The sequence below is a fragment of the Zea mays genome, chromosome 8 (assembly GCF_902167145.1).
Source record: "Zea mays cultivar B73 chromosome 8, Zm-B73-REFERENCE-NAM-5.0, whole genome shotgun sequence".
Taxonomy (NCBI): Eukaryota; Viridiplantae; Streptophyta; class Magnoliopsida; order Poales; family Poaceae; genus Zea; species Zea mays.
Window position 1 is genome coordinate 98059325 of NC_050103.1, and position 72089 is coordinate 98131413.

At 42.9% G+C, this 72089-nt stretch overlaps 3 protein-coding genes across 5 annotated transcripts; all 3 read right to left on the reverse strand.

The window, feature by feature from the left end:
- Positions 1-9428: 9428 nt before the first annotated feature.
- Positions 9429-10333, reverse strand: LOC100282245 (pleckstrin homology domain-containing protein 1). The gene has a single exon (NM_001155157.2). The coding sequence runs from the start codon at positions 10141-10143 to the stop codon at positions 9643-9645; it is 501 nt and encodes a 166-aa protein (NP_001148629.1). The 5' UTR covers positions 10144-10333; the 3' UTR covers positions 9429-9642.
- Positions 10334-12596: 2263 nt separating this feature from the next.
- On the reverse strand, positions 12597-23712 carry LOC103635584 (uncharacterized). 3 transcript variants are annotated; one of them, XM_008658000.4, is made up of 6 exons: positions 23549-23711; positions 21814-21976; positions 19944-20037; positions 19380-19579; positions 13084-13205; positions 12597-12972 (listed from the first exon to the last, which is right to left on the reverse strand). In XM_008658000.4, the coding sequence occupies exons 1-5, from the start codon at positions 23609-23611 to the stop codon at positions 13108-13110; spliced, it is 618 nt and encodes a 205-aa protein (XP_008656222.1). In that variant the 5' UTR covers positions 23612-23711; the 3' UTR covers positions 12597-12972; positions 13084-13107. The 3 variants fall into 3 exon arrangements, with proteins under 3 accessions (XP_008656222.1, XP_035817629.1, XP_008656223.1); XM_035961736.1 differs by having other exon boundaries at positions 12597-13205; positions 23549-23712; XM_008658001.4 differs by lacking the exons at positions 12597-12972; positions 13084-13205 and adding an exon at positions 17306-17672 and having other exon boundaries at positions 23549-23712.
- Positions 23713-31174: 7462 nt separating this feature from the next.
- Positions 31175-42344, reverse strand: LOC103637123 (protein FAR1-RELATED SEQUENCE 5). Its single transcript, XM_020542340.1, has 5 exons — positions 42291-42344; positions 33669-34054; positions 33059-33522; positions 32399-32663; positions 31175-32310 (listed from the first exon to the last, which is right to left on the reverse strand). Exons 2-5 carry the CDS (start codon positions 34015-34017, stop codon positions 31382-31384), a joined length of 2007 nt encoding a protein of 668 aa, XP_020397929.1. The 5' UTR covers positions 34018-34054; positions 42291-42344; the 3' UTR covers positions 31175-31381.
- Between the last annotated feature and the right edge of the window lie 29745 nt (positions 42345-72089).

A 72089-nucleotide genomic window follows, 5' to 3' on the forward strand; every position in this document is an offset into this window, starting at 1 on the left:
AGGCTAAGTTAGCTAGCTCCCAAGAAGCTATTGAAAATTTGCTAGAGAAAATGGAAATTCTTAGCATACACAATAATGAGCTAACTACTAAGCTAGAAAACATTGGTAGCACCCCAGCAGCATCTTTCGTTGAAATACCTGAAATAATTATGAAAGATGCTTCTACTTCCTGCGTTGATTTAATTGACGATTCTAACCCCTGCAACCAAGTCGTTGTTGAGAATATTGTTGTAGAGACATGTTCGGATGAGGTTGCAAAGGAAAATGAACAATTAAAGCAAGAAGTGGCTCGCCTTGGCAAGGTTTTGTATGACAAGAAAGGCAAAGCCAAACAAATCCGACCTCCACAGGATAACACCACTGCGGGAGTGAACAAGCCTGTAGAGGGAGAAACTGTGATTTGTAGGCTATGCCACAAGGAAGGCCACAAGTCTTTCTAATGCAAGGCGATGACCGGGGATAAACAAAGGCAAAAGCTCAAGCAAAAGCCATCAAGCAAAATCTCCAACACCTATATCAAAAAGGTGAACAAAAAGGATGCTACACCATATTTGATCAAGAAGAAAAAGAATGGAAAGGTGATAGCAATCAAGGCCAACAAGCAAGCCAACAAAGGAAAAGGGGCCAAACGCATCTGGGTGCCAAAGGAGATAATTTCAACCATGAAAAGCACCAAGAAGGTTTGGATCCCGAAAGGGAAGTCAGTGGACCGAAGGTCTACGGGAAATTTGGAGACTTGGCAAAGTTGGGATGTATATCATGGGATACATCATATTGGATCAAGCTTATTGCCAAGTGGGTTAGTGAAAATTTTGGACCCAAATTTCCCACCCATGACTAAGGTAACTAGCTTTATTGTATTCTTCATCTTTAGATATGCGTATCTATTTATCTTTTATCTAGTTTACCTTTCTTGCCTAGTATTACATTTGTTATGTACTTTTGTTTAAAATCATGCATACTAGGTAAATCATATGGTAGGATTGCTTGTTTTTAATTCATATACTTAAGCAAACCTACATGGCTTAAAATGTTTATTTAAGCACGACACATAGCTTCTTATTCATTCCATAGTAAATGATGCATCAATTGAAAATTTTGATTTCTACAAATTGTATCATTTAACTTATATGTGCCAAAGTTTGGATTATGGATAATTTGCCCCTCTTGATATCAAATCAAAGTGCATGTCTCCTACAAGTATTCAAAACTTGTATGCACACCTTTAGGGGGAGGTTACTCTATAATCTAACACTTTGAGACTAACACCTTTTCAAGTCTATTTCATGTGATAGTCTCATTGTAAGGAAAATGAAGTCCCCGGAGAAAGACAACAATCTTCCACTGCAAAATCTCCAAGAACTCTTATGTCTCTCAAGCTCACCATTGACTTTCAATTGGTATCTTTTGAGACTACATTCAGTATCATTTACATGTCTTCTCCAATATTTGATTAGACTATATTTCATATCATATGCTTCCATGTTGCAAAAATGCATAAGTAGATAACTCATATTCTGTTACCTATGCATAAGGGAAGTTAGTCTTTTCAAATCATGTCTTGCACCTCTAATTTTCACATGCTTTTTCCTAAGTAGAGGATCTCTGTCAGGGGGAGTATTTCTTCATCTCTAAAGGGGGAGAAAAACTCTTTCTAAAAGAGAATACTCATTTAGGGGGAGTAATCTTTTGAGGACTCCTTCAAGTGGTATCATTCACATAGTTTAATTTAATATCCTTCTAGTGATATCATTTGATACAATTCTTGTTGAGGGCAAGCTTTTATTTACTTCCTACATGCTTTTAATGTCTTCCTTTTCAGTGGTTGATGCCAAAGGGGGAGAAGTTTAGGGACCAAAGCAATGAAAACTATATCAAACACCAAACACCACCAATTTAAAATTTTATATCTACAAATGGCTTTTCAAGTGGTTTTGGTTATTTGGTCCAAAAATAGGAAGTAAGTCAATTATGGAGTTAGGGGAGGCTTAAGTCCATAATATCACATTGTGGGGACAATCATGCATCTTAGCAAGTAGATTGCATATTTTCACTCAAATACTTGTATTATTTGCTTGCTTTGGTTGTGTTGTCATCAATCACCAAAAAGGAGGAGATTGTAAGGAAAATAGACCCCGGGCCATTTGGCTAATTGAGTTTTGGTGTTTGATGAACAACACAATCCGTGAACTAATAAGTTTTCTAGTGTCTGTGTTTGTAGTTCACAGGATGCGAAGAGAATTGGACCAAGGCAATGAGGATGCAACACCTCAAAAGAAGACATAAAAAGATGCATAGGAGTCCAATACTCAAGAACAAAGAAGCCCAAAGAAATCAGCGAAGAAATCCAAGACGAGGGTTGTCAGCCAGCGCCTGGTGGCGCACCGGACATCGGTGTCCGGTGTGCACCGGACTGTCCAGTGAGGCACCGGACAGTCTGCGCAGAGAGGCCACAGACAGGCGCTCTCTGGCTGTAGCACCGGACTGTCCGGTGTGCACCGGACTGTCCGGTGTGCACCGGACTGTCCGGTGTGCCAACGGACAGACGACAACGGTCGGCTCCAACGGTCGACTGCTACAGGCGCCAACGGTCGGCTGACGTGGCGTGCACCGGACACTGCACAGTAGATGTCCGGTGGTGCACCGGACTGTCCGGTGCACCCGACGACAGAAAGCTGCTGCTTTCTGTCCAACGGCTAGTTGGGGGTGTGGAGGCTATAAATACCACCCCAACCGGCCATTCTCAAGGGTGAGAGCCCAAGCAACATACCAAGGCATATAGTGCACATTTCCAAGAGCTCAAACACCCAAGTGCTTAATAGAATCACTCGGTGATTAGCGTAGGTGCTTTGCGAAGTGCTTAGGTTAGTTAGACCGCTTTAGCGCTTGCTCTAGGTGAACCCTAGATTGTTGAGTGAGTTTAGATAAACCTCACAACCCCTCGGCTCTTGCGTGAGTCGTTGTAATTGTACCGAGTGGGGCGAGAGTCTTGCGAGACCGTGACAACTGCGTTTGTGTCACGGCCGCCACCGTGTACCGGAGGGAACGAGGCCCGCGGCGTTTCGGCCGGAAGCTCGATAGTGGAGACAGCGGGGAGCGTCCGAGAGGAGCTGGAAGCGGAGCACCACTTGCGCGTGGAGAAGGCCCGTGGCTCTCTACGGAGTTACTTGACCGTGGTGCTTGGCCCTCGCGTGGGCTTCCCTTTGCGTAGGGGCACCAACGAGGATTAGTCGGGACCTTGCGTGGTTCCGGATACCTCGGTAAAAATACCGGTGTCATCCACGAGAGTTTGCTTCTCTACTTAGCTCTTTACATTCCGCATTTATATTAAGCATTTAAGTTTCAATCTTATTGTCATACTTGTTTAGTGTAGATTGAAACTTAGCCTTTGCGGTAGAGATAGCAACACTTAGACAAAACCTAGTTTGCACATTCTAGTTTTGATTATTTGCATAGGTTTTGCTCTAGGGATTTAATTGTGGCCTAGTTTAGTAAAAGTTTTAGAAGTCCTAATTCACCCCCCCCCCCTCTTAGGCGTCACCCGTTTCCTACACCATCTCATCCTCGTTTAGCCCGGCAGCCTCAACTTGTGCCACCTTGCTAGGTAGTGACTCCCTGTTGCTGCTTGTTGCCTTGAGTGCAACGGGCTGGGGCTCATAGATGGGCATTGGGCCGTTCAATGCATCATCAACATATCTTGCTTCCTTGGCCATCATACGCCCGCTAACAAACTTTCTGAGTATCTCCTCGGGCGTCATCTTTGTGTACCTGGGATTTTCACGTATGAGGTTCACAAGATGAGGGTCAATAACAGTGAAAGACCTGAGCATAAGTCAGACAACGTCGTGGTCCATCCATCTCGTGCTTCCATAGCTCCTGATCTTGTTGATCAGGGTCTTGAGCCTGTTGTACGTTTGAGTTGGCTCCTCTCCCCTGATCATGGCAAACTTTCCTAGCTTGCCTTCCACCAACTCCATCTTGGTGATCATGGTGGCGTCGTTCCCCTCATGCAATATCTTAAGGGTGTCCCATATTTGCTTGGCGTTGTCCAAGCCGCTCACCTTGTTGTATTCATCTCTGCACAATGATGCTAACAAAACAGTGGTAGCTTGTGCATTTTTATGAATTTGTTCGTTAATGAATACATGGATATTCGTACTATCAAATTGCATTCCATTTTCTACTATCTCCCATATACTAGGATGGAGAGAAAATAAGTGACTACGCATTTTGTGACTCCAAAAAACGTAGTCCTCTCCATCAAAGTGTGGAGGTTTACCAAGGGGAATCGAAAGCAAATGAGCATTGGAATTATAAGGAATACGAGAATAATCAAATGAAAAATTTGAATTAACCAGTTTCTTTTTCTCGTAGTCGTCGTCGTCTATTGGGGAAGAAGAAGACTCGTCGCTGTCGTAGTAGACGATCTTCTTGACGCGCCTCTTCTTCTTCCCGTCCTTCTTCTTATGACTCGAGCCAGAGTTATTGGGCTTGTCATCCCTTGGCTCGTTGAAGATGGACTCCTTTTCCTTATCGTTGACCACCATCCCCTTTCCCTTAGGATCCATCTCTTCGGGCGATTAGTCCCTTACATGAAGAGAACGGCTCTGATACCAATTGAGAGCACCTAGAGGGGGATGAATAGGTGATCCTGTAAAAAACAACAACTAATAGCCACAAAACTTGGTTAAGTGTTAGTATGGCTAAGTAGCGAGCTCTTGCGAATCACAATAATCACACAGAAAGACAACACAAGAGACACGCGAGTTATCCCGTGGTTCGGCCAAGTAATACTTTCCTACTTCCACGTTGTGGCGTCCCAATGGACGATGGTTGCACTCAACCCCTTTCAAGTGATCCAATGATCAACTTGAATACCACGGTGTTCTTCTTTCTTATACTTTCTCCCGTTTGCGAGGAATCTCCACAACTTGGAGCCTCTCGTCCTTACAATTGATGATCACAAAGAAGCATGGAAGTAAGGGAGGGGAGAGCAAAGCACACAAGACTCAAATCCACAACACAACCACACACACAAGTCACAACTTGAGCACTAAGTTCAACCCACGGAGTTCTCAACTCAAGAGGAGCTCAAATTGCTAGCACAGAGAATCAAATGCGTGGGAGTGGAGTCTGGATGCTTAGGAATGATCAAAGAATGCTTCGGTGACTCCTCCATGCGCCTAGAGATCCTTTTTATAGCCCCAAGGCAGCTAGGAGCCGTTGGAGGCAATCTTGGAAGGCTAATCTTGCCTTCTGTCGGGTGGCGCACCGGACAGTCCGGTGCGCCACCGGACAGTCACTGTAGCTATCCGGTGCGCGATCTCCTTCCTTTTATGGCGCATCCGACCGTTGCAGATTCGTGGAAGTTGGCGCACCGGACACTGTCCGGTGCACACCGGACAGTCCGGTGCCCCCTGCTGACCGTTGGCACGCCCACGCGTCGCGCGAAGATTGTGCGGCCGACCATTGGCGTAGTCGACCGTTGGCTCACCGGACAGTCTGGTGCCCCACCGGACAGTCCGGTGAATTATAGCCATACGTCGTTGAACATTTCCGGAGAGCGACGACTTCGCCGCGGACGACTCACCGGACTGTCCGGTGAATTATAGCCGTACGCCGCCGTCGAGTCCCAAGAGTGGCCTATTCACTGGGACTGGTCCTGGCGCACCGGACACTGTCTGGTGCACCACCGGACACTGTCCGGTGCACCACCGGACAGTCCGGTGCACCCAGACCGAGCAGGAGCCAACTCTTTTCCAATTGCTTTTTCCCTGTTTCTAGCACTTAGATACAATATGTTAGTACCCAAATCAATATACTAAGTCTAGAAACATACCTTGTCACATGATTTGCACTTCTTCAATCTTTGGCACAAATTAAGACTTAGAGGATATGTGTTGGACACTTAATCACCAAAACACTTTAGAAATGGCCCAAGGGCACATTTCCCTTTCAGTCGTGCGCTGGCGCAACCCTTGCTGTTCTCCAACATTTGCACCATCTCCGGGTGTCGCCTTCGAAGCCCCCTAGGCCCAAGGGCACCCTTCGATACTTGCGCTTGTAGACATGTTCTAACTTGTGATTAGCAGTTGGTGAGCTTAGGAGCAATCGAGGTCCAGTTCGGCCCTCGCCCCAACAAAAAACAATGGAGCACATCCACCCCTAGTCGTGTGGCGCCACAGCCACAAAGCAATGCGCAACCGACTCCCTCGACCACCTCCAACATTATGTCGTCACATACACATCGCCACGATGAGCTAAGGAACATGAGGCATGACCGCCGCGAAGTCAGTGACCAACACGCGCAAGCATGTCACCCACGAGAATGCATTCAACGACCAACGTCCACAACCTTAGGGACATAAAGATCATGCAACCGTCGAGGATGGTGCACCCGATGTTGGTGTTGGCACAATGAGATTCGAAAGACACAATTTAATGCACACAACACAACAACACCATCATTCCTTCGATCTCAAACAGCGGACAATACATGGCTTAGAGAAGAGTCGATTTTTTTGCAATTACCACCCTAGACATACTCAAGGCATAGAGTATTGATTGGCTCTGTACATGCCCTTATTAGTTGTTCAAATTTGTAGCTGGGTCGAAATGACGATGTTGCATGTCAATACCCAATGGGCCAATGAGGCAAGATCCTTTACTTAACTAGCTTGACCTATGGCCTCACAAGGGCGAGCCAGGCCAACTCATTTAGTCATTCTCATCTCTACCCTACCTGTCATATCAACCCTACCATTAGAGTGTGTTCAGATCTAGAAACTAAACTTTAGTCCCTGCCAGATCGGATGTTTAGATGTTAGTTAGAAGTATTAGATATAGTTTAATTATAAAACTAATTACATAGATGAAGACTAAACAACATGACGAAGCTATTAAACTTAATTAGTCAATGATTCACATCAATTAATTAGGCTTATGCTGTGTTTGGATGTCAATATTGGAGAAGATGGAATTGAATTGGGTTGAATACCAAATCAGGCATGATATTGAAATGATATGTAATTCTAATTCTATTGTTTGAATGTCACTGAACTAGAGTTTAAAATTATGCGATCGAATTCCACACAATACTGAGGGGTGAGCCTTTGTATTGGGAGAGGGGGTTTCTAGTTATAGTCTAATTCCAGGGAATTGAGCCTCTAGTTCTAAATCTCAATTCCACGTGCAAACAAACAACAGAATTTAGGAAAGCTGATTTCAAGTCCCAATTCTATGCTCTAATATCTACATCCAAACATGGTATTACTAAATTTGTCTTATCGCTTAGTATTTATGTATGTAATTAGTTTTATAATTAAGCTACAGTTGGTATTCATAATTGATATTCAAATATCTTATATGAAATGGACAAAACTAGCGAGGAGAACCAAACACCCCTTAGTGCTGATTTGGTGACCAGAGATTTCGGAGGGATTAGAGGGGATTGAGGGAGAAATTAGTTTATTTCCCCATCATCCCCCTCCAATCCCACCGTGATCCCCTTATCACCAGATCAACCCTTATGACTATGCAAGCATAAGGACCGTCATCCACTCACTCCAAGAGGCATTCGTGTTGCATATGCCATGGAATTTTGGCTTCAAACCTAGAATCAGCGAGTTTCAAAAACATAAAAGGAAAATCCAGCTTTATCACAGGAAGCGCCATTGAAAGGTTAGTTGTCTGAACAAAGAACATATGTTCAAGCAATCAAGCGCTATCTAAAAGCGGTTGAGATTAACAAGGTCAACATGAGCACAGTGCACATAAAAGCTTGTACTTCTACGGAGTACTAACACCATACTAACACTACCTGTAATAGCCGGCCGAAATCTTAACTACTCACCCCATCCTAAAATATAGTTCTTTTTAGCCCTATTTTTTCCGTCCACATTATAATGAATATAGACATACATACACACTATATTTATAGGTTAATCAATAAATATATATTTAGTCTGGAACCGAGGGAGTACTCAAGATTCAGGTGCCATCAATTCAAGAGGAAAAACTATTAAATTGATCAACATGGGCTACAGCTTCAAACTCTATACATGGTGTTACAAACCAATGCTGGCATTCCAGTTTACATATTCAGGTACCTGATTAACCTAGCAAGAGTTTGCTGTAAGGAGATAACCTGACACCTTAAGTACTATACATATTCAGATCACAAAATAGGCAATTATGTATGGTTATTTGACTTGGCCACTAACAAACATATTGTACTGTTCCACACACACCAGTACACCAGTATTCCTACTCCCATTGCAGCTATTCTCAATTTGTCATAAATGTTAACACCATAAACACCCTAATAGACCATGTCGGCACAAACTTTGTAAGCACAGTACAGTGGAGCTAATGTCAGTGGCAAAATATCCTACCTTGTCATAATACGAAACGATTAGATGAAATTTAATCACAAACATTGGAGTGTAAATATAACAAAACAGTTAGTAAATTATGCTATTGCAAGGCCAACACAGATATGAAAGAACGAGCTAACAGAAATGCATAAGAAAACCAGACTTATTACCAAGCAGCGTCATCAACCTACAAGGCAGGAAACAAATAAACATGATCACAGGCCACTGATGAATAGAAGGATAACATATAAGATACTGTGCAATATTAGCACCAGTTGACTTTTAAACATAATTCACAAAGGATAGAGGAAGGATCCATCCTTTTACTGTAGTTTCTAAGGCTATAGCCAGAAGATCGTGCATATGGCTGTGCAAAGCACTGTTTATAGAGTGGAGTTTAAAATAAGAGACGGGGATGAGTAAGCTGCTAGAGATAGCCTAATGACATAAAATTTCCATAACTGCACAAATAAACACAGCGCATGTTGGCACTCGAGGAGTACTGCATACACCAATTCACTACAGAAAACTTCCACTTCAGATTACAACATAAGACATCATGATACATGGTTCTTTAACAGTTTTACTTCATGGTTAATAAGCATATTATAGCACATTCAGCACTTCATCAGTGTTTGTGTTTCTACTTCTAGGACAGAAACTTCATAAGAGCGCTAGAGTCAGAGCTAGGATCTAAATGCTAGTTTGACAACCTCATTTTTCCAATGGATTTTCATTTTCCCAAGAGAAATTAGTTCGTTTTCATTTGGGAAAATGGTAATCCCTTGAGAAAATGTTGTTGCCAAACTAGCCAAAACTGGGGAATCTTCTGCAAAAATGCGGAGTCAGTTAAGCAATCCTATGCGACTCAATACAATTCCATTAGAATAGAACAAGTCAAACACAACAAAAGGCGAGAGGAATGGGATACTGAATGATTAAAATCTCTTACAATTTCTGAAATTGGGGCCAAAACTTCAAAACTGTTAAAAAAAATAAAAACTAGCCAGACTTCAACCACCTTGTAAATTAGGGTATACCAAGATCAAATCGTAGTATAGTATATACATATAAAACAAACTATAAACGAAAGCACAGCTTATTAACTCGCTTATTACCATACCAGACCATGTCGTTGATAGTTAATATACTGCTACATAATCAAGAGTGAGGAACGTCGGCACAAGGCCACAATCACATGGAATTGGAAATACATATGCTACAAGTCAGATCCATATCGAGAGAGTTCACAGGAATCACCACGCCATTAAGCTGCTGGTGCACTCTCTTCGCTGGTCATAAGCTGCGGCGGGGGCTGGGGGCGGCTGTCGTAGTCAACGACCTCTGCGTCGGTGACGGAGCGGGAGTGCTGGACGATGGAGCGACCGATGGAGTTAATCCACTCCTCCTTGTCCTTCTCGGAGTCCGCAATGAAATACATGGTCTCGGCAGGCGTGGAGAGCTCGAAGGCGAACTGGCGGTTGAGCACGTCCTCGGCGCCCTTGACTGTGAGGCAGGTGGCGACGGGGATGACGCCGCGGGGCACCGAGGCCCGTGTCACCGCAGGGTCCTTGAACCAGAAAAGCCTCCCCTGCTTCAGCACGAACCACCGCCGCCTCCACGTCTTGATGTACTCGCCCTGCTTATTTAGCCACCCAGCGCGCTCTGCGCCGTGCCAGAACTCGACGCCGCTACCTGGGGCCGCGTCCAGCGCCGAGGGGGAGGAGCCGCTGACGCTATCCATCACGGCGCGCCACAGGCTGGCCATCACCGCCGGAGAATTTGGGGATCGGGTGGGAGTTGCGACGGCGGCGAGTCTAGGGTGGGTGGGGAACAATTTCTTCCGTGATGGATTCGCTGGAAGGTAGTGCGCGATGTGATAGGATCGGAGAAGCAGGAATCATCCGACCTGACGGCCACAAATACAATCGAAAGTTTTCCTTCGCTTTCCAAAAATCGGGAGGAATCGGAAAATAATCTATATTAATCGGCATCTATCTGATATTAATATATATTTTATATTTCTTTAATTGTACTCTTTTTTTATTGGTCTCAATTTAGTTAAAAATAAACGATACAACGATAAATATTCGACAACGAAGATATTACTTATTACGATAGGTAAATAGATAATATATTTATTTTTTATAGGATAAATTGTAGGTAAATATAAGAATCTATGTAATTATTTGTATCTTATTGTTCTAAAATTCTAAAAACAAAAATATTATGCAATTAAGATTTACATACCTTTATACGGTTAAAATTTATTAAAAAATCTTAGAAAACTGTAAATATATTTTATTATTTAGTACATAAATATATCAAATTTTAAGTTTTAAATCACCATATATTAAGATATGTAAAAAAGTTCTATTGATAAAATTATCTCCATTTTATCTTTAACATAAGTGAATTAGAATTTAAAATTTTATATATTGATACAATAAATAATGAAGTACATCGATTTTTATGTTTTTAGTAGTTCGATTGCACAACGATTATAGAAAAATCTTGATTACACAACAGTTGTTGTCAAATTTAAGATAGATTAATATTTATATTTGATTTTTGAAAAATCGTAAGATGCAATTTTTTAAACAAAATAGCAGAATCTATAAAATAGATTTTAATTTCTTTAAAACAAAAGGATCTAAAGAGGCCCAGGAAAAAATGTACAACAATTTTCTAGTTGATCTCACATACATAGTATGCAAAAAAATTCTCGTTGGTTTCACATACATAATATGCAAAAATTTGTGTGCAGTACAATCAAACTAACAAGACTTATTAAAAAAATCTAAAAATGTATAGATATATTTTATTATTCACTCTATTAATATATCAAATTTTAAATTCTAATTCATCTCATGTTAATATAAAAATAGAAAATTCTCTCCAACCTGGAGGATTAAAAATAGTAAAAAAATTATATTAAGATTTTATGACTTTGAGTAGTTTATTTGTACGATAATTTTACAACAAGATTGATTACACAATAGTTTTTGTCTAGAAAATAGTTGGCAATAAGTTTTAATCCACTGTAAGATCGAGTAAAATATTGAGCTATTGCAAGGGTATCATAAATTTAGCTTAAGTCTGACAGATATCGTGTGGCAAAAGAATAAGACACGTGTATATCAAGGTCTAGCTGATGCATCTTTGTGCTTGAGGTCTTGAAATTTTATCTTTTCATTATTCATACAAAGTAGTGAATTGCCTAGAGACCAAAATTTCGAGTTCTGCTCCTCGTTCATGTGATGGTAATAGTTTGCACATACTCCCATTTCATGCTTTTTAGGCAGTGGCTTGCTAGGACAAATGAATCGATAGAAGTGTCTTTTGCTACCACCACCGCTACCCTCGCCCCGACGTTGGAGCCGCATCGGCCATGTTTATTTCAACTTTTTTCAGTCAGGGGCTGGTTCAATATAATGACAAGGGTATTCAAATGAATACCAAGATTTCAATAAAAAATTAATATAAAAGATAACTCTAGTTTATCAATCTTATGCTCATCTAATACTCCATTTCAATGCGTATGCTATAAAATTATTAATATATAAATATGTAATATGTTGTGGTATTATAAGTATCAAATTGTAAGACTTTATATGGTATTATACATACCAAATTTTTCCCTTAATAATTTTGAATACTCATGTTTCAAATCCTGGACCCACCATTGTTTTCAGCTATGGCCACCAGAAACTGCTGCAGACTGCCAAACGCCCAGCTTTTTAATCCGCTTATATAAGAACCACTTTAGTCAAAACCGTCCAAAATAAACTTGAAAACAAAATCGGCCGAGTCATTCCAATAATAGGAAACTGTTACTTTCTACAATATAAACCCTATAGACTATTTTATCTTCTTCCGCATGTATTCTTCATGATACTTAAATTCTCTACACAGTCAGATTTTCTCAGCATCCGGATTCCTAGAAAAGCATCCAGATTCCTATTATGTCCCTCGTTCGTTGGCTCGATTATCTGAGGCCAAGCTTCACTTGCTGCAGGACTATTACCATGTGTCGTGTCTGTGTTACCGCAATGCATGTTGTCCTCGCACACTTAGGTCAGCGAGGAGATTCTTACTCCATGGATAACCTTTATTTTCGAGTCCACCAAACCAGCCTTATGATTATATTATTTTATGCGTGCACATGTAGGACTACAAGACTTTGTTTTAGTTCAAAAAAGAACTAGTCAGAGACAAATATTCGAGAACGGATATAGTATTTTGCAAGAAAATAGAACTCAGTCCATTTGACTAAATGAAAAAAAAACTAGTCAGAGACAAATATTCGAGAATGGATATAGTATTTTGCAAGAAAATAGAACTCAGTCCATTTGACTAAATGATTTTAATATTTGCTGATTAATATAATCTGTGAACTAATGAGTTTGCTAGTGTTTACGTTTATAAAAGTGACCTAAACTAAGGTAGTGAGGAAGCGACATCCTAAAGAAGATATTTAAGGGAGATTCGAACATATCAAGCAAAGTCCCCATAAATTAAGCCTGTACAAGCCATTCCTATCAAGTTACTGAAGAATTTGGTATTTATTCCTGTCGTCTTGATGTCAGTGGCAATCCTGTATGTATTTTCGTCATTACAAGTAGGTTACCTCAATGAGAAAAATCACAATCAAACAATAAATTCGGGCTCTGCTCTAAGGACAGTTGCCAAGCCAGATTAAATATACCTGCAGTGACGCGAGGAACCTGTCCTATGAATTGCTTGAACTAAACAGAATCTTCAGGTTGTTTATATCCTTTTGGACATCCTTATATTCCGAAATCATGTACCGTAGCTCAGACTCCAGAACTACAGCAGTCAAGAACACGTGAGGCTTAACTTTCAACAAAAAAAAGACCCAAACAAGTTAATAGTAGGCTAGAGATAAAATCCAACATAAACTAAGTTAAGATTCAGACACATGGATAGTTGTTTTCCGTGCACTTTTATCCAAACCTAAACCTTTTGATACATTTATTACTGCCCTTTCTATGTCAACTTCAGTCTTCCCTGCCTCTTTTCCATTGCTATCGCACCTTAAGATTCCACTACACACTAGTGGCTCTAGACGTCTCTCTTGCATACGTCCTAACCATCTCACCGTTGTTGGACAAGCTTTTCTTCAACTGTTGCTACTCCTAACCTATCACATATATTATCGTTCTAGGCTTGATCCCTTCTTGTATGGCCACAAATTCAATAGAGCATACGCATTTCCACGACTCTTATATGCTGAACATACAACATAGCCAGTCTAATCAACATCCTATAAAACTTTCCTTTTAGCTTATGTGGTCTCTTGTCATATAGAATACCATATGCTTGACATCATTTCATCCATCCTACTTGATTCTATGGCTAACATCTTCAATATTCTTGTCTCTCTGCAGCATTGATACTAAATACCGTAAGATATCCTTTTTAACACTACTTGACTTTACAAACTAATATCTCCTTCTTTATGGGGTAGTAGTGCCAAAGTCATACCTCATATATTCGGTTTTAGTTCCATTGAGTCTAAAACCTTTAGACTATAAAGTCTCCCGCCACAACTCTAATTTCCTATTTACACCTATCCGACTTTCATCAACTAGCAATACATCGTCCGAAAAAAAACATGCATCAAGACCTTGTGACCTTATCCATCACCAAGTAAAAAAATGGGCTCAAAGCTGATCCTTGGTATAGTTCTATTCCAATCAGAATAAGCTATTCGTATCTCTATCACTTTCAAACGCTAGTCACAACATTGTTGTACATGACTTTAATAAGCCCAATATACCGTTACAACTTTATGTTTGTCCTAGTCCACCACATAACATTTCTTGATATTTTATCATAAGCCATCTTCAAGTCAATAAAACCATATGTAGGTCCTTTTGCTCCCTATATTGCCTCATCACTTGTCTTATTAAGAAAATGGCTTCCATGCTTGACCTTCCAGGAATGAAACCAAATTTGTTCATAGAAATCCTCGTTAATTCTCTTAGACTATGCTCGACAACTATCTTCCATGGCTTCTATGCTTCACAATATGGCTCGTCAATTTAATTCCCCAGTAATTACTACAACTACAAATACCTCCCTTATTCTTATAGATCGATACCAATATGCTTCTCCACTTGTATAACATCTTGGTCAACCGAAAAATATGATTGAACAACTTGGTTAACCATATTATAGATATGTTCTTGAGACATCTCTAGGCCTCAATTGGGATATACCATCAAGGCCCGTCGCCTTACCACCTTGCATCCTTTTCAATAACCTCGAATTCTTGGATACTACGCAAAAGCATCTAATGGTGCCATATAAACTCATCCAACTAAAGGTTGTTTCTTCCATTCAAAAAATTCTTGCTATCTATGTCTGATCCCATCCTCCCGAAAGGGAAATGTGTCATAGGGTCATTTCTACCTGTTTTGGTGATTAAGTGTCCAACACACCACATTGGACTAACTATATTGATTTGAGTATGAGCACATGTCTACATGAAGGCAAGTTGAAGAGATCAAGTCTAAATAAGCTAATATGGAGGAAGTGCAACTTTGGGTAAAACAACATAAACATGAGGTTTAAGTGTTTGAATAAATTTCACATACTCTATTCTATGTTTCTAGCACTTTGGTTTGGCTACTAACTCATTTCTGCAAGAAAAATGCATTTTGGACTTGAAATGAGCCACATTGAAAACCCTGGTGAAACTATGAGAAAGAGGTAAGTTTCCCACATTTAGGGCTTGTTTGGGAGCAAATAGTCAGGGTTTCTAACCCCCTCAAACCTCTCAATTACTCTTGCTCCCAAACAAGCCCTTAGTCAATTGGATTATGTGTTAATTATATTTGTCTAAATCATAGGGAAGCTTCCAAAGACAGTCGGACTTAGGCTCAAAAGAGCCTAAGATGTGCTGATCTGGGCCTCACTGGACTGCTCCGGTGATGCACCAGACCGGGTCCGTGGGGGCCTGGACTTAGGCGCCAAGCAGACTGGCGCACCGAACCGGTCCGGGGTGCACTGGACCGCCTCCATACGTGAACAGTTCGCTCTCAGGAATTTAATTATAAAATTCACCGGACCACTACTGTTCACGGTACGGTGTGCATCGAACAATTTCTTCAATGGCTACCTCGGCTACCAACGGCTAGCTGACGTCACCGGACAGCCCGGTGCCATCCAGCTAAAGAAAGGCGCCAATCAGATCCCGAACTGGGGGCACACAGACCTGGTCCAATGGTGCACCGGACCGATCCAGTGCGTCCACAAACAGGAAAGTTCTGCAGCTTTCTATGGAAGGAGGCAATGGCTCCTAGGCCTTCTAGGCCTTTATAAAGGACCCCTAGGCGCCTCTATTTAGTACCTAAGTACTCCAAGAGCACACCAACACTCTGACTCTGTGCAACAACGCATTCTAGTGGTTTTGGTGAGATTCGAGCGCCAGTTCTGAGTTGTTCTTGTGATATTGTGTTCTTGAGCTCATGACGTTGTGTTTCTTGCGTGTGTTGTTGTGATTTGCTCTTGTGTGTGTTCTTTCTCTCCTTACCTTACTCTAAGTTATAACTCTGATCTTTTGTAAGGCTGCAAGAGACTCCAAGTTGTGGAAGTTCCTTGCGAACAGGAATACTTGTGATATAAGGAAGAACCGTGGCACTCAAGTTTGATCTACATGATCACTTGAGAGGGGTTGATTGCAAGCCTTATCCAAAGGAGGACACCACAACGTGGATGTAGGCTTTGCCGAACTACGGGATAAAAACTGCATGTCTCCCTTGTCCTTTACTTTGTTGCGATTTTCTCTCTTCCTAAGTTCTCAACTTCACTTGTGATATTGCTCTTAGTATAATTCACATCTCGGAAGAGCAATCAAGTGAAGGAAACTTTTCTCTCTTCTTCTTGTCCCAAACTTGGTTTTCGTTTATACTAACTTCATTTTTAGACCAAGTTTATGTTGTTTTAAGTCATTTTTGCAGGATCACCTATCCACCTCCCCCTCTAGGTGCTCTCACCTCCTTCACGAACATGTGCTATATTTCATCTTTAACACACTTGGTTGAAACCACTTATCTTCCTCTCACGTACCCTAGACATCCTCTATATGTCATTCACTCATTCTCGTTCACTCCTTTCTTGCTCAAACATTGGTAAAGATCCTTATATGCCTTACCCTTTGCCACACTTATATCTCGATTTGTAGTCTTGTTCGCTACCATGTAGTATGTACTTCTCTATGTTGTCCACACTCCTGCCATGGTACAAACTTATATAGCATTCTTTCTTCTCCTTAAGAGCCCTTTAAACTTCCTGGTTCCACCACCAAGTATCTTTAGCTTCGCTTCCACTCCCTCTGGTTGTTCCGTACATCTTTGAACCCACCTTCCAATGCAGGTTGTCGTCTTCTCTCACATGTTGTTTGCGTAGTCTTCTTCCTTCCAAGTGCCTTTTTTTACGGTTGTTTCTTTGAAGACTTTTGTTGTCTCTCCTTTCATTTTCACCACTTTGTTCGTATAATTTTGGCTTGACTTGTTTATACCAACAGGCACGCACATAAAAACAAAAGACCGCCACATGATTATGTTGAGAGACAACACACTCCCTAAGTATCACCTTGCAATCCAAGCATACTAATTTATCCTCTCTTCTTGTGAGGACAAAGCCAATCTGGCTAAAGTGTTAGCCATTAGTACATGTCACTAAATGGCATTCTCTTCCTAAAGAAAGTGTTGGTTATCAACAAGTCAAAAGCTACCACAAAGTCCAAAGAATTCCTCTCCCTCCTGATTCCTACTACCATTCCCAAAACCTTTATGAACTGCCTCGAAACCTACACATGAGGCTAAACTTTACCTAGAATATATATGGTAGTCGATTATGGTAGTCAAATGTACATCCTAATATAATTTAAAAGTGTTGACTTGAATGGCAAGTTATTTTTTGACCAAGTGAATGGCAAGTCATTAACACACCAAATGTAAAGTACACAAGGATATGAAACCTTGGAGTACTCTGGGTACACGTCATATGCTTTATTTGTAGTTTTAAAAATATGCAACTTTTTTGCCGGTATGGAAAGTTTAATTTCTTTGCTTGACCTATAAATTCTGCACTCCACATTTTTCTTCCGCTTCAGCTTTACCATTTTTCACTATATTGGGAAAGCTCCATGAAACCATGACTAAAGCTTCTTGCCAGAGCCAATTTCACCATCGAAGCATACCAGTATCTTCCCTCTTCTGAGGACATGTATGAGTCCTCATACTTCTTGCGATGAGTGACAAGCAGCTATATTGAACAAAAAAAAATGATCAAAGCTCAATCATCAGCATCCAATGCTGCCTGCCAGATCTATGGCATTTTACTAAGCTCACTCTCCACACCCATTCACCCAGATGGTTTGCCCAATACTACTGGAGCCTCACAGCTGCCGAACTAGCCAGCAGCATTTTGACTGAAATATGGAGCGAGGGCTTCAGAGTTGCTACAAACCTTGAAACTACCGAGAGAGGAAGAAAATCAAATTCAGACTTCATGATTTTGTTATCTGCTCATGAGGATCAGCACATTTGGCGCTTTTCTAGCAATGGTAACTACTCTGCGAAATTTGCCTTATGGCTTTCTTTCAGGGCTCGGTTGGATTTGATCCTTGGAGATGCATATGGAATTGAACCCCCCCCCCCCACCATAAGGCCCCCGTTTGTTTCGTTAGAATTGAATTCCATTCTAATAATCATAATTTAGACACAAACTAATTAAGTTAATATATTTGTATATTATCATAAATCATATTAGAGAGATAATTATACACTACACTTATGCTATAGAGAAGCAAGTAGAAGAGTGTGCTATAAGTTGTACATTAGAAAAGTAGCATGTAAATCTATAAAATCAATTTCTATCTCTCACCTCATGAATTTGAGATAGGCTTAAATATAAACTTTAGAAAGTTGTGGAATAGCACATTCTAAAAAATAGTCTACTCAATTAGTTAGATTTCAATTCTTCAAAATGAAGGGAAACAAACGGGGCCTAATTGTAAAAATTTTCTATGGTTAGTTATGTAGAACTGGTGCTGGCCGTTTAGCAAGGTGAGGGCTCCCACAACCTCAGCTTTGTGTTCTTTGTGATCAGGAAGACGAAAATATTCATCATCTCCCTACCAGTTTTGTGTTTGCTAGAAATTTCTGGTACATGATCTTCTCAGGTTTGGGATTGGCAATAAGAACTCCTAATCTGTCCGAAAAATCTTTTGCAGGGTGGTGGAGAGCACCCAAACACCTGACAAAACCTATGAGAAAGGGTGTAAAGTCGCTGGTGACCTTAGGTGCTTGGTCGATCTGGAAGCACAGAAATGATGTAGCTTTTGAAGGTGCCCAGCCTTGCTTGGAGACAGCTCTTTGATCTTTTGAAGATGAGCACCAAACCACCAACTGTGGTGCTTAGTGGGAGTTAAAAGCTTGAAAGCTTTAGGTCAAGTTCTTCGAGCAGGCTAGTTGTTAATAGTTTAGGAAGTGATCAGGTCCTGCCTAAAGGGTGTGTGAGGGAACATATCTCGTGCTTAAAAGGGTACGATATTCACATGCACATTTTAAATCTAGAGCATCCATCTTACATTCAACGGTAGGAGCTAATTTTACAAACAACCCCTCTTGGCTCTCGCCATGGGAAGGAGGTAGAAGAGTTTTTTTTATAAAATTGGTGCTGCTGTTAGATATGAGATGGATGTCTCAGATTTAAAATGTACACGTGAGCATCAATCCCTTTGAGCACCAGATATGTTCTCTTGTTAAAAACTGTTTGTATCGAAACAGCCCCTTCTAGTTTACCAAAAAATGGACCACTTGGTAAGAAGCTGGTGGCCGCAATGTAATTAAATGAAAGAAGCACAACATAAAGCAGAACGTTGGACACAAAGAAAATGCATTAGTAAAACAAACTGGAACGTATATAACAAAGTCTAACTTGGCAGGTAAAAAAACTTTTACCACTAACCTGAATTTTCTGTATTCACTTCCTCAAGAATCTCTGCAATGTATTCCTTGGATGAACTATGTATACTGTTTATCTTCACTTTCAATTTCGCACTTTCATCCTCCAGTGAACTTTTTTCATTCAGTAAGAGAACTAAATCCTCATTTGAACTTTTGAGCATATTGGCTTGAAACCCCATAGATTCATTGATGAATTTTTCCCTGATGACACAGAACATCAACAGTAAGACAATACATACAGCTACTCCATCCTGAAATATAAGGCCTGCGTGTATCTCAAAATGCAAACTTTGCTATCTTTGACCAACAATTAGCCCAATCATATAAAAAGTTTATACTACAAAAGTAGTTAGATTCAATTTGTATTTAGAAATACTTCCTAATGAAGTAATGATCAAACTTTTGTTCCTATAAATTATATAATATAAGAGAAATTATAGGTCAAAAGGGTTTTCATCTAAACAAGAAAGTGTTTCATAATCCAATATTAGGGAACAATTTTTCAAGATGATTCAGTGCATAGTGAAGTCCAAGAGGTCTATCGCAGTTTGAATGTAAGCCATACATCTTATCAGAAACTCTTTTCCGAATCACATCGTGAGCAACTTTCTGGAACTCCAAATTTCCCTCTGCCACTTTAAGTAAATCTGATTCAGAAGCTGTTTAATTGAAAACAGATTATTAAAAGCAAATCCAAAGAGAATTCCAAGAGCTCAATATTAAGATCATTCACTTTGTTAAAAAAAGATCATTCACCACAAGGTATATGCAACAGAAAGATAAATAAAATCCCAATAATTTAGTCCAAATTACCCCCCCCCCCCCCCCCCCCCCACACACACACAACGTAGGAAAGTTGCCTGGATAACACCATAAACTGACTTTGTGTTCTCTCCTAAGACATTGCATCAACAAGATAGATTCTCTTCGACACGGTTGAGGAAAGGCCCCAAATCCTAGCTATCCAGGATGTGCCACTAACAGCGAAGATACTCCTGTAGGCACCTGTGTATTATGGTGCAACCATCACACACCAGTGTACCATGCATTTCACTGAAAATTGCACAGTGAGTGGCTTCTTTTTATGAGGGGAGTTAAACTTAGAGCAACTCCAATAGTTCTCTAAATGACTCTCTAAATCAATAATTTAGATAGATAGCACAAAAACTCCTCTCCAACAGCTCTCTAAATTAACTTCCTAAATTTAGTCACTTCTTATCTAACCTTATTTCGTCCCTACATTTGACAACCCTTCGGCAAGTCCCAAAACAGAAAAAAATGCATGAATGCTTTCGAATTTGTTGTTTTTGGACAGTGGACTTTTACTTTTGCTTCATGTTGGAGGGTTGCTAATTTAATCATGTATTGGTAGCTATATGCTCTCCACAATATTTAACATTTGGCAGATTCTAGTGCCTAGGTTATTTATGTAATGAACGTGCCTAGGTTATGTGATATAGATAATCAATTTTATTCTCCATCTTTGACTAGAATAGAGTATCGATATACTTTCGCGTCCAATTAAAACTGTTGGAGGATAGAACTGAAAATCTCTTTTAAACTGTGACACACAAAAAATCGCTTGGGTCTATTTTAATATACAATGTAAAATAATACTAATACATTGGTCAATATTGTGTCCTCAAAAAGATTTCCAATTTGATTTACTACCTAAATATAAGGAACTATTGGAGATCAAAGTTTTTTTTACTTCCAAATCTTATTTACAAACTCCCTAAACTAGAATTTAGGAGCTACTTTTTAGAGAACTACTGGAGTTGCTCTCAGGATGGATGTCGTATTCCCTACCAGTGTTGCATGCAAAAAATTCCCTACCACCGTGCTACATACACCTTCTAAACATACATACAACAATATTTGTGAACTTGATAAAAAGGAAGAATAATATGTTGCCTATAAAAGATAAAAGATAACCCCTTCTTCTGATATTAATGGAAGTTTAGAGAGCGTGCAGCTGTCTCAAAGGCCTCATTTAGGCATCCAGGTGGGCCCAGCTTGACTTGGGGGGGCTAGTCTTGTCGCCTAGGCATCACCTAGGCGACCCAGCTTGCCTTGTCGCCTTTGAAACCATGGCGTGTAGTAAAATTTCTCTACATTTCACCAGTGGCTATAAGAAAACTCTTTGTTTAGTCATGTTAAACTGTTAGTCATTATACTTGTTGTGAAAAGTGACATTATTTTTTCACTCAAATAAAAAGTAAAAGTTGAATTCACATGTTGCACATGTCAATTGTGCAAAATATCTTGGCGAACACAGGAAATCACATTTTAGGAACTTTAGACCTATCTTTGTTGAAAAAATGACAAAGATACAGGTATGTGAAGGAAAGTTAACTAACAATGAGAAAACATTAAAGATAGATTATTTTCCAAATGCTTGCAATGCTGAAAACGGAAAACAAAGCAACAATTACCAGCCACTTGGATAAGACCATTGAGTTCAAACTCAGTAACTGATACTTCTTTTGTCAACTCAGACTCCTTGTTGAGATAGTGCTTTTCGGTTTCAGAATGTTGCACTATCTCTGATTCTATTTCCCTGGTCTTCTGTATGTTTTGTTCAATCTCTTCATTAACCTAATTCAGGGGATATAATGAACCTTACAGCATGGTAAGTGTCAAAAGAAGTTGAATATAACAACCAAGCACGTATTCCCTCCAAACCAAAACAAAAGATGTGGTTTGACTTGGTGCATTCCCGAACACTGTAATGTTTTGTTCAATCTCTTCGTTAACCTAATTCAGGGGATATAATGAACCTTACAGCATGGTAAGTGTCAAAAGAAGTTGAATATAACAACGAAGCATGTATTCCCTCTAATCCAAAACAAAAGATATGGTTTTACTTGGTGCATTCCCGAACACTGTAATTAGGCCACTAATATATCTTGTACTATATAGTTCATAACTATAAGATCAATACCATACAAAAGGGCTCTCAAATATGAATCCAATGATACTAAAGTTGTATTCCACCATCAGAAATTTTTTCTAAAGTTAAATTTTGGTAAAAAAAAAGATCTGTATCCCTAAATTCATGCAATAATTATAAAAAGAAACGGAGAAGTATTCAACATGGATCAAGAAAATAGAAAATCCAGCTCTCCGTATGCAAGTTATTACTATTAATTCACAGATAGAAGGTATACATTTGCTTTCATAGAAATAATACAACACACATCACATCAGTTACCCTTACATCATACCATTCATCAGATGATTTATCATAAAGGCATAAGCCCCATCATCCACGACAGCTGTCTTACATTGTATTCACAAAAGGGAAAGGACCAGATGACTCTCCTTCTAAAGCATAACATCATTCAGTTTCTATAGATGAAAACATTATCACTCAGAATGATATAATATAAGGTAAAGCATGAGCAAGATTTTGTGCTCAATCAGATGCACCATACACAAGACAATTAACAGTTTGGTCATCCATTCACATTAATTTTGAGCTGTGCAGCTAGTAGTTTAATTACTCATTCCCAATGCATTGAGATATATGTTACTTCAGCAATAACTAGAAAATTAATGGTGGAACCAAAGTTTCATTTAAAATATAAATTTGTGATTAACAAGAAAACTAATGTGACCTAGAGGCTTCCCTTGAATGCTAAATGAAAGTATATGATATGACACCAATCATATCACCAAAAAAATGTTCAGTGCACCAGACATGCCTAGGCAGGGCAATCGGGTCTTGATTAGAAAGCTCAATTTTATAGCAGCATCAGAATGCTGAAACATGATACAAGTTTTCAACGGCAAAGAAATACCTAACGTCCACTAAAGGCATCACGGCCTGTAACACCAGAGAGCAGAGATGTCAGATGTACACAACAGCTAAAACGCAGAGGCAAGCAATGTAGCTCGACTCAACTCAACTGAAGTCTGAACTCTCAAATATTACCCCCAAGACCCCAACCCGTTTGTCTGCAGCTCGAGTCGAGTCGAAACACTAACGCAGGTGGTGATTCCAGCAGACTCCACGCGAAGCGATTCATCCAGGAGGAGTCCAGCCGGGTCGGGCTGGGCGGCGCAGCAACCTCACTGCCCCCTCAGTCAATTCATTCTACACTGGCGAGTAGAGAGAACGGAAGCAGACAAGTGTACATAAGAGGGGGAGATCAGTGGATGCTAGACCTTGTCGACCATATCCTTGACGGAGGAGATGTGGCGGAGGATGGCGCCAGAATCCTCCGCCATTGTACAAGACCACGCTGAGGCGGCGGCCCTGGACTATGAACAGAGTTCACGACTTCACGCTAAGGCGAAGTGGTTGATGGGTTGGGTCAGAGCGGTAGCCCCTATTTTTCTTTAGGGCCAATACATGCATCTATATCTATACTACTCTTTACTACTCCTTAATATATATATATATATATATATATATATATATATATATATATATATATATATATATATATATATACTGTTTATATATATTACACCTGGGTGCATTCATTATAGAGAATGCACCCAGGCCCAACTTACGCGCCCAGGTGCACATGGTCCGATCCAACCGCTCCACAGAGCCGAACCGACGCAGCCGTACCGACGACTTCCCCCCTCCTCTATTGCGCGTTTTCACTTCCTCGCCCCGACTGTGCCTTTTCCACTTCATAGGCTCTCCGCGAACGGCTCAATATTTCTCTTCGCCGGCGACGTAGCCCTCGCCATAGCCGTTGTGCGCTCGCTCCCATTCCCGTCTTCGTCCATCCCGCGAACGGATCCGCCTCCACACTTCTCCGCGAACGGATCCCGTCAGAATCGTTTGCTCGCCGGAGACGTCGCCCGCGCCGGAGTAGTCTGCGCGCGCGCCCGCCGTGTAAGCGCATCCGCTCTCTCTGCCGTTTCTCTGTTCCCATTTTTTGTATTTGTTTTGTTATTTTCGGTGATAGACTGGTAAACCCCATTTTTCCCCAAGTGTTGCAACTAGTATTATTCGTTGATTGAAATTATTAATTGTTGTATTTTATGCGGATACATTTCATTTTGAATAAGCAGTTTCTGTTCTATACTCAGATGTTTCTACTTTTTTTGTAACTGCAGTGTACCTTTTGTTGCAACTGGTCCATCACATAAGTTGCAACTGGTCCATCACATAAGTTGCAACTGTATAATTTTTACTTTCAACCCACATACATTATTCCTGTCTTTTTATAACTGTGCTCGTATACAACTAGTTATTTGTTTAAATTCACTTTTGCAACTGTCCCAGTAGTAATTGTTTTAGCAGTTTTGTTGCAACTGGCTTATGGCGCATGTGGCAATTCTGTCCCAGTACTAATGTGTGTTGCAACTGTATAATTTTTACTTTCAACCCACGTACATTATTCCTGTCTTTTATAACTGTGTTCGTATACAACTAGTTATTTGTTTAAATTCCCTGTTGCAACTGTCCCAGTAGTAATTTTTTTAGCAGTCTTGTTGCAACTGGCTTATGTCGCATGTTGCAATTCTGTCCCAGTACTAATGTATGTGTGCAGCATTAGTGTGTATTGCAACTATTTTTTGTTCCTATTTTTGTACTGTGTGTTTTAGTTTGTTGATTAGCAATTTTTGGTTATGAGATCTGTACCATGTGTTTGTGCCCTCATGTTTTTTTCATTCCCATTTTTTCAGTGTTTTTTATAATGGATGAAGATCAGAATGTATCAGGCCAGCAAGGTGCTCATGCTGTCCGTCGCTCTTCCCGTGTTGAAAACAAGAGAAAGCAACTAGATAAAAATGAATTAATGGAAAGGAAGAAGAGATTAAGGTTGAAAGTCCCTCCTATACAAGACGCCGAAAGTGATGATGAAAAAGACACAGAGTTTGTTCCTGGTGGCGATGGGTCTGGTGATGACAATGTTGGTATTGTTGGTGGAGATGAAAATAAGGGTATAACTAAGACACGAGCTATTCGATGCTCACCTGGGAAATTTATAAAGCTTGTGAATTCTCTATCTGATGAATTGAAAAGTGAAGTGGTTGCTAAGGGGTTTGGCGGCCTACTTAGATTCAAGCCACATTTATTGTCGAGAAAGTTGCTTAGCTGGCTGATGCGGAAGCTTAACCCAGAAACAATGAAAATAGAGATTGGTGGTGGGAAAGAGATTCAAATCACCGAACACAGTGTTTGGTGTGTGTTGCAGTTACCAAACGTTGGCAGTGATCCGCCCCCCATGTCTGATGCAGATGCTCGTGCCTTGCGGGACGAGCTGGGGGAGCAAATTTGTGGGAAATCTTATAGACGCATATCTGGCATCAATATATCTGTTATCACTGATAGATTGCAGAAGAGGACTCTCAATGGGGAGCTGGGCCTGAGAGCCTTTTTTATGGCAGCATTTCAGTGTCTTCTATTCTCCAATACTGACACTCGCATCAGGATTGATGATGTGAAGTACACTCAGGACATGCAGAACATGGGCAACAAGAACTGGTGCAAAGCTGTAGTAGACAGGCTGAGCATAGCTGCTCGTCTTTATAGAAAGGATTTTGCGGAGAAAGTCATTAACGCACCCATCAGTGGATGCGGGATCTTTGTAGCTGTAAGCTCAACACACACATTCAATTTTTGCCCTTGCAACTTACTCTTCCAATTAGACAAGTAGTAATTTTTTATGTTTACTGTTACAACTGTCATATGTTACAAGTTGCAATTTGAGGGCATTTTTTATGATAACTTAGTTCACACATTCACATGTATTTTGTAATTTATGTTGTTCATAAAGTAGCAATAATTTTAGTATGAGGCTATTTCAACTGGCTTATTGCACCTGTGCCAATTTGGTTTACTTTTTTTCATTATATGAATTCAACCTAAAATACCCATGTGTCTTTTACCTAATGTTAAAAACATGCAGATGCTTTATGTCGACAACCTGCAACATGGATTAGACACAAGTCCTTTTTCAATCCCTCGATGTGCTTTCTTGGACTCCAAGATGATTGATGCTATAACAAATATGGATCTCAGGGGAGATGTTCCTCCTGGGACCACTGAGTTTGGACACCTCAGGGTAAGTTGCAAATGATACTCCACAATAGTTGCAATTTGTTATTCATTTATCATTTTATCATTGTTTTTTTACTTTCAGTTGAGAAGTATCACTGACACGTGCTACGGCGTCCCCATTGGTGCTCTAGCAATATTACATGCTCCAGTACCAGCACCTGCCCCAGTAGCAGTCCCTAATCCAACAGCAGCACCTAACCCAGTAGCAGCAGCACCTACTGGGACATCTGCTGATGTGCTTGGCACATCCCATGATCCCGCCTGTCATGCTTCCTTCAATATCCAACCCCCAGTCTTTTACCAGTACCCTAGCTTTAGATCTTCTTTTGGTCAGAGCATTACTGATTTAGTTGGAAGGAGTAGGAAGTCAGATGCGCTGAACATCTTGAAGGCGTTTGATGAAAGCACTAGTGAAGCCCAGTCGTACGCACAGAAGGCTGCGGAGTATTTAACAATATCCCGCGACCTTATGGCAAAAGCTCACCACGAGTGCTACACTGGCATTCAGAAGCTTATCGCTGATGCTATCGTTGAGAAGCGAGCTGCCAAAGAGCACAGGAGGAAGGTGAAGAATGACCCTAGAGCAGGAGCAGGTATTTTTTGTTGCATATAGCATAATATTATTGTTTGCAAGCACCCACCATACAAGTTGCAATTTGCCCAGACACATCAATATGTGTTTACAATCATTTTTTAAATGTGTATGCAGGAGCAGGAACTAGTTCAATTGCACCGGAGGACCAATCTAGAGGAGGTGATGGTGAAGAAATTATACGGAGTCCCGTTGCAATTGACACTACAGCAGGAGCAGGTATTTTTTATTGCATACAGTATAATATTATTGTTGCAACCACCCACCATACAAGTTGCAATTTTGCCCATATACATCACTTTGTGCTTTCAATCACTTTTTTAAATTTGTATGGAGGATCAGGAACTACTTCAAATGTACCGGAAGACCAATCTGGAGGAGTTGATAGTGAAGAAATACAGTTGGATTGCAGTGGTGGAGATCTTGATGACAGCTTAGATTTTATGAGAACCCCATCGTGTGGTGATGACATTGATCTGGAAGAGGGAAATTTGATTAGAAGTAAGCCTACCTATGTCTTCCATGCTTAAAAAATGTTTTATCTCATCTTGATTATTCCCTTTTTTTCATTTATATTTTTTATTCTCCCCCCTGGCAGCACCTCCTGATTTACGTGGGGCAGTCCGAAGTTTTGATGATATATTGCAAATGATATATTCCCCACAGCACTTTGCAAGCATTGATGGCGAGGTTAGTTTATTGTGTTTTTTTATTACCATCAACTCCTTTTTCTGATTAATATTATGATTTTTCCCCTTTTTCTACAATTACAGTCCCCTCCCAATAGCCAGCCGACTCGTGCACGACGAATTGCTGTTCGCAAGAGGAAGGCTTCCTCAAACCCCCTGGCAATGATCAACGGCCTGTGGTAAGATCATCTGATACCCAAGTGAAAGCAGACCATAGTTGCAATCGGCCCCCACCGATTGTAGTAATCATAGCCTATACCAACTTGCAATTAATCATATATTCTGAACAGGGAGCACCTGAGACAGAAGAGGAGCCTCTGAGCAGGGACACTGGGAATGCAGCATCCTACTGCCCAGGTATGTTCATGCAATTCGTGTCTTTTTTCATAATATAAATGATTCACTTTCATAATACAAATATGTTAATTTGGCTATTCTACTCAACTGCACCAGGATCATATAACTTACTCAAGGAGGAGCGATAGGTCCATTCAAGTTGCCAACACACAGAAGGCAGAGGCTGAGAAGAAGAAGGCTGAGATTGAGATGAAGAATGCTGAAGCTGAGGAGGCTGAGAAGAGAAAGGCTGAAGCCGAACAAGCTGATAAGAAGAAGGCAGAAGAAGCTGAGAATAAGAGAAAGGCTGAGGCCGAAGTAGCTGAGATCAAGAGAAAGGCTGCAGCTGAAGAAGCTGAGAAGAAGAAGGAAGAAGAAGCTGAGGATAAGAGAAAGGCTGAGGCCGAAGAAGCTGAGATTAAGAGAAAGGCTGAGGCCGAAGAAGCTGAGATTAAGAGAAAGGCTGAGGCCGAAGAAGCTGAGATTAAGAGAAAGGCTGAGGCCGAAGAAGCTGAGATTAAGAGAAAGGCTGCAGCCGAAGAAGCTGTGAAGAAGAAGGCTGATGCCGAGAAGAAGGTTGAAGCGGAGGAGAAAAGGATACAGGTTGCAATCCAGAAACAGCTGAAGGACAATATCAAAGCTTTGAAAAAGCCGGTGCCCGCTGCCAAGGTAAAGAAGATGTTCCAGTTACAAATGTCAAAAGAATATGCTGAGCAGCGCCAACAGTACGAGGATAGGTTGAACATGCTTCATCAGGAGGCCAAAGCTGAGATTGACAGTTTGGAGAAGAGCATTGATGGCCAGGCAGGACCCAGCTCATCATTTGATGATATCCAGTTCCCGGCGGAGTCTGATGATGATATCAACAATTTGACCCAACCAATCCGACTTTCTCAAGACGAAGTCTCAGTAGGCCAGGCTGATTTCAGTGAGTTTCAAAGGATGATATTCAAGCGCCTAGGTGATAGAGTGCTGAAGAAGCCTAGGGAGTACATATCCCCGTTCAAGATCCCTCGTAATCGACCTGAGATACCCCTGGCCAAGGCTGTTGCACTTAGGCGGAAGATCGCATCTGATCCTGAGCTGAAAAGGTTTTTTTGTTTTCCCAAGTTGCAACTGCTATTTACTTTTTATTTTGCAATTCTAACCAAGTAGCAATTATTTTTCTTGAACAGTTAGTTACTTATATATAGCAGTAGCAATCGCACCTAATGCGTGGTTGCAATCACACCATAACAGAAGTTGCAATCTTTTTTATTTAAAAGAATTTCCCAGAGTTATATAGTACATGCAATCACAACACACTAGTTGCAATTATACCACACCAGTAGTTTGCAATCATATTTGTGTAACAGAATTTCCCAGAGTTATTCAGTACTTTGCAATCACAGTAGACCAACAGTTGCAATCACAGCACACCAGCAGTTCCATATCCTCCTGTTCTTCTCACTAATCCATATGTTTTTTTCTTTTTTTTTGTTGATGCAGGAGAATTTTGTTGGAGTTTGGCCTTCTTGTTGGACTCACTGGCGAGGAAATTTTAACATCTTTTTCTAATGACACCCTTGGTGAGTCAGGAATCATAGACTTTTTCGTGCACTGCATGCGACATGATGATATTGTGCACAAGGTTGATTCTTGTGGATACAGAGTGTTTCTGACCACTGGTTTTTATGTAAGTTTCTTCTCCAAAACCATGTATTTTTTGTATACTGTCTTACATTTATGTGTTTAAACTAATTTAATCATTTATCATTTCTCTTTTTTATTTATTCTCCAAACTGGAAAACACATACAGTTCAATGTATCAACGTGTGAAGCAGTACTCAACGCTGATAAATCTGAGACGGAAGAATTCATATATGTATGGAATAATCTGATGTCTGAGTGCGAAAACTATGATTTGTCAAGAGCAAAATTGGTTAGCAGACCTTTTCCCCAACCCACTTTTTTCATACCTACAATTTTTTACTTTCCATCATTTACAGTTGCAATCACCAGGACACATACTTTGCAACTGTCTATACTTTTTTCTTGCAACTTCTTTTTTCATATATGTTTTCCATTTTTAGTAATTAGTTTTCTACTCCTTCCTTGCACCAGGTTTTTGTCCCTATCAAAGATGGTGCTCACTATTTTGTATATTGCTTCAATTTTATCCATAAGCGTATTGATGTGCTGGACTCGAACGACTACTTCCTGAATTGTTCTAATCAGGAAGAACGGCACAAGGCTGTCTTTGCCAAAATCCCAATCATTGATGCAGCCTTCCAGAAAGTTTCCAACCTCAAGTTACCCAGAGTTAGCAAGTGGAGGCGGCCTTTTATTGATGTGCCAAAGCAAGCAGGTCAAAGCGATTGTCTTTTTTTTGTATGGAAGTACATGGAATATTATGATGGGGACAAAATGACCAAGGAAATCAATCCGGTTAGCCATGCTGTCAACTGATTTTCTATCTGTTTTGGTGCTTTTTTTGTGTGTTTTCTATGTGTGCATCATAATATAGTCACTGACCATTATGATGTTTTTATGCCATTGCAGTTCAAGGGCCCGATATACAGATGTGAGCTGTTGCATTACGAGATCTTCCACCCTTTGAACCAAGCTGAAATTCCTGGTTCGCTTGATAAGTTTAGAATTGGTGGTCGTCCGTTGCCAATTGAATGGGATAGTAGTCAGTCGAACAATTAGATTCATGCAAAAACAATCTGTTGTGTTATGCAGTAGTCAGAAACAATCAGTTGTGTTATGTTATCTCCAGAAACAATCCAGTAATGTTGTTTAGGTTGCAACCAGCGCACTGGTTCCATTTGCAACTGGTCTATTCATCTAGTTGTTATCGTACTCTAAACTGCAGTTTCCAATTTTGTTTGAAAAATCCCAGCCATTGCAGTTGCAACCAATGTATATGTTTGTGTTCTGTACCCACCGGCGAGGTGGAGCCCTTCCATATGAGGCAGTTGCAACCAGCGTATATGTTACAGTTGCAACTGAAATTGTAATCGTAGTTGCAACTGACCATGACCACTCATTTTGATGTTCCAGTTTTGTGAACCAGCATGATGGCAAACTTTGCAAACCTGTTTATGAGTAGTAGCAACTGTTATATGATAATAAAACAAGATATATTTTAATTATATGTCGAGACGTAAACAGATAACACAGATTCATGTATTATTCAGTGTATACATACAGTTGCAATCAGCGCAACTACGATGTTGCAATTGGTTGGTCATGTGTGTCCACTGTTTTCCAAACAGTCACACAGTCATTATTGAGTTTAACTTACACAGAGTTATAAAATAAGATAAAATTGAAATTTTACATTGGAGATTTAGTTAGATTCATAGTCATCCTTAATCACTTTCGTCCTGGTAATTAACATGGCAAGTTGTCGCCCTCCTAATTCTTGCAATCACCACGTGTGCTGCTGACTCCTGCACCGCCATAGTGCACCCAGATTGCTGTGTATCATCCCCCTCACTCTGTGCCTCATCTTGATTCCCATCTAGTCCTTTTTTTATTGTTGGGCGACCTCTTTTTCTTGGAGTCCAACCTACAGTTTTCGCACTTCTCTTTTTGTCCTTGTTCTCGGCCGCTCTGCTTCTGTTTGGGTTCTGAGGGCATGTTGTGCTATAGTGCCCCCTAACATGGCAGGTTTGGCACTCTCTTATGCCCTGACCACCACTATATGTGCTGTATGGATTAGCAGGTTCCACACTATTTTTAGCACATTTAGCCCCACTGGCAGACTTCCTACCCTTCGTGCGCGACACTGGCGGTTCAGTCAATCTTAGATCAGTGAGGCAGTTTGCAGAATCTGGATTCAGGCCCGATTCCGGTGGTGGTCTAGGTCCAGTTGGCATCACAACAGGTTCTATATTGTTGTCAGAACTTTGTTGTGTTGGTGCAATGGGACCAATATTCCACCGTCCTTCTGCATCTTGCTGCAACTCAGTATTTGTTGCTTCGTCCGGACCAATCGGACCAATCTCCGCTGTTCGTAGAAGCTCAATCCCAGGAGTTATCATGTCGATGTGCCTGATAGTTTCAGTGTATGCTCTATCAGATTTGCTTCCCGCTCTTCCCAGTCGCATTAACTTTGGCAGCAGCTTCGACAACCTTGACTGCTCTGTCTCATTTTGACCACCAACACTCACATCGTGCCGGTCCCACGGAACCATAGATCTTGCATTACGTGTATATCGCTTCAGAATGTACTTTTCAGGTATGTTTTGGACTTGGAGGTGGGTGAATGCCTTTATTATGTGCATGCAGAACAGACCTGCATTTTTTGTTGCAATTTGGATGTAAATATGCAGGAACATCAATGTTTAATTTTGTTAATGTAACGAGGTTGCAATTCATCTCACCTGTATGCTCCCACTGCATGCATTCGCATTTATACACGCCTGCTGCTTTGTCAGCCACCACCTTGAATGCGTGTTGTGCCCAGCAAAATGTCCCATCGCCTTTCTCATGTTTCACCAAGTAACCGCATTCCACTCCCGGATCAGGCTCTATCACAAAAGCGGTGATGTTAATATATTCCCTCTTGTATTCATTGTACACAGCCCTGGTGTACACCCTGCTGAGTTGCTCATCAAATCTTGATTTGCAGGCTCTGACAACTTCAGTCTGCATCAAGACCAGCAGTTGCAATCACATCAGACAGCAGTTGCAATTACACGAGACAACAGTTGTAATCATTGTTTGTTTAACCAATTTTTGGGCATAGTTATATAGAAGTTGCAATCACACCAGACCATCAGTTGCAATTACACCAGACAACAGTTGTAATCATTGTTTGTTTAACAAAATTCCCCAGAGTTATTCAGTGCTTGCATCCACACCACACCAGCAGTTGCAATTACAACACAACAGTAGTTGCAATCATTTTGTTTACATTTTTTAACAGATATTTGGGTAGAATTATACAGTAGTTGCAATCACAACACACCAGCAGTTGGAATCATTTATGTTTAACAGTTTTTTACAATCAGACCAAAAAATTCAGGGGTGTGGGCAAATACCTGTGAGTAGTGTGACTCCCCAGCATCCATGTGGTCTGTGTGCTGAATCGAGTCAAGCACCCTCTTTGCAAATATATGCAGGCTTGTCACATTGTTAACATAACCATCTTTCAAAACCCTGTTTTGGCTCTCAGATCTCTGGGTGGAAGTCATTCGCCCACAATACATGCCTTTGAAATATGTTGCTATCCATCTCTTCCTTTTCTGCCACAATGCAACAATTGCAGGGTGTTCTCTTATGCCACATTCATCCACCAGCTTATTCCACTCCACCTCAAATTGTGTGGGCCCCAGAGGATAGTTTATCAGGGACTGCAGTTTCTCCTTTAGATTATTATCATTGTGCAATTTGTACAGCTCCTCGAGCTCGTAATCCCATGTTCTGGTTATGTGCCATCGGCAATTTCGGTGTTGTGTCTTGTTAAACACAATCCTTATTGCTTCCTTCATCGCTGCATCTTCATCTGTTTGTCAAAAATAAAAATCAGCAAAAAAACCCCAATAGGTTTGCAATCAAGCAGTTTAAAATATTGCAATCATCTTCAAAGATACAGTTGCAACAACACAACAGTAATTATGTGACAAGCATTTTTTTGTAGCCAAAGCGTACCTGTAAGAATCACAAAAGGTTGCTGACCACCCATGCAACTTTTAAAGGTCTCAAAAAGCCATCTGAATGTGTCTATTGTTTCATCCCGAAGAAGTGCTTGGCCAAAGGACACATTTTTCAAATTATTGCTGCAACCCACAAACATGGCCAACGGCATATGCTTGTTGTTAGTCTTGTGTGTTGTGTCAAATGTGACTACATCCCCAAAATCCTTGTATTCTGCACGCTGACTTGCATGACACCAAAAAATGCTCCGAAGCACATTTGTTTTTGGTTCAAAATCCACATCCCAGTAAAAGTATTCATTGTGTTCTTTGCACTCCCTGAAAAATTGGAACAGTTTATCCATGTCACCATCCCTCTCCTCCCTTGCTTGCTCAGCTTTCCTGTACCATAAAAGAAAAAACAAATGAAGATGCTGTTGTCAATATATCGCACAAAGATATGATGTCAGTTTTTGTCACACCCGGATTTCGGGGGCACCAAGACCCGGGCGCGAACATAATCACCAGGTGTGCTGGGACCAAGTCTCACACATATGATGAATCATGGCACAGGATCGAATGTCACATCTTTATATATAACAGGAGTTCTATACAAAATAAATAATTACATTATAAGGAGACAACGGTCCAGCAACCCGAAGTTAACTGGGAGACGACGACCTAGATCTCTCACGATCACATCACAGCATCCTCCAAGCGCTTCATCCTGCAGTACCTGTTCTTGACCTGTGGGGTGTGTGAGACAGCAAGAGTGAGCTCACATACGTTCATCGCTCAACAAGTTGTGGGGAATAATGTGCATGAACTCGCCAAAGGTGGGAGCTCACGTGAAGTGTAAGGCTTACCAAAGAAGATGGTTAGAGCTGAGCTTTGCTTTTAAAGTTGATCAAAATTTTATTAGCAGTTACTAAGTATAAGTAAATACCAGCCCAATTAAATAGTAGAACAAAAGTAACAACTTCACCTGCGATGCAATGCATATGACAAATTGAGTTTAAGTTCCATAATTTAATCATGTGAGGGTCCGAGCTGCTCATGACCGTGAGCACGGCTAGTATACTAGTTTTACACTCTGCAGAGGTTGCGCATCTTTACCCACAAGTCGTGTATCCCATGTCGCCAGGGTTTGCAAGGCCCTTAGACACTACCGAGGTGAATGGCTAGGGATCCACTACGAGGCCTTTACAAAGTTCCACTAGCTTCCGAAAACCCGCTACAGTTTATAGGAAGTTCCAATGCAGGAATCCCTTGCAGGACCGCCATCGCAGCAAAATCCTCCCGAGGGCCTCCCTACACTGACCACTCCCCTACTTCCCTTGCCCCTTTCGGGTAAGGTAGTCTTCCACTAGCTTTCCTAATTAATCAGCCAAGGGGTCCCATTCCTCCCTTGTGGTAGCACTGTTTTCCCGGGTGGTCGCTCCTTGTTCCAATTAACATAATGATCTTATCATGAACAGTAATAATAAACAGATAATAAAAATATGATCATGAATAATGTATCTTCATACCCAAAACCACATAAAGTACTAGCAAGTACTACCCAGAAAGTTCAGTGGTAAACAAGGTATAAAGATAGACAAACTAGGGTAACCTATTGGGTCCCATCAAAATTAACCTATGCAGATCATTATGATTAATTAGAACATGAATGGGTAAAAAGAAGTGATCAAGGGCACAACTTGCCTGGGCCTTGAGAATCCAGGTACCAACTTGCTCTTCAGATGACACGTGACCTCGCTCTAGTCGTAGCAATACAAACAAACATTGTATAGGCAAAATTAACATTACACCAAACATAAGTACAAACTGAATAATACTAATCTACGCGTTGCTACGAGATCGTAGGAACAAGAATCACTAAATTTGGAGTTATAGTTATTTAGTTATGAATTTCTGAAGTTATTAAGCACCTAGAACAGATTAATTCAAATGAACAATTTTGCTTCAAGTTTCATGGCTAAACAGTGTTACTAGTTGATATACAATATTAAAATAAAATTATTGCAACTGGAATGACTCAATTTGGAGTTAAAATGAATTAAATATGAATTATACAAGTTTTAAGATTTATTTTTATACTAAAAATCAATTTCTAATATTAATTATCTAGTTTCTCTGTTATCTGGACTGCGCGTCAAATCCTGGAAAAGTCAGGGGCCTAAACTGAAGTTTTCTAAGACTCAGTGAATAATGAATGTGGACGGCGGGTTGGTTTCTGTATTCTATAAGGGCTCATATGCAAAAAGGCCAGGCCGAAGGGGTACGCGCTAATCTGCACCATCCGATCAAGAGTGGGCGGCCCAGATTAGATCCCCATATCAGTGAATCGGTACGCAACACAGACCGTTGGATCAAAAGGCTACGGTCACGATTTAAAACACTAGCGATAGAATCTCATACGCCCGATCCAAATCCAACGGCACAGATGAAATCCCGAAAGGGTATCGCCTGATCTAATCACAGCCGTCCACGCATGGATCGACGGTCGGAGACCTTGTCTTCCTCCCCACGACGGACTGGGCAGCAGCGCAGCCCACCCACGGCGGAGCTTCGCCGGCGGACGCGCAATCCGATGCCCGGACGCCACAAACCCAAAATTGACTGGTGCTAAACCTAGAGGACAGGATGGCGAACTCGATTAGAGCACGTACCGCAGACGGAGGGCAATGGAGGGAGCTGGCCACGGAGAAGAGCGGACCCGCGGCGGAGATCGAACCACGGCGAGCAATTCGAGTCGCCCCAAGGCCACGCAGTTCAAATTGAAGGCGCGGACAGCTTCACGGGTCCCCGGCGAACGCCCCCACCCACACGCGCGGTCCCGTGCGCGAGCACAGAGGAGAAGCACCGGCGGCGGGTATGCTCTACGGTTGTGTGCCTCACGATGTTCGGGTACGCATGGATGGAACGACGAGGCGGTGAGGCCGGGATTATATAGGCAGGGAGAGTCCGAGCATGCGCAGGGCCGAGTTCGGTTCCGAGGTCTGCGGCGTGGCGTTGCGCGGGTTGTTGCGATCCGCGCGGGAGCAAAACTCGGGTCGTCCGGTGGAGGGAGGTGAACCTGACAAAACGGGCCCGCATGCCGGTGACTGAGGAGTTCGCGTGGGTGGAAGAGTGGCTGACCGCGTGGGGTCCACATGTCGGCGCCAAACTGCCAAACAACGCCCATGAGTGGAGAGACCGACGGGTGGGGCCCGGGTGTCAGTAGGCGAGGCTGCGGGAGTGATGCTTGGCCGAGCGTGGTAAGCTTTAGTGGACCGAATCGGTTTTAGCCGGCCCAAACGAGGTTTTGGTCTTTTTTTTTCCTTTTTATTTTCTATTTTCTTTTATAGTTTCCCTTCACTTTTGAGTTCAAATTTCAAAATCAAATTCTTTGGTAAATTCTCCTCAGATTGAAAGTATAACTTGAAAACTCTAGTCTTACTTTTATTTATACTATTTATTTTGTATATGCTTTCCTTTTTAGTAATTTCTTTTCTTTCCTCTCCACCTTTCTTTGGAGTTTTTTTGTTTTTCAGAATAGAATTTAAATTCCATGTGTGTATTACCCTATTAATAATACCTTTATTTTATTAGTCATAAATGCACAATCAAGTAAAAACTTAGCCTGATGCATGGTTTATTTGGCTGTTATTGATAATTTATTTCCCCTTTTGATTGTGTTTATTCACATGTGGTAGCAACTAGACCTGGTACACACATGTAGATAAAGGAAATAGTCTCCTATCATATGATTTACAAATTTAGGTATTACAAATTCTACCCCCCTTAAAAATAATCTCGTCCTCGAGATTAGTAATAAAAGGGATGTATGCTCATATTGTTCTCGGAACATATGCACAAACAAAGAAATCTCAGCATGAGGTATAATTCTTTAACAAAACATAGGGTCAATAGACCTTATTATTCCTTCTAAAATAATATCATATCATCTACTAACTAAAGTAACATTTAGATCTTACAATTAATCATAATTTATATATATGTTTATGTAGCTTGGTGGAGCTGGTGGTGGTGGTGGAGGTTGTTGTTGTTGTTGTCTCTCCAACCGCGCTTGCCTTATTTCTTGACGGACCTGACGTATTTCCTCGCGTTCTTGTCTTATCTGATTTTGCATCTCGGTCACCAGGTCTGTTAATTGTTGTATTACCAGTCTTTGGGCAGCAGCCACTTGTTCGGTTTCAATAGGTGGAGGATTTGGAGAATTCATTTCTGTTTGCTGTTGCGTGATAATCTTTCCTTTCCTGGTATTGACCATGAAAGTTAGAAGCATATGGTAATAGTTTTGCAAAGGAAATTATTCAATAAGCGGAATAAATAAGCTAGTAGCTGGTTATAATCTGAAGATTCTTTAGTAGGGCTTAATCTTTGTTTTATGTTCAGATTGAGGTAACCAAAGGTAGGATAGAATTTTGTCACGATTAGATATATATGGGTGAGATAGACTACATGATGTAGGTCAAAATCTGGTTTGATGTCAGGTGGTGGTTGATAGATTATGCAATCCATTAAGACTCTATTGATTGGGTAAGTTATGTAACTTGTTATATAGGTCGAGTTGTTGTGTATGGCCAAGTTGATATAAGTCTCCAAATTAGGCTTAAGTGAATTAGGAGTATGGACTTATCTTTTGTACCAGCTTTTAAGTAACTCCCACTAGATTAGAACATATTAGATTAGATATGATCTAGATGAGACTAGTTTAGATTAGATAGGTTTATTAGGGTAAGATGAATCTTTATTAGGATAAGATAGAATCTTTTAAGGTCAGTTAGATCTATTAGGATGAGATAACAAAAATTTTCAAGATAGAGTATCTTTTAAGATAAGATGGATCTATGAGTGTAGGATAGAAGCTTTTAAGATGAGATGGATATTGTTAGACTAGATACTTTAACGAGGGATAATTTAGTTTGTCTAGTTAGTTTTATAAGCATTATATATATGTAGATGTAATTGTGGACATTACCCCACAACCCATCACACTCAATCAAAGATCCAAATCACACAAGTATCATAAGAACAAACATTCAAGTACATAGATACTCATAAAATAGTTTTGTTTTTGCTCCTAAGATTAGGTTTCCTATTCCTTAAAAGTCACTTTAGGCACAAGATTTCAAAATGTGAAATCCACATTTGTCTTTAGAGAGAAAAGGTAAGAATAATCAGAGTAAAGCGGAATTAGATGAGAAAGGATTAAGAGAAGTTTAGAAAGAATCAGAGTAGCAAAGGTAAGTAGACAATGGTTGTCCAGTTCTATCTAGGTTTCGTCCTACAGTCAACATTCCTCTCATACCACTTCTGTCACACCCGGATTTCGGGGGCACCAAGACCCGGGCGCGAACATAATCACCAGGTGTGCTGGGACCAAGTCTCACACATATGATGAATCATGGCACAGGATCGAATGTCACATCTTTATATATAACAGGAGTTCTATACAAAATAAATAATTACATTATAAGGAGACAACGGTCCAGCAACCCGAAGTTAACTGGGAGACGACGACCTAGATCTCTCACGATCACATCACAGCATGCTCCAAGCGCTTCATCCTGCAGTACCTGTTCTTGACCTGTGGGGTGTGTGAGACAGCAAGAGTGAGCTCACATACGTTCATCGCTCAACAAGTTGTGGGGAATAATGTGCATGAACTCGCCAAAGGTGGGAGCTCACGTGAAGTGTAAGGCTTACCAAAGAAGATGGTTAGAGCTGAGCTTTGCTTTTAAAGTTGGTCAAAATTTTATTAGCAGTTACTAAGTATAAGTAAATACCAGCCCAATTAAATAGTAGAACAAAAGTAACAACTTCACCTGCGATGCAATGCATATGACAAATTGAGTTTAAGTTCCATAATTTAATCATGTGAGGGTCCGAGCTGCTCATGACCGTGAGCACGGCTAGTATACTAGTTTTACACTCTGCAGAGGTTGCGCATCTTTACCCACAAGTCGTGTATCCCATGTCGCCAGGGTTTGCAAGGCCCTTAGACACTACCGAGGTGAATGGCTAGGGATCCACTACGAGGCCTTTACAAAGTTCCACTAGCTTCCGAAAACCCGCTACAGTTTATAGGAAGTTCCAATGCAGGAATCCCTTGCAGGACCGCCATCGCAGCAAAATCCTCCCGAGGGCCTCCCTACACTGACCACTCCCCTACTGCCCTTGCCCCTTTCGGGTAAGGTAGTCTTCCACTAGCTTTCCTAATTAATCAGCCAAGGGGTCCCATTCCTCCCTTGTGGTAGCACTGTTTTCCCGGGTGGTCGCTCCTTGTTCCAATTAACATAATGATCTTATCATGAACAGTAATAATAAACAGATAATAAAAATATGATCATGAATAATGTATCTTCATACCCAAAACCACATAAAGTACTAGCAAGTACTACCCAGAAAGTTCAGTGGTAAACAAGGTATAAAGATAGACAAACTAGGGTAACCTATTGGGTCCCATCAAAATTAACCTATGCAGATCATTATGATTAATTAGAACATGAATGGGTAAAAAGAAGTGATCAAGGGCACAACTTGCCTGGGCCTTGAGAATCCAGGTACCAACTTGCTCTTCAGATGACACGTGACCTCGCTCTAGTCGTAGCAATACAAACAAACATTGTATAGGCAAAATTAACATTACACCAAACATAAGTACAAACTGAATAATACTAATCTACGCGTTGCTACGAGATCGTAGGAACAAGAATCACTAAATTTGGAGTTATAGTTATTTAGTTATGAATTTCTGAAGTTATTAAGCACCTAGAACAGATTAATTCAAATGAACAATTTTGCTTCAAGTTTCATGGCTAAACAGTGTTACTAGTTGATATACAATATTAAAATAAAATTATTGCAACTGGAATGACTCAATTTGGAGTTAAAATGAATTAAATATGAATTATACAAGTTTTAAGATTTATTTTTATACTAAAAATCAATTTCTAATATTAATTATCTAGTTTCTCTGTTATCTGGACTGCGCGTCAAATCCTGGAAAAGTCAGGGGCCTAAACTGAAGTTTTCTAAGACTCAGTGAATAATGAATGTGGACGGCGGGTTGGTTTCTGTATTCTATAAGGGCTCATATGCAAAAAGGCCAGGCCGAAGGGGTACGCGCTAATCTGCACCATCCGATCAAGAGTGGGCGGCCCAGATTAGATCCCCATATCAGTGAATCGGTACGCAACACAGACCGTTGGATCAAAAGGCTACGGTCACGATTTAAAACACTAGCGATAGAATCTCATACGCCCGATCCAAATCCAACGGCACAGATGAAATCCCGAAAGGGTATCGCCTGATCTAATCACAGCCGTCCACGCATGGATCGACGGTCGGAGACCTTGTCTTCCTCCCCACGACGGACTGGGCAGCAGCGCAGCCCACCCACGGCGGAGCTTCGCCGACGGACGCGCAATCCGATGCCCGGACGCCACAAACCCAAAATTGACCGGTGCTAAACCTAGAGGACAGGATGGCGAACTCGATTAGAGCACGTACCGCAGACGGAGGGCAATGGAGGGAGCTGGCCACGGAGAAGAGCGGACCCGCGGCGGAGATCGAACCACGGCGAGCAATTCGAGTCGCCCCAAGGCCACGCAGTTCAAATTGAAGGCGCGGACAGCTTCACGGGTCCCCGGCGAACGCCCCCACCCACACGCGCGGTCCCGTGCGCGAGCACAGAGGAGAAGCACCGGCGGCGGGTATGCTCTACGGTTGTGTGCCTCACGATGTTCGGGTACGCATGGATGGAACGACGAGGCGGTGAGGCCGGGATTATATAGGCAGGGAGAGTCCGAGCATGCGCGGGGCCGAGTTCGGTTCCGAGGTCTGCGGCGTGGCGTTGCGCGGGTTGTTGCGATCCGCGCGGGAGCAAAACTCGGGTCGTCCGGTGGAGGGAGGTGAACCTGACAAAACGGGCCCGCATGCCGGTGACTGAGGAGTTCGCGTGGGTGGAAGAGTGGCTGACCGCGTGGGGTCCACATGTCGGCGCCGAACTGCCAAACAGCGCCCATGAGTGGAGAGACCAACGGGTGGGGCCCGGGTGTCAGTAGGCGAGGCTGCGGGAGTGATGCTGGGCCGAGCGTGGTAAGCTTTAGTGGGCCGAATCGGTTTTAGCCGGCCCAAACGAGGTTTTGGTCTTTTTTTTCCTTTTTATTTTCTATTTTCTTTTATAGTTTCCCTTCACTTTTGAGTTCAAATTTCAAAATCAAATTCTTTGGTAAATTCTCCTCAGATTGAAAGTATAACTTGAAAACTCTAGTCTTACTTTTATTTATACTATTTATTTTGTATATGCTTTCCTTTTTAGTAATTTCTTTTCTTTCCTCTCCACCTTTCTTTGGAGTTTTTTTGTTTTTCAGAATAGAATTTCAATTCCATGTGTCTATTACCCTATTAATAATACCTTTATTTTATTAGTCATAAATGCACAATCAAGTAAAAACTTAGCCTGATGCATGGTTTATTTGGCTGTTATTGATAATTTATTTCCCCTTTTGATTGTGTTTATTCACATGTGGTAGCAACTAGACCTGGTACACACATGTAGATAAAGGAAATAGTCTCCTATCATATGATTTACAAATTTAGGTATTACAGTTTTTTTATGACCTACTTGTTATGGACATCTTTCTCTGTGAACGGCCAGTTTTGACGGCCTCCAAATAATTCTGACATTACGTTCATTGCTGCCTGTGTTGGCACACCACTCTTTGACATGATTGCAAACAGGTCATCCAACGCTGCCTCCCTCTGCTTATGAGAATGCATATATCTCACCATCCTTGGTGAGGGTTCAAGTTTGTGATTGTGTGCTTCCTGAACATGATGAAAATACCAAATATTGCGCTTCTTGTCCTCCTTCACCTTCACATAAGCAGGGCAACCAATTCTCATCGATGTCTTATTTGTCATAGGCTCCTCATTCTCTTGACCTGGCTTCAGAAACCCCTCACGGTTGCAAACCCAGTGTCTGGTTTCTTTACTAGTCCTTTTTGTCCTGACACTAAAACCAGCCAATTTTGCATAGTCAAGGTAAAAGAGGTAGGCTTCTTCTTTTGTATCAAATGTTTGATGCACCCTGGGGACAAACACATCAAGTATGTTTGCATCCTGCAGGACAACACGCAATCATGAGTTTTGCAATTAGAGGATACACATAGTTGCAATCAACAAGCAACAAACGTTGCAACTCGAGCACAAACACACCATGCAACTGTAATCAGTGAGTAAAAACAGAGACTCAAGTTTGCAATTAGAGTATATACATAGTTGCAATCAACAAGCAACAAACGTTGCAACTCGAGCACAAACACACCATGCAACTGTAATCAGTGAGTAAAAACAGAGACTCAAGTTTGCAATTAGAGTATACACCTAGTTGCAATCAACAAGCAACAAACGTTGCAACTGGAGCACAAACACACCATGCAACTGTAATCAATGAGTAAAAACAGAGACTCAAGTTTGCAATTAGAGTATACACCTAGTTGCAATCAACAAGCAACAAACGTTGCAACTGGAGCACAAACACACCATGCAACTGTAATCAATGAGTAAAAACAGAGACTCAAGTTTGCAATTAGAGTATACACCTAGTTGCAATCAACAAGCAACAAACGTTGCAACTGGAGCACAAACACACCATGCAACTGTAATCAATGAGTAAAAACAGAGACTCAAGTTTGCAATTAGAGTATACACCTAGTTGCAATCAACAAGCAACAAACGTTGCAACTGGAGCACAAACACACCATGCAATTGTAATCAACAAACGATGCAACAGAAAATCAACAAACCACGCACGGTGGAGCAACAATTTTTGATTGTTTTTTTTCTTACCGGATGGAACAGCTGGGCTGCATCCGGAGTGACCAGCGATCCAGGTGGAATTGAAGGCGGTGGCGTCAGCAACGTTTTGTGATGCAAGGGATCACCTGATCCGCCGCGTACACCCGCTCCCGTTGTCGCAATCGGAGATGGCAATATCGGATCAGCACCTCCAGCCACAACAATCGCCAAGGAATTAGGGGAGGAGCATCGAGGCGATTCAAGGTGCGGCAGCGACGGTGGGGCCATGGATTTAGGGTTAGAGGATCGGAGGAAGGAGGAGACGGCGGCGGCGCGGTGACAGGGATGCGATCGGTGGCTGCGGGGTATAGGGGTGGCGCGGGGTCAGGGAGGCGCGCGGCGGCGGCGGGGAGCAGGGAGGCGCGAGAACAGGACGGTAGAGGGCGCGATGAGGCTTGATCGGGGTGTATTTGTATATTACGTCTGGGTGCATTCAATATAGAGAATGCACCCAGGTGCATTTTAGTGCTGTCGTATATATATATATATATATATATATATATATATATATATATATATATATATATATATATATATATATATATATATATATATATATATATATATATACTACTCCTTAAGAAGGTAAGGAGGGCGTCCACACCTTGCCCCCGGCCCCGCTGCCCGCGATGCCTCCCTCCGCCTCGGTCCTTCGCCCTGCCTGCCACCCCCACCCACGTATCTCGTCCCGACCACTGCACAGGCACCGTGCCCCCGCCGGCCACACCCACGGATCTCGCCCCGCCGTGGATCTCGCACAGCTTCCATCGTGTCCCTACCCTCGCCCACGTATCTCGCTCCCACGCCCGCCACAACAACCGCCGCCTCCGGTGTCTGCCTACCTAGCTCGTGCTCCCAGCATCAGCGTCGCACCCCTCGCCCCGACTAGAGGCTGCCACCTCCTCTCTCCCTCAACCGCCCCGATTTGGTTACCCGAGAGTGCACGTGGCAGAGAGACGGGATCACCAACGTGCGCGTCATCCGGAGCAAACCCCATGGAAGCGCTGGCGCGCGCGTCATCTGGAGCAGGCCCCGTGGAAGCGCCGGCGCGCGCGTCACCTGGAGCAGGTACCTGCCCTCATCGTTGTCGGTGGCTCAGCAGGTGGATCTAGCGGTACCTCCCCTCCCCCTTTCTCTTTCCACCGACAAACCGACTCTCGTCCGCACCGCCTCCTTACCGTGGCCCGAAGTCCCGAAACGGCTGCCTACCACCACCCCCTCCCCCGCACACCCTCCCATCTGTTGCCCATACCCCACGTCTTCGCTGATGGAGAGCACGCAAGTCAATGTGGGTTCGACCTCCATGTTGTCCTCAGCATCTACATATTCAGGGCCCCTTTGGCAGGGCTCTGGCTTCTCAAAAAATGGCTTTGGCTCTGGCTCACGAGGTGAAACCACTTCTTTAGATGAGCCAAAGCCATTCTGAAAAATCATTTGGCAAAACGGCTTATAGGTTGTTTTTCAGAAAGACCCTTGTATAGTTTATCTCTCCTGTACGTGGCTAGGGATTGAGGGCAGGACCAAAAAAAATAATTTGGACTGGTGGGAGGGCTATTGTGCAAAAATGACGTGAGCTGAAGCCGGGTGAGCCACTTTTTTTGGCTCATGCCCTCTAGTTCATTTTGGAAAAGCACTTCACTGGTGAAGCCATTTGAAAAAGAGGTGTTTGGCACAACTTTTGCATGAGCCAGAGCCAAAGCTGAAAAATAAGCCCTACCAAAGGGGCCCTCAATTCCCAGCCCCGTGTTCACCTTCTCTCATCTCAACCTGCCACTAGAGTACAGACTACAGAGCCGTCGGCGACATGATGAACCGTCTTAAGGATGCCACTATGAAAGAGAAGTACAGTTACTGCTCCATTTTGATGTTTCACCATGCCTTTGAACAAGAAACGAAAGCTATGTTTTGTTTCTAAAAAAGATATTGTGCTTGCAGTTTGAATTCATGTGTTGCAGAAAATGCTCTAGCTGCGATGGAGCATCCCTACTTCGACAACCTTGATAAGTCCCAGTTCTAGCCCTTTTACGATGCAGTTCAGTAGGCACTGCTCTAATGCAATGAGATTTCCAATGGAGCTATGAATTTCCATTGCCATCTAGGCAACTGGTTCATTATTTTACTAATCTATTAGTTATCTTTTCATGTGAGGGTTTAGGAATTCAGAATATTAGCAGGCGTAAGAATCACCTTCTACTGCTATGGAGAAATTAGCAGGCGTAAGAATCACCTTATATTGCCAAAAGGAATTCAGAATAATAGCTCATGGTCCTACACCAAACAAAGTATCTACTCTTAAATTGCTGCAAGAATCACCTTCTACTGCTATGGAGAAATTATCAACAACAATATCTGCAGGCGTAAGATATTTCTTTACACTTTTAATCCGTGTGTAGATGATTCAACATGTTCTATAAATATTTACATTTTCTCATACATTACAGGTTGGCAAAAAACTCGAATATCCAACACAAGGAGAAGAAATTACACTGTACTGCATTATATCCCTAAAGTTATTACATAGTTTTTTTACCACATGCTCTTCTTAGTTTGTGCACGAAAAATTTTATTGATTTTCATCAATAGGTCTAAAGTCCTGGATGCACCATCAGCAATTGTAGCAGACAAGGTAACTTTTGTACATAAATATTTCCCTACTATTCTTCCACAAAAAAATTAGGTTAGCAAAGAAGAACGAACTGTTATTGATTTCTACATTAACAAGCCTCGGATCTGTGAGCATATCAGTTTCCATCCCAGCAAAAATACTGTTTCAAAAGGAAGCAAACTGTTTCTATTTTACTTTCTCTGGTGTAGTGAAACTGTACCATTTTTAGGAGATAATGTAACTTTTTCTACATAAATATTTCCCTACTATTCTACAAAAAATTATTATAGGTTATCAAAGAAAAAGAACGTACTGCTATTGATTTCTACATTTAAACAAGCCTCAGATCTGTGAGCATATCAATTTCTCTAATAAAACAAACTATTTCAAAAGGAACCAAAACTCTTTCTATTTTACTTCCTCTGGTGTAGTGAAATTATAATAATTTTTGGGTAATCTCTACTACTCTATAAGGACGCAATGAGGGCGTCCACTGAGGCATCGCCATGCCCCTCGCCTCGGCACGCCCTTCCCCCGCCTTGCGCGATGGCTCGCCCAAAATCTGCTGCGACAGACACCGTCTCCCCCGCCCTCGCCTCAGCGCACCCACTCGCCCTCGCCCCCGTCTTCGAAGAGGTCGTGACCCTACCTCCGTCCTCAGCGCCACCACCTCGTCCCCGTCCTTGGTGCTGCTGTCTACCGCGCACCCTGCACACCACCTCCTTCATTTTCTCATCGCCCGGAAATGTCCCGCCACACCTCCATCTGTGCGTCGTCGCGCTTAACTGCTCCCTCCCTGTCTCTCTCGCTCTTTTCCTTCCCATCTATTCAACCATCCACACGCATCCGGTCAGTGGATGTGTAGATCTGGGCCTCCAAGTGCGGATCCAGTCCTGCCTTCTCCATATTTGTTGTCCTCTCACTCGAGTGGGCTTCGTCTTGCCGTCGTTGTCCTCTCCGAGCTCATCAGCACCAAGGATGGGGAGGGCACGACCTGCGGCGTGCGGAAGAAGAGGAGGAGGGGGCAGGTTCTTGGAAAATGACCGAACTCGTCTTCCAAAGCGGATTTCAACGCGATTTTGCACCCATCTATCGTAGATCATCTCCAAGAAAAAGAACCGTGGCAATATCTGCTTGTACCTCTTCCATGGTGAGTGTTAGAATACCCATTTAGGGTTTGGGGTTTTCCCTGTGTAATTACTGTCTCACCCCTCTATAATGGGCCTGGCCCAGTACTCAAGTCTACTAATACACCACCCAACCCCTGTTAGGGTTAGGGTTTCCTCACTTCTACATGGTATCAAAGCCTCCCAGTCGGCATTTTTTTCTCCCTCCTAGGCGCCGGCTGCCTCTCTCTCCCTCCCTCCTCCCAGCCGCCAGCTGCCTCTCCCCCACCCTCGCCGGCCGGCCAGCCGCCGCCCTCTGCCGTGCCCGCCGCCTCAGGTCGCCGCCCAGGCGCGCCGCCAGCAACGTCGTGCCACCGGACGGCCATCCGCCGCCCCTCTGTAGGTCGCGCCCACCGGCGGCCGCGCCCTCCCTGCACGTGTCCTCCCCTCAGCAGCCGTGCTCTCTCCCTCCTCTCTGGCGGTCGCGCTCGCGCCGCCTCCTGGCCTGGAGCCGCCGGTGCCCTCGGCGGTCGCGCTGACATCTCCCTAGTCATCTCCAGGCCGTGGGTCCTGTGACTGTGCGTGCCCTCCTCCACAACGGCCAGCTTATCCGGGGCATGTTCGTGTCCTTCGATCCAGTCTGGAACCCTATTCTCCAGGATTGCGTCGAGATCCACCCTCAGGCGGGCCGTCACGTGCCTAGACCGCTTGTCTTCCCATGTGCTGCGATCGCCTCCCTAGCAGTTGAGCCCGTGTCATCTCCCTCCCTCCCTAGCGCCTCTATCGGGGCACCTTCTTTAGCCCTCTCCGCTCACACCTTACCTTCGCCACCACCACCTCCCCCTCCCACCACCGATTGGGTGGTTGACTTCGGGGCCTCCTTCCACACTACCCCCACAACTAGTTCGTTATTCCACTCCCATCCACCACACCCCTCACATCCTTCATCCATCGTCGTTGGCAACGGTTCCACCCTCCCGGTCACCTCAGTAGGTGCATCGGTTCTTCTAGGACCATTCTGCCTTAACGACGTCCTTGTTGCTCCCGGACTGACTCATCCCCTCCTCTTGGTTCGTCGCTTCACTAGTGACAACCAGTGCTCTATGGAGTTCGACCCCTGGGGTCTCACCATACGCCACCTTCCCACACATATTGTGCTCGCTCGCTGTGATAGCTCTAGCCCTCTCTATTCTCTTCACTTGCCCTCCACTCCCCACACCAGAGTAGCCTCATCTCCTGCCCTTACTACTACCACCACATCACATGCTCTTACTACTACCACCACCTCCTCTGCCATTTGGCACCGTCGCCTCGGGCACCCTAGACCTGACGTCATGTCCTAGCTTACCGGCCACTCAGACATATCCTATACTCGGGGCTCTTCTGAGCGCCTCTGTCATGCTTGTCAGCTCGGTCGTCACTCCCGTCTTCCTTTTCCACTTCCACGTCCAGGGCTGTTCAGGCCTTTGATCTTGTCCACTGTGATCTCTGGACGTCTCCTGTCCTTAGCCTCTCCGGCTACAAATACTACCTGGTCATTCTGGACAACCACTCCCATTTCCTTTGGACTTTCCCCCTTCGGCTGAAGTCCAACACGTTTACCACCCTCACTCACTTCTTCGCTTGGGTATCCACCCAGTTCTAGCGCCCGGTCCGTGCCCTGCAGTGCGACAATGGCCGCAAGTTCGACAACAACACCTCCCGTTCTTTCTTCCTCACTCACGGCGTCCAGTTGTGTCTCTCGTGTCCCTACACCTCTGCTCAGAATGGCCGGGCCAAGCGCATGATTCACACCACCACCAACATGATCCGCTGCCTTCTCTTTCAGGCGTCTCTCCCTGCCACCTACTAGGCAGAGGCCCTTCATACTGCCACGCATTTCCTCAACCGTCTTCCCTTCAAGGCGGTGAGCCACCCTACACCTCACTTCGCCATGTACGACACAACCCCTTCCTACGACCACCTGTGCGTGTTCGGCTGTGTCTGCTACCCTAACACTTCTGCTACCGCCCCTAAGAAGCTTTCTCCTCGCTCCACTCGTTGCCTCTTCCTCGGCTACTCCCCTAACCACAAGGGGTATCGGTGTCTGGACCTCACCTCCCACCGCATCATCATCTCTCGTCACGTCGTCTTCGACGAAGATGTGTTTCCCCTTGCAGGCTCCACCCCACCCACCGATCTTGACTCACTCCTCGAGTCTGATCCGATTCCCCCCACCCCCGGTGCCCCGCCTTGCGCCGTTACCTGTACCTCATGCGGCCACGACGCCATCGCTCGCGCCCATTCCCATGCCACACGTGGCCCCGATGACCCTGCCTATGCCACGCGCGGCCCCGTCGATCACGCCTGCGCCACGCGTGGCCCCGTCGATCATGCCTGCGCCACGTGCGGCCCCGCCGATCATCCCTGCGTCATGCGTGGCCCTGTCGATCACGCCAGCGCCACGCGTGGCCCCGACTACCCCGCCTGCGCCACGCGCGGCCCCGTCGACCCTGGCTTGCTTTGCTGACCCCGCGCTCGTCTACCACCATTGTAGCCACGCTGCCACCTCGGCGTTTGCCGACTCGGGCCCATCGACGAGCACGACCCGCTTTGCCGACCCCGCCGTCGTCTATCACCGCCGCGAGCCGGCCATACCCGCCACTCCCGATGTTCCGGGGGCCCACTCCGAGCCGTCAGTATACCACCCGGTCGCCATCCACCGCGACCTCGGGCACGTCCACCCGATGGTGACTCGGCGCGCCGCTGGCATTCTTCGCCCCATCGACCGGCTGATCCTGGCAGCTGATACGACATGCACTCCTCCGGACGCATCCCCGGTGCCCTCCTTCGTTCGCGCTGCCCTCGCCGACCCACATTGGCATCATGCTATGGAGGAGGAGTACGCGGCCCTCTTGGCCAACCACACTTGGGACCTGGTGCCGTGTCCACCAGGCACCACTGTGGTCACCGGCAAGTGGCTATTTCGCCACAAGCTGACCTCGGATGGCTCCCTCGACCGCTACAAGGCCCATTGGGTCCTTCGGGGCTTCACCCAGCGCCCCAGAGTAGACTACGACGAGACCTTCAGCCTCGTCATCAAATTCGCCACTGTCCGCGCCGTCCTCTCCCTCGCCCTCTCCCATGACTGGGCGATCCATCAGCTTGACGTCAAGAATGCCTTCCTCCATAGCACTCTGACGGAGACTGTTTACTGCAGCCAACCCACTGGCTTCGTCGACGCCGATCATCCGGATCTGGTCTGCCTGCTGAACCGATCCCTGTACGGCCTCAAGCAGGCGCCGCAGGCATGGTACAGTCGCTTCGCGTCCTACTTGGCCTCTATCGGCTTCGTCGAGGCCAAGTCGGACACGTCCCTGTTCATCTACCGGCGTGGCGACGACACCATCTACCTCCTACTCTACGTCGATGACATTGTGCTCACGGCATCCACCGCCGACCTTCTACAGCGCACGATCGTCGCCCTTCAGCGAGAGTTCGCGATGAAGGACCTGGGGCCCCTCCACCACTTCCTCGGCATCACCGCCGAGCGCCGGCCTCAGGGTCTCTTCCTCCACCAGCGCTAGTACGCCATCGACATCCTAGAGCAGGCTGACATGTCTGACTGCAAGCTCTGCTCCACGCATGTCGACACTCAGGCAAAGCTCTCTAAGGACGACGGGCCTCCGGTCGCCGACGCGACGTCCTACCGGAGCCTGACCGGCGCGCTCTAGTACCTCATCTTCTCCAGGTCCGACATCGCCTACGCCGTCCAGCAGGTGTGCCTCCATATGCACACTCCGCGGGAGCCCCACCTCACCGCTCTCAAGTGGATACTACGCTACCTCTATGGCTCCCTCGACTATGGCCTCCTACTGCGACCATCCCCGACGTCGGAGCTCGTGGTCTACACCGATGCTGACTGGGCTAGCTGTCCCGACACACGCCGGTCCACCTCCGGTTACGCCGTGTTCCTGGGCGCCAACCTCGTCTCTTGGGCCGCCAAACGACAGCCCGTCGTCTCTCGCTCCAGCGCTGAGGCCGAGTACCGCGCCGTGGCCAACGGCGTGGCAGAGGCTCCTGGCTGCGACAACTCCTCCACGAGCTCCACAGACCCCTTCAGCGTGCCACCCTCGTCTACTGCGACAACGTCAGCGTGGTCTACCTCTCCACCAATCCCGTGCATGTCACACCCGGTTTTAAGGAACAAAGCCGGGTGCATCTCATACATGCGCCAAAGAAGACAACATATATAATAACAGAGTGTATAGAGATAAATGTCACAATAAAATCAGAGTACTTATTACATAGCGGAAGTCTTATAAAATAAAAGATGAATATAGCAAGAACTAAAATCTATCCTTGGCGCCAGAAAGCTGACTGGGAGACGCCACCTAGATCAAGTCAAAAGCCTCAGTGTTAGGCGGCTCCTCTTCGACCACCTGTTCTTCTCCTGTAGGGGGTGTGAGACAGCAAGAGTGAGCTCACACATGTTCATCGCTCAACAAGTTGTGGGGAATAATGTGGCATGAACTCACCAAAGGTGGGAGTTCATGAAGTGTAAGGCTGATCAATGAAATAAAGGCTGAAGCTGAGCATTGCTTTTAGAAGTTGATCAAAATTTTATTAGCAGTTACTAAGTGTAAGTGAATACCATACCATAGTATAAGTAAGTAAAAGTAATAATAAAATAATCCTAGATGCAATGAAATGATAGATTAAGTTTAAGTTCCATAAATTAATCATGTGAGTGTCCGAGCCGCTCATGACCGTGAGCACGGCTAGTATACCAGTTTTACACTCTGTAGAGGTTGCACATCTTTACTCACAAGTCGTGTTACCATTTGCCACGGAGTTGATCAGACCCCATACACCTCTACCAAGGAAGCGAGGCAAGGTACCACTACGAGGCCTTTATAAAGTTCCACTAGCTTCAGACAACCCGCTACAGTTTATAGGAAGCTCCAGTGCAGGAATCCCTCGCCTGACCGCCATCGCAGCAAAATCAACCCAAGGACCTCCCTACACTGATCACTCCCCTACTGCCCTTGCCCCTTTCGGGTAAGGTAGTCATCCACTAGCTTTCCTAGTTAATCAGCCAAGGGCGTCCCATTAAACCCATGTGGTAGCACTGTTTTCCCGGGTGGTTCTCCATGTTCCCATTAACATAATGATCTTATCATGAATAGTAAAGGATAAACCGATAATAAAGAGTGTAATTATGAGTAATAAATATCTCTATACCCAAATCCACATAAAGCAATAGCATGTACTACCCAAAAATTTAGTAGTAAAACTAGTGGCGAAAAACAAGGCATAGAGATAGTCAAATCTAGGGTATCCTATTGGGTCCCAGCAAAATTAACCTATGCAGATCATTATGATTAATAAGAACATGAATGAGTAAAAGAAGTGATCAAGGGCACAACTTGCCTTCAACGAGCTCCTGCTCAGCAGTCTCTACCAGCTGAACCTCGGAATCCTGTGTAGCTTGCTCGTCTACTCGCATCAACACAATACATACATGGTATAGCGAAAATTAACATCACACCAACCATGTAAATAAAATACACAGTAATAATCTAGACATAAAATAAGATCACAGAAACTGGAATTATTAATTTTGGAGTTATAGGTTTTAAGATATGAATTTCTGAATGTTTTATGTATTTAATACAAGATTAAGTACTAGATAAATATTAATGTGTCTTTCATGCCAAAACAGAGGCACTAATGGCTAGACAATAATATTACAAAGATTTAGGAACTGGAATGGACCAATTTGGAGCTCATACGCATTTTCTATGAATTATACAAATTCTAGAAATTGTTTTCCTATTAAAAACTCATTTTCTAAATAAATTCTATAGATTTTAGCTCTGTCTGGACCGCGCACCAATTAACTAGAAGCACAGGGGCGCCAAGGTAAAAACCCCGAGACACAGAGAACAGTAGTTATGTACGGTGGGTTAATTACTGAATGGTCCAGGGGCTCATATGCAATTTGTATCGACCGAAGGGGTATCGGTGAATTGCAGCCGCCCGATTATCATTCAACCACCCAGATTAGCTCGGTGCCCTCGCGAACCGGTACTGGATCACAGCCGCTAGATCACCCATCGGCGGCTCTGATTTAAAAATCCTATGATGTAACCTCCTACGCTCATCCGCCGATCGACGACCATGATCGGACCGCGCCGAACAGGTACTCTAGTCCTAATCTGGGGTGTTGGTTATGGATCCAATGGAGAATCCCAAACACGCTCGGTTTCCACCGGAGAGCGGTGGCTCGCCCTTGTTCTGCGGCGGAGCCATGGCCAGGGATCGCTGAACCGCCAAATCCGAGCCCGAAACTCCCTCCTATTGCCCTCTACACGTTGCGCGTATAAACACAAAGCCCCTGGGGAGGTACTCACTAGGTATGGAGGCGAGGAAGAGGCTGCCCACGAGATGGCACGATTTTCCGTCGTCAGTGATACGCCGATGAGCAATTCCTCACGCACGGACTCTTGATTTGCCCCGCCGAGACCACGGACGGATTCACCACGAACCCATGATGCTCCACGGCCTGACAACTCGCCCAGATCGGCGAAGGGGAAGGCTTGCCCCATGCGGCAGCGCTCGGCCCACACGACGATAGTGGGGGTTGGTTTGGTTGGGACTATTTGCGTGTTGACGGAGAAAAGGGGGAGGATAAGAATCCCGGCTACGCCCTTCTTATAGTCGTCCAGGGTTGGTTCACGCGTGCCCAAAACGGTGTCCGCATCACCCGCCATGACCGAGCTCGCCCGCACTGAGCGACGAAGGAAGGGGGAGGTGGGCGCCTGACGTAGAGGGCCCGCGAGCCGGTGAGTCCGTGCGCCAAACTGTGGTGTAGCGTGTGTCTGCGGGTTGGGTCCCACCTGGCGGTGTCTGTGGCCGATACGCGCGCGCGGGTGGAGGAAAAGGTTTGGGCCGCGCAGCGAGGAATCCAGATGGGCCGACTTACCGGATTTGCCCCAAGCGCGAGTTTCTTTTATTTTCTTATTTTTTTATTCCTTTTAGACTTTCAATTTAAATTTAAATTCTAGTTTAAATTCAAACTTGTGACAAATTTATCCTTAGATCATATTATGCCATAATAAGTTCCAATTTGGTTATATATATTTATATATATTATTTATATTTTTATATATCCTTTCTCTCTTTCTTTATCTCATTTTAAATTCTTGAATTTTCCCTTTAAATCTTAAATTCTACTTTGAACTTTGATATGTTTCTTTTCACAGTATTTTTATATTGTCACAAAAATGCACAAACAAAGACCCAATATGATGCAATAGTTCATTTGTGTCTTGATAGAGTTTTACTCATTTTTAAACATGATTAATCACATGTGATGATAGATAGAGATTCACACACATATATAAAGGAGAGCAGCTTTCTACTCTTGTTCTTCCTTACACTTTGGGTATTACAAATCCTACCCCCCTTAAAAAAGTAATCTCGTCCCCGAGATTTAAGAAGGACTAGGGAAAAGATGGGGAAAATCTATGCGAAGCTCTTCTTCTCTCTCCCACGTAGCTTCATCTTCTCCGTGGTGACTCCATTGCACTTTGCACATCTTTATCACCTTATTTCTTGTAACTTGAGTCAAAGTGTCCAAAATCTTGATGGGATACTCAGCATAAGTCAGGTCATCTTGAACACTAAGGTCCTCCATTGGTAACTGCTCCTCAGGTACCCTGAGACATTTCTTCAGCTGAGATACATGAAAAACATCATGAACATCCGCAAGATGATCCGGTAACTCCTATTGATATTCCACCTCTCCCACTCGCTTTAAGATTAAGAAGGGTCCAATAAAGCGAGGGGACAACTTCCCTTTGACTTTAAATCTTCTCATACCCCAGATCGGTGACACCTTCAGATACACGTGATCACCCTCCTTAAACTCCAGTAGTCTTCTCCTATTATCAGCATAGCTCTTTTGCCTGGATTGTGCAATTCTCAAATTTTCTCTTATTATTCGAACTTGTTCTTCTGCCTCTTGAATAAGCTCAGGCCCAAAGAACTGTCTTTCTCCAGTCTGATCCCAATACAGAGGGGTCCTGCATTTTCTGCCATATAGAGCCTCAAATGGTGACATCTTTAGACTGGCCTGATAGCTATTATTATATGAAAACTCAGCATAGGGTAAGCTCTTATCCCAACTTCCACCATGTTTAAGAGCACAAGCTCTTAACATATCCTCCAGCACTTGGTTAGTCCTCTCTGTCTGTCCATCAGTCTGAGGATGGTAGGCTAAACTAAAATTCAACTTTGTATCCAAGCTCTCATGCAACTTCTTCCAAAATCGAGAAGTAAACTGTGATCCTCGATCAGACACGATCTTCTTAGGCACTCCATGTAGACAAACTATCCGAGTCATATACAATTCTGCTAGCTTGGCTCCCATGTAATTAGTCCTCATAGGTATGAAATAAGCCACTTTTGTCAATCTGTCCACAATTACCCAAATAGAGTCATATCCTGCTGGAGTGCGGGGTAGTCCAACAATGAAATCCATACCAATTTCTTCCCATTTCCACTCGGGTATCTTCAATGGGTGCAATAGTCCAGTTGGTCTTTGATGTTCGACCTTAACTCTTTGACACACATCACACTTAGCCACATGTGCAGCAACATCTCTTTTCAATCCATACCACCAATACTTTTGCTTCAAATCCTGATACATCTTAGTGCTACCAGGGTGGATAGAGTAATCAGAATCATGGGCTTCTTTCAATATAGTCTCACGAAGGCTATCAATCTCCGGAACACATATCCAATCCTTGAACCATATAGTACCTTGCTCATCCTCCATGAATTCTGGCACTCTACCTTCCGTAATCATATCCTTAATCTCTTGAATTTTAGCATCACCAACCTGACCTTTACGAATCTCTTGCTCCAAGGTAGGTTCCAATTCGATGGTGACTCCCTCAGTGTGTGTAACAATGCCCAGGTTGAGTCTCTCAAAATCTTTTGCTAATTCATCGAGTAGCTGGACAACAATAGCGGAGTGAACGTGCTCCTTCCGACTCAAGACGTCTGCAACCAAATTTGCCTTGCCTGGATGGTAGTGAATCTCCAAGTCATAATCCTTAATGAGCTCCAACCAACGGTATTGCCTAAGGTTGAGATCCTTCTGAGTGAATATATACTTCAAACTCTTATGATCTATGTATACTTGACACTTGGTTCCCATAATATAATGTCTCCAAATCTTAAGCGCATGCACAACGGCTGTCAGTTCTAAGTCATGAGTGGGGTAGTTCAATTCATGTTTCCGCAACTGACGAGACGCATAGGCGATCACGTGTCCTTCTTGCATGAGCACACATCCCAATCCTTGTCCACATGCATCACAATAAATATCAAATCCCTTCTGTAGATCTGGCATAATCAACATCGATGGTGACATCAACCTCTTCTTTAATTGATCAAAGCTTTCTTGGCACTTCTCATCCCACTTAAATTCTCTTCCTTTCTCCAGCAGCGAGGTCATAGGCTTGGCAATCTTAGAGAATCCTTCAATAAATCTCCGATAATATCCTGCAAGCCCTAAGAAACTCCAAATCTCAGTGACGGTGGTGGGCACGCTCCATTCCATTATCCCCTTCACTTTAGCAGGATCCACTGCTATTCCTCCATTAGAAATAATATGTCCAAGGAATGGCACCTTGTCAATCCAAAACTCGCACTTGCTAAACTTGGCATAGAGTTGATTATCTCGTAGCTTCTGTAGCACCAACCTTAGATGTTCTTCATGATCACTTTCACTCTTAGAATAGATAAGAATATCGTCGATGAACACCACGACGAATCTGTCCAAATACTCCATAAACACTTTATTCATCAAATTCATAAAATAAGCTGGTGCATTGGTTAATCCAAAAGACATAACAGTGAACTCATATAATCCATATCGGGTTGATAAAGCCGTCTTAGGGATATCCGATGGTCTAATCTTCATCTGATGGTATCCCGATCGGAGATCAATCTTCGAGAATACCCTAGCACCTCTCATTTGATCAAACAAATCCTCAATACAGGGTAATGGATACTTGTTCTTCACAGTAACATCATTAAGTGATCTATAATCCACACACATCCGTTGCGAACCATCCTTCTTCTGTACAAATAGTACCGGTGCTCCCCAAGGTGAGGAACTCGGACGAATGTACCCTGCCTCCTATAATTATGTTAACTGTTTCTTCAGTTCCTTTAACTCTTCTACAGCCATCCTGTATAGTCGTTTAGAAATAGGGGCAGTTCTAGGTAAGAGATCAATGACAAACTCAACTTCCCTATCTGGTGGCATCCCTGGTAACTCCTCTGGAAAGACATCCAGAAAATCTCTAACCACACGGATGTTGTCACCAACAAACTCCTCAGCAATAAAGTATATCGCCCATTTGGAAGAGGTGGTTACTGCAATTTGAACTTGAAATGTTTCTCCTTTAGGGCTAGTGAGGTCCATAGTACCTCTACCACATGCTATAATGGCCTTTGCCTTTCTTAACCATGACATACCAAGGATCAGATCTATACTGCTTGCCTCTAATATTATAGCAGTAGCTCCAAATTCTCTTCCCATGATTGTTAATGTCAACCTACATGTCATTTGATTTGCCTCAATAGGTCCTTTAGGTGTGATTACTATCATTGGTTTTCTCATATTTAGCAGTGGTATTTCATTTGTGTTGGCATATCGAGCTGACATGAATGAATGTGTAGCACCAGAATCAAACAATATGGTTGCAAGAATTGCATTAACATAAAACATACCAAGTACGATGTCCGCACCATCAGGAGTAGCATCAACGCTGACTTGATTCACCCTGGCTATAGAATATCCCTTGCCAGGAGTCTGTTGCTTGTTCTTAGCTGGTGTACCAGAATTCCCCATCGGACAAGCATTAGCATAGTGCCCAATCTGACTGCACTTGAAGCATGTAGGGCCGGTCTTCTGTCCTGTAGGCCTCGTTGGGGTGCTAGTGGGAGTAGCCTAACGAATGGGAGGTGTCCATGGAGATCCCTGTGGAGCATACTGAGCTGGGCGTGGTCATCCTCCTAGACGAGTAGGTGTACCCTGTGGCGAAACGTAGCGGGGACGAACACTGCTGCTACCCTGTCCCTGTGAGATAGCCTTCCTCTTCAAGTCTCCCAGTTGAACACGCTTGTGTTCAATAGCAAGAGCCTTATCCAGTAGCCTCTGAAATGACGGAAATGTGTGTGCCACCAGTGCATACTGTAGGGGTCCATTAAGTCCTTCAATAAAGTGCTCCTGCTTTCTTTCATCCTCAGCAACCTCATCCGGAGCATATCTCGACAGCTGAATGAATTTATCTCTGTACTCGCTGATAGACATGTTGCCTTGTTTCAATGACAGGAACTCCTTCTTCTTGATCTTCATCAATCCAGCTGGAATGTGGTAGTTTCTGAACTGTGTACTGAATTCTGCCCAAGTAATAGTGTCCGCAGCATCATGGGCAGCAGTATAAGAATCCCACCAGTCAGCAGCAGGACCTGTCAGATGACCAGAAGCATAAAGAACCTTCTCCCGGTCTGAGCATTGGGCAATGTTGAGCATCTTCTCAATTAACTTCAACCAATCATCTGCATCAAGTGGATCTGGCGAACTGGCAAAGGTCGACGGCGTATGGCTCATAAATTCCTGATGCTTATCACGAGGTGGAACTGGTGGTGGTGGTGGAGGCAATGGCACTTGTTGCTGTTGCTGCTGTTGTTGAAATTGCTGTTGCAGCTGCTGTTGCGCCCTTCTCTCCTGGCGTATCTCTTCTCGCTCCTGGCGCAATTCCTGGCGTATCTCTTCTCTTTCCTGACGCATCTCCTGGCGTTCTTGCTGCATCTGAGCCCGCATATCTGCCATAGTGTCCGCCATTTGCTGCATCATCCTCATCTGAGCTGCAATTAGTGGGTCGGCTCCACCTGTTGGAGGATTAGGAGGATTCACCTCTGCTAGTTGTGGCTGGGGTCGTCTATATATCCACTAAATGTGTCGATTAGGAGGCAAATCAATTCCACCACCCCGCCTAGTATTGACCATCTGAGTTAGATACATATGGTAAGAAAATAGTAGACAAGGCAGTAATTACGAAGCATGTTACTTTGGGGGATTTATTAGCTAAGGAGATTAATATTTTACCTACTAAAGCTAACTCAATACCTTATGGTGGTACATGCTAAGATGCCCATCTATAATAATTCAATCAGTCAAAGAAGCAAATCAGACATTTATCATCAGAACAATCAAACAACATTTTTAAATAGAGAAAATAGTTTTTTAGGCCTCCTATCTCTTAAAAATGTCATAGGGGTAGGATTCCAAGGTGTGAAATCCATCTTGTCTTAGAGTAGAAAAGGTAAGAATGATCAGAGTAGAACAGTAGAAGGTGAGACAGGATCAAGATAAGTATAGAAAAAATCAGAGTAAGGTAAGTATAGAATGAATCAGAATAAGGTAAGTAAGTAAGGGTATTGTCCATTTCTATCTAGGTTTCGTCCTACAGTCAACATTTCCTCTGATACCACTTCTATCACACCCGGTTTTAAGGAACAAAGCCGGGTGCATCTCATACATGCGCCAAAGAAGACAACATATATAATAATAGAGTGTATAGAGATAAATGTCACAATAAAATCAGAGTACTTATTACATAGCGGAAGTCTTACAAAATAAAAGATGAATATAGCAGGAACTAAAATCTATCCTTGGCGCCAGAAAGCTGACTGGGAGACGCCACCTAGATCAAGTCGAAAGCCTCAGTGTTAGGCGACTCCTCTTCGACCACATGTTCTTCTCCTGTGGGGGGTGTGAGACAGCAAGAGTGAGCTCACACATGTTCATCGCTGAACAAGTTGTGGGGAATAATGTGGCATGAACTCACCAAAGGTGGGAGTTCATGAAGTGTAAGGCTGATCAATGAAATAAAGGCTGAAGCAAAGCATTGCTTTTAGAAGTTGATCAAAATTTTATTAACAGTTACTAAGTGTAAGTGAATACCATACAATAGTAATAGTAAGTAAAAATAATAATAAAATAATCCCAGATGCAATGAAATGACAGATTAAGTTTAAGTTCCATAAATTAATCATGTGTGTCCGAGCCGCTCATGACCGTGAGCATGGCTAGTATACCAGTTTTATATTCTGCAGAGGTTACACACCTTTACCCACAAGTCATGTTACCCTTTTGCCATGGAGTTGATCAGACCCCATACACCTCTACCAAGGAAGCAAGGCAGGGTACCACTACGAGGCCTTTACAAAGTTCCACTAGCTTCAGACAACCCGCTACAGTTTATAGGAAGCTCCAGTGCAAGAATCCCTCGCCTGACCGCCATCGCAGCAAAATCAACCCAAGGACCTCCCTACACTGACCACTCCCCTACTGCCCTTGCCCCTTTCTGGTAAGGTAGTCATCCACTAGCTTTCCTAGTTAATCAGCCAAGGGCGTCCCATTAAACCCTTGTGGTAGCACTATTTTCCCGGGCGGTTCTCCATGTTCCCATTAACATAATGATCTTATCATGAACAGTAAAGAATAAACAGATAATAAAGAGTGTAATCATGAGTAATAAATATCTCTATACCCAAATCCACATAAAGCAATAGCATGTACTACCCAAAAATTTAGTAAAACCAGTGGTGAAACAAGGCATAGAAATAGTCAAATCTAGGGTATCCTATTGGGTCCCAGCAAAATTAACCTATGCAGATCATTATGATTAATAAGAACATGAATGGGTAAAAGAAGTGATCAAGGGCACAACTTGCCTTCAACGAGCTCCTGCTCAGCAGTCTCTACCAGCTGAACCTCAGAATCCTGTGTAGCTTGCTCGTCTACTCGTATCAACACAATACATACATGGTATAGCGAAAATTAACATCACACCAACTATGTAAATAAAATGCACAGTAATAATCTAGACATTAAAATAAGATCACAGAAACTAGAATTATTAATTTTGGAGTTATAGGTTTTAAGATATGAATTTCTGAATGTTTTATGTATTTAATACAAGATTAAGTACTAGATAAATGTTAATGTGTCTTTCATTCCAAAACAGAGGCACTAATGGCTAGACAATAATATTACAAAGATTTAGGAACTGGAATGGACCAATTTGGAGCTCATACACATTTTCAATGAATTATACAAATTCTAGGAATTATTTTCCTATTAAAAACTCATTTTCTAAATAAATTCTATAGATTTTAGCTCTGTCTGGACCGCGCACCAATTAACTAGAAGCACAGGGGCGCCAAGGTAAAAACCCTGAGACACAGAGAATAGTAGTAATGTACGACAGGTTAATTACTGCATGGTCCAGGGGCTCATATGCAATTTGTATCGGCCAAAGGGGTATCGGTGAATAGCAGCCGCCCGATTATCATTCAACCGCCTAGATTAGCTCGGCGCCCTCGCGAACCGGTACTGGATCGCAGCCGCTAGATCACCCATCGGCGGCTCTGATTTAAAAATCCTATGATGTAACCTCCAGCGCTCATCCGCCGATCGACGGCTATGATCGGACCGCGCCGAACAGGTACTCCAGTCCTAATCTGGGGCGTTGGTTACGGATCCAACGGCGAATCCCAAACACGCTCAGTTTCCACCGGAGAGCGGTGGCTCGCCCCTGTTCTGCGGCGGAGCCATGGCCAGGGATCGCTGAACCACCAAATCCGAGCCCAAAACTCCCTCTATTGCCCTCTACACGTTGCGCATATAAACACAAAGCCCCTAGGGAGGTACTCACCAGGTATGGAGGCGAGGAAGAGGTTGCCCATGGGACGACGCGATTTTCCGTCGTCGGTGATACGCCGATGAGCAATTCCTCACGCACGGACTCTTGATTTGCCCTGCCGAGACCACGGACGGATTCACCACGAACCCGCGATGCTCCACGGCCTGACAACTCGCCCAGATCGGCGAAGGGGAAGGCTTGCCCCGTGCGGCGGCGCTCGGCCCACACGACGATAGTGGGGGTTGGTTTGGTTGGGACTATTTGCGAGTTGACGGAGAAAAGGGGGAGGATAAGAATCCTGGCTACGCCCTTCTTATAGCCGTCCAGGGTTGGTTCACGCGTGCCCAAAATGGTGTCCGCATCGCCCACCATGACCGAGCTCGCCCGCACTAAGCGGCGAAGGAAGGGGGAGGTGGGTGCCTGACACAGAGGGCCCACGAGCCGGTGAGTCCGTGCACCAAACTGTGGTGTAGCGTGTGTATGCGGGTTGGGTCCCACCTGGCGGTGTCTATGGCCGATACGCGCGCGCGTGGGTGGAGGAAAAGGTTTGGGCCGCGCAGCGAGGAATCCAGATGGGCCGACTTACCTGTTTTGGCCCAAGCGCGAGTTTCTTTTGTTTTCTTATTTTTTTATTCCTTTTAGACTTTCAATTTAAATTTAAATTCTAGTTTAAATTCAAACTTGTGACAAATTTATCCTTAGATCATATTATGCCATAACAAGTTCCAATTTGGTTATATGTATTTATATATATTATTTATATTTTTATATATACTTTCTCTCTTTCTTTATCTCATTTTAAATTCTTGAATTTTCCCTTTAAATCTTAAATTCTACTTTGAACTTTGGTATATTTCTTTTCACAATATTTTTATATTGTCACAAAAATGCACAAACAAAGACCCAATATGATGCAATAGTTCATTTGTGTCTTGATAGAGTTTTACTCATTTTAAACATGATTAATCACATGTGATGATAGATAGAGATTCACACACATATATAAAGGAGAGCAGCTTTCTACTCTTGTTCTTCCTTACACTTTGGGTATTACAGTGCAGCATCAGCGCACGAAGCACGTGGAGATCGACCTGCACTTCGTCCGCGAGTGTGTCGCTGCCGGTGACGTTCGGGTTCTCAGCGTCCCCACCACGCTACAGTTCGCTGACATCTTCACCAAGGGGTTACCGTCGAGTGTATTTTTAGACTTTCGCTCCAGTCTCAACATCTGTACAGGATAGAGTTGTGACTGCAGGGGGGTGTTAGAATACCCGTTTAGGGTTTGGGGTTTTCCCTGTGTAATTACTGTCTTACCCCTCTGTAATGGGCCTGGCCCAGTACTCAAGTCTACTAATACACCACCCAACCCCTGTTAGGGTTAGGGTTTCCTCACTTCTACAGTGAGCTCCTCTTTCCTTTTCGTTTTCCTAGGTGCGCCCAATATTACGTTTTCCTGCAGTATCTGCAATCAATTTAAAACTGAATCCATTATGTTTTCCTAGGTGCCATTCCCATTCATGCGTCCGTTAGATGCTTGTTGGTGTTTTTCCAACTGATGGGTTCTCAATTCACACAAACTGCGTTGTTGCGCCCAGTTGAAGGTAAATGAGTAAAATTAGAGCTTTTTATTGCAATCCAATCCAAAAATGCTTGTTTGGTATATTTGGGTTACCTTTATATTCAACAAAATTAGAGCAGTAGTTGTATCCTTGACACATCAGTGCACCATTTGGAGTAAACATAGTACTGGTGTCACTCCTGGATATGTGCTCAAAGGTTGCCCTAGATGTAAGATCTACAATTAGGTTTCAGTGTATGGTTGGAGGGTGATCTGCTTCCTTTCCCTGTTATTGTAATTCTGGTGAACTATCCATTTTGCCCAAAATGTGAGGCACAATGGTTCTTCTCTTATAACTTTTACTGAATTGATTTACCTTATATGTATCTTTCTTTTATGTCAGTGCAGTTACATTGTTTGGGGCTTTGGCAAAACTCTACCAGAGATGTTGGAGCATACACAGGGGGCAGATGCTCTCTTTTCTTAAATCTTTTAACGATCTCTGACTTCCAACAGAACTCTGGTGATTATTTCTTGCCTTTCAAACAACTTATCTGGAAGCATCTTTAACTTTCTCAATATAGCGATGAAATTTGTGGAGGGGTACTCTTTGTTCTATACAAGCTCGCTACACTAAATGCCACACCATGGGACGATATATGTCAAATTGGAGATTTCGACCTTCTGGCGATTGGTAGAAGCTTGCTTCAACTCTCTCAAAGTCCTACTCAAAAATCAAAATGATGTTGTTCGCTTGAACTGTATTGGTTGGTTCTTTTTCTTTTTGTACAACCTGAATAGTAGTGCTTTAACGATATTTCACTTTGTTGAATTTGTATTTATCACACGATTGCTTGTCCTTGCATCAGCACAGGGTTTCTCTTTATAGGGATATGAACAACAAGACTTTGTTTTTAACGATATCTAGAGGATAGCCTGGAGTGAGCATTTCATTCTGGAGATACAATTGGTGGCCGCTGCTGCTATTCAGCAAGGGCATCTGTTTAGATAGAGCACTGGTGCACATCTATATATGTATAACCTGCTTTGTCTTACTTTTCATGTCAAAAGATTCCCTCAATCATCAACATGTATTTTCTGTCACCCTTACTATTAACTGCAATGATAGCCTGGTTGCTACCATGTCTCACAATGCTAGAAGTTTAACAGTTGTATAGAAGTTTTGAATCGGAGGAATAAATTATTCTACCAGCAACGTGAATCTCTCTGTTGTTCTTATCAGCCCATGGTAATCAGAATTATAGACTGTGTGCGGTGTAACACAGTTGCTTTTTAGTATACCTTACCTATGTATTTTTTGTGGTTAGTATTATTGTAAAGATTTAGAACGTGTTTAAACAATTATCCCATTTAAACAAAATATGTAGAAACCATAACGACATATGTGGTTCTGTTATTGTACTTCGAGTTGATGTGGTAGATGAAATTGTACGTTCATGGTTTCTCATTTGTGCTGTGAGTTCATCTGAGTGCTATTTAAAAATGCAAGATGATTTTCCTATGATAATAGAAGAGACCGAGAGTACATACTGAAAATTCTATTAGTATGGTGATGTGCAGTTGTTTTACTAATCCCTCATACTGAAAATTCTATTCGCATGGTGATGTATAGTTGTTTTACTAATCTCTCATACAGTCATACTCTTTAATTTTTATGTCTTTTTCTTCACCTTGTCTTGAGAATTACATCTGAATTGTGCCCATGCAATTTTGGCATTATATTGACTTCATCATAGATAAGTATATGTGTTCTATGGTTGTTCCTACCGATGTCTTAGGAGACATGATCAGAAGGATGAGTGTGCTTTTTACATTGGCATCTTGACTGCTCCTGCTTGTGTCATGAGTTTTAATTGATATAGTTTGAGAAGTTTTACCAGAGATAAGTTAGTTGGCTTGATTGAATTAAGCATACGTTTTGGAATTTAGTTACAGTTCTTTTGTACCTTCATTAATCACACTTTGTTGTATTTGAGGATCCCTTTACATTCATGGGTTTCTTAGAGTATTGCTAATTTTGTGTAGTATTTTGTCAAACTTGCAGGTATCTGTCTGCTGGAACTCTCGGTCTGAATGGTGCTTTTAGCAAGGTTGCCAAGGCTGGTCATGTTGCTGGCTCATGAGAAAAGTTACAATTGGTTGTATCAAGTCTAGCAGCCAAAGTGAATCATTAAGCGATTTTGTTTCAAGTAAAAAGACAAACTTGTTTTGCGTGCAGCTGGAACTCGGGATCTTGGTGCATCCTGTTGATTGCAAAAGCATGTTAGATGCTTTCATAGCTGGCTGTGATTTCCATTCCAGGATAGCCATGAACATGTATCAGCATATTCGTGAGACTGTTAAAGAAGAGAAAGTAATTCTTGAGTGGCATCCTCAACCCGATCAAGAGAAACCTTCTGTGCTGTTGTTGAAGGTATGCTACCTTTAATGGTGTTTTTGAGAATTCTGTTGATTCCTTCTAAATGTTAAAATTATGTTCACTACCAGGTTATTAGCTTTTGTACTGCACTTCCACGGACATACAAATTTTTCTTTTTTCTTATACCTTCCATGTCGTCTGGTCTAGAACTTGTACACTGTGGGGTTAATTATGGATATGGATCTATGAAATATTATTAGCATGAAAATATACATGGCGTGTATGGAACAAAATGGACTCTAATGCTTTTTCTTGTGATGTAGGATGCTTTTGGCGCTGAGAGGAGGAAAGCTATAAGATGCTAAATCTCTCCATTGCATACAGGAAAACGTAGGAAGGTACAAACCTACCAAACAAACATAGCTCTAAATTAAGCAGCAATCAACCTTAGTGTGCTTTACACTTAAATACGAGCTTTGGCCTTTGGATTGGTTTGTTCTGGTCAGCTAGAAACCTGAGAACAACAAACTTGTTGAGTAGCGATGTTTATAAGAAATGTAGCCTTCATGGGCTCTTGTAACCCTTTCTGTCTTGTCAGATTTTTGTTAAGGAAGAAAAAGATACACCGAAACTCTGGTATAGCAACAGAAGGAAGGTTCTGGCTTGGCAAGTGAAACAGAAATAGCTACCACATGAGAAGTGTGAATTTTATACTTTGCTTTGGTGATCACGCTGTTTTCTAAATATGGCTCATGCGACTTTTGGCCAAAGAGGTCACATTAAGCATGCTGCTATCAATGTTCCTGTACAGGTGGTTACTGTCTATTGCAACTCGTTGGAAAATTAGTTTTGTGCTGAAATTATTTTCTTTTAACACCACAGGGTACTGCAGCTGATGTTGCTATCTGTGCAATGCTTGAGATAGACAGAAATACTCGTCTTAAGGAGCTTGGTTGGACGCTACTCATGCAGGTAGTTTATGCATAAAGTTATGCCTGTCCGCTACTTAAATGTTACCATATTTTGTTTTTCTCTTTGAAACTGTGAAGGGCGCAACTTTTTAACGACTTCTGTAACTTGTGTATCTAACATCTGTATTCGGTATTCTGAGTTAAAATGACCACATTTAATTATATTTTACATAATTTCTTTTAAAGAATAGATGGATGATTATTCTACATGTTTTTTATGCTCTTTATGATACATTCAACGACTTCTCCATACTTCACGCTTCTGCTCCCGTGGTTCACGAGAAGGAAAAATGACAAATCTTTTGTTTCATCTGGCATGAGATGAAAAAGAGAGAGCTTCGTCTATCAATGAACAACAGATTGACGGAGCTCTTGGCATTGCTTTGTTTTTCTCTCCTTTCCTATCAGCGAGTTTCGATCCTTTTGTTCGAAATTTCTTCGTTCATACCGAACCGCTTGCAGAATTAAATCCTGTTCCACAAGATCCTATATCAGCTATACATCCTCCTTGCATTTATGCTAGAGATGTCACCAGTGGAATATGAAACTATGTTATGTCAGATATTTGATGGGGGGACAAACAGTAGGTGGTTACTTTTGCATCCCTTTTCTTACTATCTTGCTTCTTGGCTGCAATACCAGTCTCCCTCTGCTTATTCAACGTCCTTCTTAAGAAAGTATTAGCAAATTGTCTGTCTTCACCCTAACATATCGTCACAGAACATTGTAATCATTGTGAACTAACATTTTATCGAACAATTTACATGTCGTCGCCGTCGCAATGCACGGGCACTATACTAGTATAGCTATAACTAGGTAAATGTTCGTGCGTTGCAACGAGAACATATAATACCACGGTAACTTATATACAAAATGTGTGTTATATTATTATGAGAAAGTTTTATAATCCATTTGTGATCCTGATCATACATAAATTTTGTTATTTTAATCTAGTTGTTTCACCACTACATTGCAACCATCAGTATCATGCAAATTTCGATATATGCCACGATTTTCATGGTCTCATCACTGGAGAGCACGTCCCACGCCTGTCGGAAGAAGTTCTCTCGTACATCGTCAATCATCAGGCACGCACCACCATAAGCGCTTGCTCAAACAAAAAAACAAGTGTGTGTTTGCGAAGATAATTAAAGGCAGGCCAGCACAACAGCTATCCCGATGGTGGTGAGGATGACGAACTGATCATTGATGTCGGTCCTCCCCTCGTCACCTCCGGCGCCGAGATGACGCCACAGTCCATGATATAGTAGTTGCCGAACGCGCGCGACATGGCAAGCACCGATGACTCTTGGCTGGGCTGCCAGACAAAGTGCACCTTAGGCTCATCAGCAAGGTAGTACACCTAGCCATTGCACCACCGGATGCGCTACTCCTCTACATACATTATGTTCGAGGACACTCACACAACGTCAGCAACGACCGTCGTCCCAGCGCACAAGAATTCATGGTCAGTCAGTAGCGACTTACATGGCAGGTTGGGCTTTATATGGACGATGAGCTGTACGGCGTGATGGCGCCATCATTGGATGCGGTGCCCAGAACAACCCAAGAGTCGCCGACGTTGGCAATGACCATGAGGTCCCCCTGCTTGACGATGGACAACGCGGTGCAGCCGCTCGGGATCACGTCCAAGTGGCGGCTGCATTCGAGCTTGTCATACACAACGGCTCATGCGGCCACATAGGACTGCTTCCAGAGGTTGAACTGACAGTCATCAAGCTTCTTCTCGTTGTCGATGAGCGACGCCAACGCGAGCGCCTCCTGCTAATGGTGTATGTTCGGGGTTTCCAAGCAAGAAACATGGATTCATCCTTGGCGATGGTTTATGAAAATGACTCATAAGTCACATCCATGGAAAAAATATTATGGAGAATAAATGCCACACATGCAAAAAAAGAAATTTAAGTTAAAAACATTATTCAAACAAAAGAAATTTCATGTAAGGCTCTTCTTTAAATACTACTCCCTCCATCCAAAAATATAATTCAAGAATCTCAGTGATACTTATCTACTGCTATGCATTGTGCAAGGGTAGCAAGTGGACTTGGGGAGAGATGTAGTAGATGTTTTTCCTGTCATATATGTAGACATAAACACACATGTGGTGTAGTGTTAGCTACTGCTCGCATTTACCTGAGAGGTCGCGGGTTCAAATCCTCTTAGGGTCATTTGTGTTTTTTAATTTTAGCTAGACGTGAGCTGTACGTGGGATTAGGGCTGGATACGAGCTGAGCCGAGCTTGGCTCGGCTCGCTCAGTGCCCGAGCTCGGCTCGCCTACTCACCGAGCTATAAAAGGAGGCTCGGCTCGATACCGACTCGGCTCGACTCATGAGCTACACCTTGAAAACTAATATTACATTATATAGTGAATTAATAGTCTATAAATGTGAAATAAATAATCATAACACGACATTACAAGTAATCTAAATTATAATTGTTATATATTCATCATTAAAGACTAAAAAATGAGTCAGATATCTATAAAATTATCCAATATTCATCACTATTGTGTAGGTTGATTAATTTTGTGCAGCTCATGAGCCGGCTCGCGAGCCAGAGCGGCTCGGCTCGGCTCGTTGGTTCAACGAGCTCGAAAACCTGGCTCGGCTCGGCTCGCTCGAGGCTCGCGAGCCGCACCGAGCTCGAGTCGGCTCACGAGCTTTTTTTCCAGCCCTACGTGGGATGACAGAACATGGAAATAGACTGTGCGGGGAGGAGGGAATGGGAAAGGCGGAACAGGGAGTGGGAATGCTAGAACACAGAATAGTAGAGATGTGACTAGGGATGAAAACGGTCGGAAACGGTTGGTAAACACTAAAACCATTACCGTTTTCATATTTTTTTATCAGAAACAAAATTGAAAACGGTAACTCCGGAAACGGAAATGATATCGGTATTTCGAAAACATCAGAAACGAAAGTTTGGTGAGGAGCGGTAACGGTCGAAATCTAAAATATGATCGGTAAACATATCAAACTTCACAATACAACAAAGTTGACAAAAGATCACAAAGACCGCACGTTGACAATTCATGATATAACAAGTTCACAATATAACAAGTTCACAAGGATCACAAATTTATAATATAAAAAGTTTACAAAGATCACAAGTTCACAATATAACAAGTTCACAGTATAACAAGTTTATAAAGATCACAAGTTCACAGACTCAAAGTTCACAATTCACAATATCCACTCGACCTAGCTGACATGGCATGCTTACTTATGAAATATTTTTTCCTCACATAAAGAGTTTTTCACAACCTCACAGGAAAACCCTAAAACCTAGTGTGTGGAAAAGACAGACAGTCGGCTCTCTATCATTATATAATACTAATACATAACATGTACATAGAAAAGCGTGGATTCGTTCGAGAGACCAAATCATTAATCCCAACTGCCTTCCAACACCATATATCCCAAAAAAATCTTAAGACGTCCAAAAATACAAAAATAAGTAATCCTTATCTAGAGACGTACATGCGATGCGAAAAATCACATACTGAAAAATTCCAAAAAATCTAAGACACAATTCCGAAAAATTCCGAGACACAGTTCCGGAAAATTCCGAGACACAAATCCGGTAATTTCCGACAAAAACCGGTAACCGAAGGAAACGGTCAGTAAAACACCACGCCGATTCCGACACCGATTCCAATAGGAAATTCCGAAAACCGATTCCGTTTTTGAAAAATATCGTTACCAGTGAATCCGATCGAAAAATTTCGAAACCGGTTTCTGGAATATCAAAAAATTCTGAAACCATTTTCATCCCTAGATGTGACATATATGTCTATACTTTGCTATGGAAATTGAAAATAAAATTGTCAAAATCATGCAACAGTTTGTTGTACGTATGTGCCCATAATTTGGATGCAAAATCAAATCAATTAATAGGTTAACTTGTGTTATCGATAGTGGAGAATCAAAAGACAAATTAATAGCAAATCTTTCGGCTTCTAATAGCAACACTGTTCGGAATAAGCCAACCAAGTCTCTTGAACACATTTTCAAGATCAGCCTCAGTAACAGATGATGGCACATTGCCAACATAAACAAATTTGCTCTCTAGTATATGAACATCAGTAAACAATTCATTAGACACAAATCATTAGAGAAATTTTGATGTTCAACACATAGGACAGAACAACCTTCATCATCATGGGCAGCACCCTCACCAAAGACATCAGACCTCGATTTCTAGGTTCCCGTTGATGAAGCCATAACTGAATGATGGGTTTGGTTTGACTCTGTTGTAGGGTGAGAAGGATAATCTGACTACATTTTGGATGCAGGAAATAGGTAGCCACATGTGGCATGTGGCCATATAGTGGGACACTAATCTCTATTTCGAAAAAGGTATTTGAATCCGACACTAACACCTGAAATTGTAGCTCAACATCCCAAGTGCTCTAAGCAGTTTAGAGATTCCCTTGAAATACAAAATAAAAACTTATTTTGAACATCATAACTCCTTTGACTCCAAAGAGTTGGGACTTCACCTTGGCAAGCTTGCTAACCTCCTCAAGGTGGTCCACACAGTACACGAGTCTGCATGTGCTATTTATGCTTTGAACCTTAATGGTAAAAACAAATAGATGTTAGTCAACAAAGTTAAGGGATCTAAATGATTTATCAAATATTATATAAACTAAACAAAGGGGACACACCCAAACTCTCTCTTCAAGCTGTTCACTGTAGCAACTGTTGCTTTCTCGCCTCCATATTGTTCAGTGAAGTCTTCATTAACTCTGTCACGAAAGCTATGTGATTTGTCTCCCAGCTGATTCAACAACACCTACACAATACAATGTAGAAAATCTAGCAATATTTATCATTTAGATGTTCTAGAGCATTGGTTGATTGATAAAGTCAGCATCAAAGCATAAGGTCACAATGTTTCATGTTAAACTAAGAAATTTCACAAGAGATAGACAAGTAAAAACAAGCAGCCATATTTTCTTCAGGTTAACCAAAGATGACTTCAAGAAAAAAGTAACAAATGTTCTAAATTTTGACAACCAAATTGAGAATGACATATATGTGGAAAAACATTGTTCAATCAAGTATTCTAAAGAGCTACCTCTACATGCTTTTCATTCTGCAATGTCTTCGCAAGGCTAACCTAACGAGAAATCTGAGCAACAAT

What these genes read in the sequence shown, in the direction of transcription:
- LOC100282245 (NM_001155157.2), bottom strand. Translation starts at nt 10,143, where the DNA reads ATGGCCAGCCTGTGGCGCGCCGTGATGGATAGCGTCAGCGGCTCCTCC.
- LOC103637123 (XM_020542340.1), bottom strand. Translation starts at nt 34,017, where the DNA reads ATGGATAAACTGTTCCAATTTTTCAGGGAGTGCAAAGAACACAATGAA. An exon ending in GGGAGTCACACTACTCACAG is followed by an intron (nt 32,664 to 33,058) that starts GTATTTGCCCAC and finishes GTCTTGATGCAG; the next exon opens with ACTGAAGTTGTCAGAGCCTG. An exon ending in CATGCAGTGGGAGCATACAG is followed by an intron (nt 32,311 to 32,398) that starts GTGAGATGAATT and finishes CAAAAAATGCAG; the next exon opens with GTCTGTTCTGCATGCACATA.
- LOC103635584 (XM_035961736.1), bottom strand. Translation starts at nt 23,611, where the DNA reads ATGGCGGAGGATTCTGGCGCCATCCTCCGCCACATCTCCTCCGTCAAG. An exon ending in TCAAGGATATGGTCGACAAG is followed by an intron (nt 21,977 to 23,548) that starts GTCTAGCATCCA and finishes CCCCTGAATTAG; the next exon opens with GTTAATGAAGAGATTGAACA. An exon ending in TGGTCTTATCCAAGTGGCTG is followed by an intron (nt 20,038 to 21,813) that starts GTAATTGTTGCT and finishes TCAATTAAACAG; the next exon opens with CTTCTGAATCAGATTTACTT.